The sequence below is a fragment of the Olea europaea genome, unplaced genomic scaffold (assembly GCF_002742605.1).
Source record: "Olea europaea var. sylvestris unplaced genomic scaffold, O_europaea_v1 scaffold1156, whole genome shotgun sequence".
NCBI lineage: Eukaryota > Viridiplantae > Streptophyta > Magnoliopsida > Lamiales > Oleaceae > Olea > Olea europaea.
Genome location: NW_019228961.1, coordinates 57,937 through 119,903, shown reverse-complemented (window position 1 = coordinate 119,903; position 61,967 = coordinate 57,937). Strand labels below are relative to the sequence as shown.

The window sequence follows — 61,967 nt, the reverse complement described above, 5'->3', positions numbered from 1 at the left end:
GTTTGATTCCTTTGTACTCACTATAGGATTTCAAAGAAGTAAATTTGATCACTGCCTATACTTTCAACACAACGAGACTGATAACAATTATTTGTTTTTGTTGCTCTATGTGGACGACATGCTTTTAGTTGGATCATCTCCTAAGTGGATAAACAATATAAAAGCAGATCTTAGTGGAGAATTTGACATGAAAGATCTAGGAAAGGCTAAAAGGATTCTAGGCATGGAATAGAACGAAATAGGTCAAATTCCATCGTATTCTTACATCAGTCCCCATACATATCAAAAGTAAGTTTAATATGAGTGACTGCAAACCTGTCACGTTGCCTCTTGCAAATCATTTTGTTCTATCTAAGGAACAAGCTCCTTGCAATGAACGTGAATTGGAATACATGAGTAAAATTCCATACTCAAATGTGATTGGTTCCATAATGTATTTGATGGTTTGCACTAGACCGGACTTAGGATTCGCTATTAGTACTCTCAGTAGGTACATGTCTAATCCAGGTCCTGAACATTGGGAAGCACTAAAGTGGCTTTTAAGATATTTGAAGGGTACAAGTGACATGGGTCTAAAATTTAGTGCTAATAAAGAAGGCGTGAAATTAAAGGGTTTTGTAGATGCTGACTATGCAGGAGATAGGGATGGTAGGAAATCAACTTCCTCTTACGTATTCACCTTATCAAATTCGTGTGTTAGTTGGAAATCACAGTTACAACACATAGTTGCACTATCCACTACAGAGTCAGAATATATTGCCACCACTGAAGCAATTAAAGAGGCTCTATGGCTTAGAGGTCTACTTCATGAACTGAGTGTTTTGAATGAGTATGTGGTTGTGTATTCTGATAGTCAATCATCCATACATTTGTGTAAGAATCCTGTCTTTCACGAACGCACTAAACATATCGATGTTAGGTTACACTTCATTAGGGATATAATATCACAAGAAGTAGTAAGACTTGAAAAACATTCACACACAGTACAATCCTTCAGATATGGGCATGAAAGTGCTGCCACTGGTAAAGTTTAGAAGTTGCAAAGAGCTTCTAAACATCGGTACAGGTAAATGATTTCAATTTTATCGGTTTTTCTGTTAGAGGTGTCACTAATGGAAAAACGTTTTTCTTTGCAGGTCCTTTGACACCAAGGTGGAGGTTGTTAGACATTATGTTGTCAAACGACCTCCCGGGCGATGATGAGAACCAATTTTATCAGTCGACATGAATGACTGAACGATAATTCAACATCGAATAATGGATGAACCGACCAAACGTTGCTTTACCTATTGGACGGCTAATACTCTTTGTGGCTTGTTGATTTCTTCCATTGGAAGTTAACCCTAGTCGAGCCTACTTACCATATCCCGACTTACCTTATGTTTGCCACTTGACTTACTATATATATTGGTGTTTTTTGCCCTTGTTGAACCCGTCCAGCTAGTTGAAGCCGTGAGAAAGAAACAGCCGTGTTCTACCATGCCTTTCTGCCTTCATCTTCTTCATGATTTCCTCTCCACCCCAATTGCTTGAGTCTTTGTGAACCTTACCTGAGTGGTATCCATCCTAAGTGAGTGGATTAAATCAACAAAGCAAAGGAGGAAATCAACCAAAGAGGAAGAAGCGCCGACGGGTTATTGGTGACTCCAAATTGATGTTGAATTCGATGTTTAATGGTTAACTGAGCCCGGAAATCACCGTGAGCTGCAAGAGGAAGGTCCTAACAAACTCTTAGTTTACGAATTACATCGACCAAGGAAGGTTCGTGATTCTTAGTCGAAATCATGTGCTTAAACTCTTAATAAATTCATGTTCACTAAAGGGACATTGTCATCGCCATGAAAATGTATATAATAGTGCTGGACAACAACATGAAGAAAAGGCCAAATCCTATGAAGCCATATAGAATGTATAAATGAGCAACTTATAGGCACTGCAGAAGAAAGAGTCGGGATCCAGTGTCTCAAGAGAAGCATCCGTTTCTCAGTATTCAAGCGACCCTACCGACGAGAGTCCTACAAGGTCTTGGCAATCAGTATTACTTATCCTTTCAGATGCACTTGAACCCAAGGATCGAGCCTCTTGTTCTCCCAGTTTCTGCACATCATCGGGAGAAAGGATCTTGATATACCAGACATTATTCACAAATGCCCTGTAAATTTCATATGATGGTAAGTTCAAATTAGTCATGTTTTCAAGATCTCAAGTGATCATTTATGTGGCTTAGGGATGAATCAGAAAAGGATTGAGGATCCACAAAATATATTTCATTTACGCACAAAAATAGCGTGAACTGAGGAAAAGATTAAGCCACGTTATGCATTTTCCGATAGCACAAAACTGGAAAGTGAAGGCAACTGAGTGACTTAAGAACTGACTCACTGAGAGGGGAAAAAACCTAGATTATCAAGATACTTACTCCCATGGATCGTCTCCAAGGAGAAGTGATCTTTTAGGGTCTTCAAGCAACCCTTCAATCCCGAACATTTGACCTAGTTCCTGACGCAGCTCCTGATAGCTGTTGAACCGGCCAATGTCGAGTGACCTACCAATTGATCCTGATTTATAAACCTGCACCAAAAAAGAAATTAATATCGTACCTTACCCAACAAAAATGTAGACATGTCTAGAAGTACAAACACCCTCGAACTAACACCTTGACAAAGGTACAGGTCGCAGCTGGTTGGTCAACTTGTCCTGAATTATGCAACAACTCAGAAGAATCTTGCACATAGCTGTATAGAGGACTCTGAAACCCAGAAGACCCCAGCTGCATAGAGGACATATCAGCATGAACCGAAGAGGTAGCAATACTAGAAAAAATGGTAGGAAGCAAGAGCCCTGCAGTGTCAATATTAGCACCAAAAAGAGAGTGATTCTGAGCATCCAAGCTACAAGTTCCCTGCTCAGCAGAAGAATTTTTTCCAGAATATGGTGGAAGTGATGCTGAATTGGAACAGTTACTATTTGGTGACAGAGAGAATTTAGCAACCCAGGATTGTTGGGGTGACAGCTCTCTGAGTATTGACTCATCAGGTCTTGCGAAACTTAAAAGATTACCACTCCCTTTGGAACAAAGCGAACCCAGCATATTTTGCATTCCAGGAGCTATAGATGCTGCAAATTTAGTGTTCAAATTTGTTAAGTCAGATTTCTTAAATGAAGGGGAAGGAACATCAGATGGCTGCCTCTGTTGAAGCTGATCACGTTGCATTAAAAATGATTCCCGATAATTGTGTCGTTGCTGATGCTCTTTGGCTGCATTATTAATTTGCTTATCTGACAGCATTTGGGTTTGTGTAGGGAGCATATGTGAAGTTATTGTTGGCTGGATTACCTCCTGCTGCTGCAACTGGAGATTATGGCTGCCTGAATGTTGAAGATATTGAACAGGCTGCTGCTGGAACTGCTGGTCTTTGAGCAAATCTCCACTTGCACAATGTTGCAAACCGGCTGCCAGTATAGCCTGGTATTGCAGATTAAGATCATTGCGTAGGACTGTCGGATCAACTCTTTGCTGCATCCAGGGAAACATACCAACAGACGGGAAATTCATAGAATTCAGTCCTTGCTCACCAGTTTCACCTCTCATCCACGCCATGCCATTTATGGCTTCATTACAGCCATCTGTGACTGGAGCACAGGGAAACAACTTGACCATATAAAAGGACGGGAAAACCATATATGGTTCAAAAACATTAAACAAGCAGCACGATTAATTCCTGAACATGTTCAGAAAGTAGGAAGTGTGATATGGGCTTTGGTAACCCTATCATTTTGGTATTTACCGTGTATAAGTTTCAATTTCATGTTCCCACTGGTGAAGATATTGAATTAGACATAGTCAGCCCCTTTAGAAGAATAATTCGTTGTATCTAAAGTTCCTACAACACTAGAACATGTATAATGCAAAAGAAATGCATAAATTAAAATAAAATCAAACTCAAAATTATTTGAGCCCTACACCTTCATGTTGTGTACTTCAGATTGCTCCCTCTAATGCAGGTCTTGACGATAGCAGCAGCTTCTCGATCTTGAAGGAAAGACCAAACACCGGACTGCTGCAACGTCAGACATGTAGCACATTATTAAGGATGAGTTTCTTGTCAGTAAGTTATGTTGACTACCACTTCCCCTTGTCCTTCAACCTTAGAGCTATACAGTTATTCTCCATCAACTAGTGTGTACGAAGAGAACATTGACTTGTTGGCACAAATGTAATAGTAGCCCCAGTGTCCATCTGCCGTTCTCCGGAGTTACTGATTGTATTGCACTCAAAAGACAAAAAAGATTCATATATGACATTGTTCTGATTCTCAGTTCAATTCAGTCACATTGGCTTGAGATTCTTCTACTGGAAGTTTTTAGGCTTGTGATAATCTTATGACTGATGTCTTCGCTTTCGTTGTTCTTGAACTTATCAAATTCTTGATGATCTCTTGATTTGAAAAATAATAAGAATGTTTCTTGTTATAGTTTTTGAACCATTCTCCATCATATTGGTTTAGATTTTATGTGTTCACCTCAAATTTTATGTCAGATTGATTGTTATCTACTTCAATTCTGAAACAATTATTGGCTCCTCAGCTTTCATTTCTGCTTGAGATAGTTATTGAGTTTTTTCCAAGATAGTTACAATTATTGCAAGTACTTGGAAGGATTCAACGATGGAATTGATGTAAAAGCCTGCAACATGTGTATTCACATCTAATTTTTATAAAATATCCTTAGCAGGTATGGGATTGTAATTAGTGATTTAGCAGATATCTCATTTATGTAAATTAATTGTTCTCCTGCATGAAACCCTAAAATAGGTCTATATATGTTGAAACTTTTTCCTCTCTTGATAAACATTAAATTACCCATTTTGTATCATGGTATCAGAACTCGTAGAGAGTTCAAGGCTACCAAGTTTCTGATGAAACCAGAAAAATATCTCTTCTCAAGTCAGAAAAGATGTCAGAAGTCACCTCAGAAAAATTGGAAACAACCATGTCTTCTGTTAATCCACCTTCACTTCGCCGTGAGAATCACTGTACAAATTATCACCTATAAAATAAATGGCCAATACTTCTTACACTGGCCATAATCTGTCAAATTCTTTGTACAAGGCAGAGGAATTGGAGTTTGAATTTCGCAGGTTTGAATGAAGACCTATTCAAAAGTAGAGTTCCTGGTGAAGAATTGATACCATAGATAAGAGTATTATTTGCTGCAATAAGAAAAGAAGATAGCAGACTTGATATGATGATGGAAGGTGCATGGAATGGACAACAGCTGGCAGTGGTATTTTTGAAAACTTGGCATTGGCGGTGAACAGGAATGATGGTGCCCTTTTGAGTTACGGACCGAGGAATGAAGGTAAGAAACATTTCGTCAAATATAGCTTTGATGTCATTAGTGAAAGAGATCAGGCCACAGCATGAGGTGTGCTGGAACTTGGGAAGCTTAATCTCAAACTGAGAAGAACCAGAGCAAATCCACAAAACTGAAGTTATCAAGCTGTATAAGAAAGACAATTCCAAGCTGCTGCTGCCTTCAAGACCTACAGAATCCATCCTTGTTTTACTAAGAGTAATGCTATTTAGCCCCAGAAATGCATAAGCATTAATCTATGTGGCAGTCAGGACATTGCTGCACTACCAATGAAGTTGGAATGCATTATATTCACGGACAATGTGGCAGTGAGCCCACTGCTACATAGACTGGCTGTTAGCACCATAAGTGCTAGATAGGATTATTTCTTTCACTAAAGAGTAATTGTAATTACTGTACTGCATTACATGTCAACCCCAATCACCCGAAATCCTATATCTCATCTTGCTCAACAGTTAAATTTTTAACTTCTCTTCATGACATGTCTAGTTTGTCACGCTTGTTTGTTTCATCTATTCCATGTTGTGGACCGCAGATGTGCTCTTTGTATTCTATTGATGCAAAAAGTTCAATTAAAATATTTGAAAATAGTTCTTTTGTTACAAATAAGAACGAAGTAAAGTTGTGGAATTTGAGCGTTAGGACATTATGGACCATCTCATCTAAAAGTTCAAGCCAATTGAAAGGGGCTGCTTGTATTCATTTAAATTTTGTATACCTCAATTTTACATTCAAATGTGTGCAAAACAGTCCTCTCTTATGACAGGAACAGGTCAATCCAGGTGCAGCTTATTTACTTTTTGACAAACTCTTCCTTCTCCAATAAGAAGCAAAAAAGAAATATATGTGGAAGTAAAACATAAAAAGACTTCGTATAATGCGTCCACAATTGAAAGCCTTTTGATATCAATACACAACCTTTAATGTAAATTTGGGGGTAGGAAGAATACCTTGAAACGATGATCCCCCTGAATACCATGGTCGTTTCAGTCTGAGGGGAAATAAAGAGGGATACATTGGAAATGTAGTCAAGCGTTCAATTCCCCATAATGATACCCGTGGTTGTCTCTCTCCCGCTGTGGATTCATCCCAGCCAACCTACATATTCGAAGAAATAAGCAAACAAGAGACGGTAAGTAATGATTTCAACAGGAGGTACCGACCGTTAGTCAGCCTTATAGTTCATCTACAGATACAGGTAGGGCATGAGTACCAATATCACTGGTAATCATTCTCTCTTCAATTCCATTTATTTTAGAAATTATCCAACAAAAACTCAGACATTTTAGATCGTCAACACTTGTTTGTAACTGAAGATTTTAGAGAGGAAAACTCTCATTTTTATTCACTTATTTACAAAGAAATAAACTGGGACATTTATAGGAAATCCCTGACTACAAGCTGCCACTAGATCTCCTTAATTTTAGCTACAGTTGGAACAAATGGAGAGAATCACTCTTTTATTTAAATAGAAATACAAATCAACATAAAATCAGAAGCTGATTAGGAACAAATTCTGGAATTCCATATTCCCCCTCAAGCTGGGGAATAGATGTCAGTCATTCCCAACTTGGATGTAAATTCTTCAAACTTTATTCTTGGAAGGGCTTTTGTCAGAATGTCAGCAACCTGAAGATGTGTAGAGATGTCGACCAAGTTTAGTATCCCTTCTTCTACTTTTTCTTTAATGAAGTGACGGTTTAATTCTACATGCTTAGTCCTATCATGATGAACGGGATTTTAGCAATACTGATTGCAGCCAAATTGTCACAGAGTACCGTTATTGGCTCTTTTATTGAGATTTTTAACTCGTCTAGTAATCTTTTTAGCTATATTCCTTCACATATACTCTGAGCTAATGCCCTAAATTCTGCTTCGGCACTACTCCTTGCAACAATAGATTGCTTCTTGCTACGCCAATTGACCAAGTTACCCCATACATAAGTGCAATAACCTCTGGTTGATCTCCTGTCTGTAATGGAACCTGCCCAATCTGCATCTAAGTAGACTTCAACTTCCTTACTCCTTCCTTTTTGAAAGAAAAGTCCTCTACTAGGAGTCCTTTTCAAGTATCGAAGGATTCAATAAACTGCTTCAAGATGTTCTTCATTGGGTTTGTTCACGAATTGGCTTACAACACTAATTGGAAAACCTATGTCAGGTCTTGTGTGAGATAGATAGATGAGTTTTCCTACAAGTCATTGATATCTTCCTTTATCAACTGGAGGACTTTCTTCCTTGAACCCAATTTTATAATTTGATTCCATAGGAGTGTCAGCGGACTTGCATCCTAACATTCCAGTTTCTTTCAATAGATCCAAGATGTACTTACGTTGGGAAACAACTATTCCTTTCTTTGAACGTGCCATCTCCATGCCTAGAAAGTATTTGAGTTTTTCTAGGTCTTTGATGTCAAATTCTTTAGCAAGGACCTCCTTTAAACAATTTATTCCTTCTATATAATCTCCTGTCATAATAATGTCATAATAATGTCGTCTACATAGACGATGAGGATGGAAATCTTCCCACTAGAAGAGAATTTTGTGAACAAGGTATGATCGGCTTGTCCCTAAGAATACCCATATTTTTTTACTGCTTTTGAGAACTTGTCAAACCACGCTCTAGGAGATTGCTTGAGACCATACAATGATTTTTGAAGCTTGCAAACCTTGTTAACATTATTTTCTGTCTCAAAGCCGGGTGGAATTTTCATGTACACTTCATCTTCCAAATCGCCATTGAGAAAAGCATTTTTTTACATCCAATTGATGGAGGGGCCAATCTAGATTGGCTGCCAAAGATAGTAATACCCGTACAGTATTGAGTTTGGCAACAGGAGCAAAAGTCTCTTGGTAGTCTATGCCATATGTTTGAGTGAAACCTTTAACAACAAGCCTTGCTTTGTATCGATATATACTTCCATCTGGATTATACTTGAGAGCAAAAATCCACTTATATCCCACCGGTTGTTTCCCTTCTGGTAAATTTGAAAGTTCCCAAGTTCCATTTCTTTTTAAAGCATTGATTTCTTCTCCAATGACAGCCTTCCATTCTGGTTTCCCTAGAGCATCATGAACACTATGTGGTATTTCTACATTGGACAGATTAGTGACAAATGCTCGATATTCTGGTGATAGACCATCATAAGATACAAAATTGCAGATAGGATGCTGAGTACATGATCTCACACCTTTCCTTATTGCAATAGGAACATCAAGATCATTATTGACAGTAATATCAGTTGCAGTTTCAGTTTCATAAGAAATATTACCGGGACTATTTGGAACCAGATTGGATTCATGGTTTTCCATAGGAAGTGTGTGGGTCTCTATCTCCTTTTCGGGTCTTTTAATCCTTGAATAAACACGTAGCTCTTTGTCAATTGCAGGTTTAGAATGGATTGGGATGACAGACTCATGGTTACTGGGCAAATTTTGTTCTGTTTCCGAAGGAATGAAGTTGGTGATTGGCTCGACTTCTGATGGGATGGAGGTGTTTGGTCTGACTTCTAATGGAATGGAGGTATTGGGCTCAACTTCAGATGGAGAGGTGTTTGGTCTAATTTCTCATGGAATGGAGGTAATGGGCTCAGCTTTAGATAGAGAGGTATCTATATCAAACAAAAAATTACATTCTTGTATAGATGAGTTCTCCACCTGAATGTGAATTTTTGGGTAATATGATCGGTAATATGATTGGTTTTCAAAGAAGGTGACATCCATAGAAGTATAAAATTTTCTAGTGATGGGTGAATAACATTTGTAGCCTTTTTTAGTGGGAGAGTAACCAAGAAAAATACATTTGATGGCTTTCGAGTCAAGTTTGTTTCGGTGTTGCTCATGAATATGTACAAATACTTGACAACCAAATATTTTTAATGGTATGGATGACGTAATTCGTGAATCTGGATAGGAAAGGAGAAGGTTTTGACAAGGTGTTTGGAAGTTTAGAACTCTTAATGGCATTCTATTAATGAGATATGTGGCTGTGAGGGCCACTTCTCCCCAAAATTGTTTAGGGACATTTGTAGCGAACATAATAGATCTAGCCACTTCCAGAATATGTCTATTTTTCCTTTCTGCTAACCCATTTTGTTGGAGTGTGTCGACACATGAGCTTTGAAGAATTATCCCATTCCTATCAAGATACTCGCCAAGTATAGAATTGAAATAGTCTTTGGCATTATTGGTTCTAAACACTTTTATTTTTGTTTGGAATTGAGTTTGAATCATGCCAGCAAAATTTTTAAAAATAGGGCCAACCTCTGATTTTTTCTTTCATTAGGTATATCCAAGTTATCCTAGTATGATCATCAATAAATAACACAAACCACCGAGCGCCTGTGATATTTTTGACTCTAGACGGTCCCCATATGTCACTATGAATGATTGAGAAAGGCTTGGAAGTTTTGTACCCTTGGATTGGATAGTGATTTTTCACATGTTTGGAGAGTTGACACACTTCACATTGAAAGAACTCGGCATTGCTATTATGAAATAATGTATGAAATGACCTTTTTAAATACTAGAAATTGGGATGACCTAATCTATAGTGCCACAACATGATTGCACTATTTTTATTAGACAAATTTTGATAAACAGAAAGCGACATACTACTTCCAGTTTGAGCTTGTTTAGGATTATTAGGACTTTTGAGGAGATAGAGCCCTGCACACTCCTTAGCATTGCCAATCATCCTCTTTGATTCCAAGTCCTGAAATTCACAATGATCGGAGGAAAAATTAGCGATACATTTCAGGTCCTTGGTAAGCTTGCTAATGGACTATAGATTGCAAGTCAGATTTGGAACTAAGAGAACTGAATTTAGAGTTAAGTTATTTGCAATAATAACAGATCCAATTCCAGCAACCTTAGATAATGATCCATCAGGAATTCGAACCATAAAATTCTTAGAAGTTGGGGCATATTTGTGAAACAGATTAGGATTACCGGTCATGTGATCCGATGCACCGGAGTCAATAATCCATGAGCTATTTTTCTCCATTTGAGTGCTTAAAGCAATTGAAAAGTTACCTGTTTGAGCAACAGATCCAGAAACTGTGGAATTGGGAAGAAAAGAGGATTGTTGACTAATCAATTTCTTCAGCAACTCAATTTGCTCAGTGCTGAAAAGGTTGGTATCTGGTGCAAGTTTTTCTCCTCCAGTTGACATGAAGCCATGACTTGCAACAGCTACTTTCGATTTCCAGTCAGCCGGCTTTCCGTGTAGTTTCCAACAAGTGTCCCTTGTGTGTCCGAGTTTCCTGCAGTGGTCACACCAGGGTCTTCCTCCTCTTCTTTGTCGGCTATTGTCATTCGGTAAATTATTTGCATGGCTTGCCACAAGAGCAGAACTCTTACTCAGGTTTGGTGAGACTTGGTTTCCCATCATAATCTTCTTTCTACTTTCCTCTCTTCTGACCTCAGAAAATACTTCTCTGATCGGAGGAATTGGCTTCATTCCTAGGACTCTTCCTCTTACTTCATCCAGATTTTTATTAAGACCAAATAAGAATTTAAAAATTCTTTCCTTATCGACAATCTTTTTGTACTTGAGACTACATTCTGAGCAGCCAAGTTTAGCATCATCAAAAAGGTCTAGTTGCTGCCAGTATCTATTTAAAGTATTAAAATACTGTGTAACATTTAGGATACCTTTTATCTCAAATAATTCAGAAGTGTTTTCATTATCTGAGTAGGTTTCCTTAGCTGCATCCCAGATTTCCTTAGCAGTCTTGTAGTACATGAAGTCCTCTCCGATTTCTTTGGTAATGGGATTGATTAACCATGACATCACCATGTTGTTTTCTGACTTCCAGGCCTTATATTTTGGATCTTCCATCGAAGGTGTAGGCCTTGCCCTAGTTATGAAATCGTCTTTTCCTTTCCCACAGATGAATAGCATGATTGTGTGACTCCATTGGAGGTAATTATTTTCACCCAGCTTATGCCCAGTGATAGGCATAACAAAGCTATCAGATCCGCCATTAATGTTGGAAGGGGTGTCTTCTTGGTTGGAAGTTACATCAATTGAGGAGGAAGTGGCTGGAATTGCCATTCCGATTTTTACCATTTCAATGGATACAGATCAAGCTCTGATACCATGAAGATTTTAGAGAGGAAAACTCTAATTTTTATTCATTTATTTACAAAGAAATAAACTGGGACATTTATAGGAAATCCCTGACTACAAGCTGTCACTAGATCTCCTTAATTTTAGCTACAGTTGGAACAAATGGAGAGAATCACTCTTTTATTTAAATAGAAAAACAAATCAACATAAAATTAGAAATTGATTAGGAACAAATTCTGGAATTCCATAGTAACGTCAAACTACAAAATGCATGAATCCTCAACCAACTTCTACAAATGGTGAAAGTGCATATCCAAGTGAGAATAGCTGAAAATAAAAGGTTTTAATTAATCGTAGGAAGAGAATTTGAAAACACATATCCAAACTAAGCCAAAATAGGAAAAACTTCAAAGGGAACAAAAGCTAGCTAGCTAAATTTGAAGATTTTCAACATCGGACCACTAAGAACACAAGCCAAATGAATCTTCTGAATCGCTGATGACCTTAACAGCTATCTATCAAGAAACTACTAGAAAATTTCATCAATAAAGTCTCCAACACTATTTTTTGTGTCAAACCTAAGTAGGTTGACTTCTTTGATTTGATTAATTAGCCACAAGTTTCTAGTGTCATGAGCAACTTAGACTTTTTTGCTTGTTAAAGAAAGAATAGGAAGGAAATGTTCCATTCTGGGTTATTGTTTAGTTTCCGCATGATGATAAAAAGTTCATCATCTGATTGTCCGTATTTGTTGGAACTTAGGTAGACTTTTGGTTCTCTGCGACGATAATATCCTTTTGGAAAGGGTGCATTATTAAATTAGTGAAAAGGCCCAAAAGAAGCAGAGGCCACCTTTCATGACTTGAGTTTTACCTTAAGTAATTTTTTTATTTTTTTTTGAAAATTCACTAAATTTAGTGATTAGATATATATTCATTGTGCAGAAAGAAAGACTAACATAAATTAAGCAAGAAAAATGAGATGAAAAGACAGATTTCCGCAAAGATTTTTCTATCTCTGCTTTTATGAGCAATTGAAAAGATGGAAATTATAGCAAAAATTTTCTGCTCTTTAAATACAACATTAAGAGCATTCAAGTGATTAAAATAATAGCATTGTTGAATTTGGGGGAATAACTTACTTCACATATGATTCATAGATATGTATTACATATATACAAAGAGAGAGTGTTCCTTATAAGGAAATAATCTAAAATTATGCACCTACCATATATGCACGTATTGTATAAATATAAGCCTAAACTAATGCATAATTCCATAATACTCCCCCTCAAGCTGGAGCATACATATAAATCATGCCCTTGTTAATAATCTAAATTTATGCACCTACCATATATGCACGTATTGTATAAATGTAAGCCTAAATTAATGCATAATTCCATAATACTCCCCCTCAAGTTGGAGCATAGATATCAATCATGCCCAACTTGTTACAAATACATTTTACTCGATTTCCAGCTAGGGCCTTAATGAACACATCGGCTAATTGATCTCCTGTCTTGACATGCTTAGTCAAAATCAATCCAAGTTGTAGCTTTTCATGAACAAAATTACAATCTGCCTCTATATGTTTTGTTCTCTCATGAAATATGGGATTCGTGGCAATATAAATAATTGCTTGATTATCACACCACAAGTTCATAGAGTGAGACATATCAATGCCAATTTCTCCAATTAAGTGACGTAGCCACATAAGTTCACAAGTCACCTGTGCCATAGCGCGATATTTAGATTCTGCATTTAACCGAGATACAACTCTGTTTCTTGCTTTTCCAAGAAACTAGATTACCTCCAACGAAAACACAATACCTTGTAGTAGATCACCTATCCACAGAAGAACCTGCCCAGTCAGCGTCGGAAAAACCCTCAACCCTACAATGACCATGGTCTCTATAAAGAATTCCATGTCCTGGAGCTCCTTTAAGATATCTTAATATATGAGTTACAGCATCCCAATGTGAAGTTTTAGGTGATAGACATAAACTGACTAACAACACTTACAGGAAATGCAATATCTGGCCGAGTAATTGTGAGATAGTTCAACTTTCCCACTACCCTCCTATACTTGTCTGCCTCAACAAACACATCTCTATCTTCTGCTCCAAGTTTCACATTTGGCATCATAGGGGCATCACTAGGTTTTGCTTCAGCTAAACCTATCTCATCCAGCAAGTCTAGAACATATTTCCTTTAAGATAGAAAGATTCCTTTACCATTTCAAGAGACCTCTATCCCTAAGAAATATTTCAAAGGACCTAGTTCCTTTGTCTAAAACCTTGTGCCTAGGAAAGCCTTCACCGTACTTATGCCACTGCTATCACTACCAGTAATCACAACATCATCAACATATACGACTAACAAGATACATCCAACTGTGGACTGTTTAAAGAATACTGAGTGATCATATGCACTTCTTTCTAAGCCAAATTCAGTCACAACCTCACTAAATCTCCCAAACCAGGCACGAGGTGATTGTTTCAGGCCATATAATGACTTTTGTAGTTTGCATACCTTCCCTAACTCCCCCTGAGCAACAAACCGTGGTAGTTGCTCCATGTAAACTTCCTCATGCAAATCACCATGGAGAAAAGCATTTTTGACATCCAATTGATGAAGTGGCCAATGATAGGTAGCAGCAAGAGGAATGAACAACCGAACAGAAGCTAGTTTAGTAAAAGGAGAGAAAGTCTCAGAGTAATCCACACCATAAGTTTGAGCATACCCCTTAGCAACCAAACGAGCCTTCAATCGAGCAACGGATCCATCGAGATTCATCTTGACTGTAAACACCCATTTACACCCGATTGCCTATTTATTGAGGGGTAAAGGAACCGGTTCCCATGTGTGATTATGTTCCAATGCCAGCATTTCTTCTTGCATGGCCGCTCGCTAACCACTATGGGACAAAGCCTCAGAGATAGATTTTGGTACAGACACATGATCTAAAGAAGCAATGAAGGACCTAGAAGATGGGGACAATGCATGGTAAGAAACAAAAGAAGAGACAGTATAAGTACATGACCATTTACCTTTTCAAATGACAATAGGAAGATTAAGAGTATGATAATGAGAAGGTGACAAATCCTGAGGCGAAGCAACAAGTAGAGGTTGCAAGTCATGGTCAGTAATGGGTGCCATCGGGGATTGCTGCACACGACGAGTATACACACTTCAAATAAGAGGGCGAGAAGATACTGGTAACACGGGAGCAGTCACGGAATAAATAAGGAAATTATCATTAAACTCAACAGAAGATGGATTAGAGGATGCGGTAGTATTGGAAAATGGCATGGGCTTGAAAAATGTGACATCAGCAGATATCATCCTAAGGAAGGAGAAAAACACCGATAACCTTTTTGATGTCGAGAGTAACCCAAAAATATACACTTAAGGGATCTAGGATCAAGTTTGGAAACTTGAGGTCTCATATCTTGGACAAAGTAAATACACCCAAATATTTTAGGAGCAAGAAAAAATAGAGTCTCAGAGGGAAACAGAATGGAATAAGGGATCTTCTTCTCTAAAACAGAGGAGGGCATATGGTTGATTAAGTAACATGCAGTAGAGACTGCATCTGCCCAAAATTCTTTGGAAACTTTCATGTGAAAAAGGAGAGTTCGTGCAACTTCCAATAAATGACGATTTTTTCTTTCTGCCACTCCATTTTGCTGTGGAGTAACAACACAAGAAGATTGATGGAGAACACCATTTTGTGAAAGAAAGAAACTAAAGGCGGATGAGAAATATTCCTTGGCATTATCACTCCTTAAGATACGTATAAATTTGTTAAATTGAGTTTTGATTTCAGCATAAAATGTAGGAAAAATTGAAAAAAGTTCAGAACGATTTTTCATAAGATATAACCAAGTAACACGAGAATGATCATCCACGAAAGTAACAAAATAGCGAAAATCAGACTTAGATAAAATAGGACAAGGACCCCAAATATCTGAATGTATTAGATCAAAAGAGGACGAAGCCCGTTTATTCATTCTAGAAGAGTACGACACTCTATGATGTTTTGCTAATTGACATGACTGACAATTTAATTGAGACTCTCGACTAAGGCTAGGACAAAATTGCTTCAGAACAGGGAGAGAATGATGACCGAAGCGACAATGGAGCTGCAGAAGAGAAGAAGTACTTATGCATGCAATCGACCCTGGCACCTGTGTGGGAGAGCTCACGCCCTCTACCAATAATCTGCTTCGTCCCAAGATCCTAGAAAACGTAATGATCAGGAAAGAAAACAACACTACAATTAAGGGATTTAGTAATTTGACTAACAGATAAAAGATTGAAAGGAAACTGATGTAAACATAAAACAGATGACAATGGTAGAGAGTTTGTTGGATGTGGGGTTTACATCAAAATAGATGACAATGGTAGAGAGTTTGTTGGATGTGCAGTCCCACATCCAACAACAGGAGTTGTAGAGCCATTAGCTAAAGTAACACATGGTAAATTGGAAGAGTATTGAAGTGATGAAAGTATACCTCTATTCCCAGTCATGTGATCTGTGGCACCGGAATCAATGACCCAATTACGGGACGAGGTAGAAAGACACGCTATAGAATTACCTGTGTTGGGTAAAGTGGAGGTGGAGGTAGAGGTGGAGGTGGAGGTGGGGTGGAGGTGGAATGTGTAAGAGGCTGTTGAGAGGTGTAAAATTGTGTAAGACTAGTATATTCATCTGCTGGGATTGTAATTTGATGCTAAGCAGAAGGTGTAGATAGAAGACCATCCTGAGTGGCAACATTAGCAAACTTTCGCATGAAATGTTGACTCGTGTACCTTGCTGATTTACCATTCAATTTCCAACAGTTCTTCCTAACATGCTCCTACTCTCCACAATAATAACAACCACAAGAACCACCGTTAGAAATTTTATCTCGACTAACTCCTCCTTCCCCTTTCTTATTGTAACTATTATTTGATTTTGAATTTGTGCCAACTAAAGTGACCGTCTCATTTGGTACTATACTCTACTCCTTTCCATCGTCCTTGCATACCCGAAGGAGACGAGCATATATATTACTCAACAAAGGTAGTGCCTCACTGGTAAGTAACTGAGTACGAGCCACCTCATATTCAGGACCCAATCCTACGAGAAAACACTGGACCACAATCTGCTCTTCTTGTTCTTGTATCTTCTTCACATCATTAGTAATAGGAAACATGGCCTGCTTTTCTTCAAATGTCTGTTTACCTCGGTATAATATTGAAACAGATTTCGATACTTTTGCTCAGCCCGATAAATCTTCAGCATCAATTCATGAACATGCTATCATGTTTACTAGCATACATAAACTCTAGATAGTCCCACAGATCTTTCACTGCGTCACAGTGATTAATAACGTCATCCATTGTCGGGTCAAGGGTATTTTGAATTTGATTAAAGAGTTTATCATCCTCCATCAACCATTTTTTTTCGAATCCCTGGATTAGTATTAGAATGTAGAGGTAGGTCATCAGTCAAATGGTCGCCCAAATCTAAACTTGATACATATCTACGGAGAATTCTCTTCCATTGAGCATAATTTCTGCTACCCGTCAACTTTCTTTCCGTGATTTTTGCATATGGGATTACTGTGATTTCATTCACCATTTTTCTATCAACTTCCGCCATTAATTATCAGAGAACCAAAATGGAACACAAAATAAACTCCAAACCAACTTAATAATAATATCAATCCAACAATAATGCACCTACAGTAAAATGTAGCCCAAACGAAACAAAATAAATCAAGTCAACCAAATTAAAATGAGACCGACCTGCCTCGGCCCAAACAAATAGCCCAAACTTGTCTGCAGCCTACTCACAGACGCAATCCACGCTCACCAGAAGAGAAGTCGATGAAGCCAGAAGAAAACCTGTTTGCAACCCACACAGACACAATCCACGTTCACCAGAAGAGAAGTCGACGAAGCCAGAAGAAGCCGGATTCTTGTACACCCAACACTTGCCACAAAAAGGTCAACGAAGCCAGAAAAAGCCGGAATCACATGACGTCGCGGAACACTCGGTGCAACCAATTTCCACCGCCACGCTTCTGGTCATCAACCACCAAGAAATGACCCAGGGTAATTCTCTATCTTAACACGAAAAATACCGGCCTAAACCTTTTCCACCACCGAGACCAGTCCCACGAAAAAAAATCGCAAACCCTAATTTCTTGAATCAGGCTCTGATACCATATTGAATTGGGGGAATAACTTACTTCACATATTATTCATAGACGTGTATTACATATATACAAAGAGAGAGTGTTCCTTATAAGGAAATAATCTAAAATTATGCACCTACCATATATGCACGTATTGTATAAATATAAGCCTAAACTAATGCATAATTCCATAACAAGCATAAATGGAAAATTAAGAAAATAATACTTGACAATTATATCTTGAGCAGTAGAGGCATAACTTGTACCTTGACAGATCGCCAGTGAGAGTTTGGCCATCGAACAGGATCTAGGTCACCAATGCCAGTAATTGTGCCCATGTATCTGGAGGTGCAATCATCCAAGCATAAGAAGACCAAAGGTCCAGAAAAAGAAAAAGCCATGCAAATATTTTATAGGCCAATTCCTACCATACACCAATTCCAGTGATCTAACTACGACTTTTCACTATCTACCACAGAGGCGATTATGAATAATTTCAATATTCAACAGAATCCATAAACAAATTAGTGTTTTTCCTCCACACACCATGTATATCACTGCAGTAATTTTGGTATGCATTAGGAGAACCATTTCTCCTTTCAAAATCTCAGATAGAAATTACAATGTTATGAGCTGTGATGCATGAGGCAAGTTAATTTTGGTGAAGCATTAACATAATGCTACAAAACTATTAATACAGGTCAGTTTGTTGTCTTAATATTCAAAGATAATAATAAATCTCTATTCATCACCTCCAAGATGACATGCTGTTATTTATCAAATACTCAAGATGTTTAATCATCAGAATAGAAGGAAAACAACAATGTATGGTATACTGAAGATTCAAGTATTATTGTACCTGCGAACACTTGATTCCTCAGTTTCAAATAGCATCCGAAAACGCATTCCAATAGAAACACGTGTATGATAAGCAGCTTTGATATACTTTGAAAGTGGTATAACGAATTCAGATGCACTAGTCCTGATGTAACGAGCATGTCAACAGAAAAAGAAAAAAAACATGGATATATATCGAGTATTATTTTATAATTTATCCTTATATCCACCTTGGGTTATAAAATATAGTGACGCAACTATTAGGAGAAGCAGCGTGAGCAGTAGTCCAATGTGCATACTGTCACTTGAAAGAACAGACGATGGCATTACAGTCTGTGGTCGAGTGGCACGGCGTATACCCAAAAGGAGCTGATTTTTCTCATTCCTGAAAAAGAATTAATGAAATCCTGAATTAAACATATGCCATTAAGACTTTAGGTGAGAAAAATGAATTTGGCCTTGGAAATGCAAATGGTAAGAGTTACCAGATAAAAAGAACAGAATCTCCTGCAACAAGTCTTTTGGCACTTACAAACACGCTCCAACCAGTAGTAAGCAAATGCCTCTTAGGCTGTCCTGCATAAAAGAAAAAAAATGCGATAAAAAACACAAATACAGAGAGACAAAGGCAAGCGTAACATTAACTACAGAGTTAGGTTTCACATGAGATACCATAACCCACGGTAGCTAAAATTTGTGAAACAGTTTGAATGTTAATAAGTTGTTTTACCCCCAATACACAGTGATGTTTCCTAGAATCATAAACAATCACGTATTTTGGATGAGATGATTTGAAAGAATCGGCATGGGTGAGTTCATAAATGATTGTTTCCATTTCCTTGCTCTGTTACAGTAAAGAGGCATTGCGGAACTCTATCCCGCATCCCCAAACCCAACCTCAACTTCTTGCAGATTGTATTTCTTCTTAACCTATGGTATCCGTTTGCAATGCATTAAGATATTTAAGGATGCTATATCACTTTGTCTTCATGGAAACAGTGCAATGCTGAAATGGCTCAATTTTTTTCCATGAACTGTAAGTACTCTTGAAGGAGATGTCAATGGAAACCTAATTGAAGATTTCACAGAATTTGACATAAATTTAGGAAAAGAGATTGTGAACATGTTTGGTCACCAAGGTGCTATCTTTTAAGCGCTAGGGCCCACAAAAATGTGTGGACAAGGATAAGCCAATAGTGGGACCTACACCTAATAAGCAAATAAGTAAGGATTATGATGCTTATCTGAATTATCTTTGTAATAGAATATACTGATTATGAAATATATTTTACCTTAATTATAGGAGTAGGGAATTAGGATCCTTCCTAATATAGAATTCCTATTGTATATATATATATGTACCGTCTCTTAATGTAAAGAATGTGCAAATTATTTTTCTCTCTCTCCAAATTACATGTTATCGGAGCTATAACATATCTTACTCGTGTGTGCGCTCACCGTAAGCGTCTAGTCTTCATATTTCCAACGACATCATCACGGTTGGCGGCATCATCCGTGTGCAGGCCCTCATTCAGTGAAGCGGGATCTTTTGGGTCTTCCGTGCAGGTGACGGCTCGGTGAAATCGGGATCTTACCATCACCGGGATCTTCTAGGTCTTCCGTACAAGTTCTCATTCTGGGTCTTCCATCTAATTTTAGAGGCCTGCTATTTGGTTTTTCATCTTTCCCATCGCCGGTGAGTGGTTCTTGCATCTCTCGTGTTGGAGATCTATTTGGGCTGCCGTTTTTGTTTGTCCCTCAATTAGGCAGATTTGGTTACTGTTGGTCCATTTGGCTTGGGCTATTGTGGTTGGACTAATTTAATTGGGCTACAAGTTAATCAAGTTGTCCAATTACTTTTTGAAGTGGGCTGGGCCTATTATTTTGGGTGGTTACTTGTTAGGGCTACTGCTTTGATTTGTTACTTGGACCTCGTGATTTGTTTCCATAGTTGACAAACAAAAGAATTTAGTTATGACTGATGTCCAAAATCACGGAGCATAAGTTGATAGGTCCAAACTATTTAGATTGGTGTAAGATAATTCGAGTTTATTTGCGGAGTATTTCTATGGACAATCACCTTACTGGAGATCCACCAATGGATAATACTCACCAGACATGGCTAAGAGATGATATCCGATTATTCTTATAAATTCGTAATTCCATTGAAACAGAAATAGTCACCTTGATTAATCACTGTGAGTATGCTACGAAATTAATAGAATATTTAGAATTTATATACTCTGGAAAAGGGAACGCACCACATATTTATAAAGTCTGTAAGGGTTTTTACCGTGCCGAACAACAAGATCAGTCTCTTCAAGCTTATTTTATGAATTTCAAAAAGACTTATGAAGAATTAAATGTCTTTTGTAATTCCATTGACACAGAAATAGTCAGCCTGATTAATAACTGTAAGTATGTTAAGGAATTAACGAAAAATTTAGAATTTACATACTCTGAAAAAGGGAACGCATCACGTATTTATGAAGTCTGTATGGGTTTTTCCCGTGCCGAACAACAAGATCAGTCTCTTTAAGTTTATTTTATGAATTTCAAAAAGATTTATGAAGAATTGAATGTCTTTTTACCTTTTAGTCCAGAAGTTCAACAAGCTCAACGGGAGCAAATAGCTGTGATGAGTTTTCTAGCAGGCCTTAATTTTCAGTTTGAAACTGCTAAATTCCAAGTTCTCTCCAGTGTTGAGATTCCATCTTTGCAAGAAACCTTTACTAGAGTACTTCGCACAGATTCCAGTGCTTTTGTTGCTTCATCTGTTCAACCTTCTAGTACTCTTATCAGTCGCAGTAGTAGAGGTAACACAAGAGGCGGGGTACAGGTAGTCCGGTCAATCGAAGTCATAATGAAGTTGTCTGCTAATATTGTCATGAGCCGGGTCATACCAAATACTCATGCCGAAAATTGCACAAAAAATCTCTGAAGTCTCACTCAGCTTAGAGATGGCAATAGGGTGGGTTCAGGGCAGGGCGGGTCTCGCCAAAATCCCACTGCCCCCGCCCGGTCTAAGGGCAGGGGCGGGGCAACTTTTTGCCCAGTTTATTTATTTTATTTTTTTACATTTTCAAAATTTCAAGTTATGTTATTAATTAGAGAATAAAATACAAATTTAAAATGGATCTTTAGCGGGTAAATTATCTAGAAATAAAATTATGTTTATTCTTTTCTTTTCTTTTTTTTATCTTCACGTGAGGGGCATCCTCGCCCCGCCAACCCGTTCGAGGCGAGTTTTTTTGCCCCATTCGGGTGGGGCGGGATTTTTTACCATCCCTAACTCAGCTCATGTTGTAGCTACTTCTGCTACACCCATCTCATCCTTTGAGCAGACCATTACAATTTCTGTAGATAAATTTGCCAAATTCACTCAATACCAAGAAGCATTGAAGAACTCGTCTCACTCTACCTCTGCCATTGCTGAAACAGGTAAACCTAATACATGTCTCATCTTTTCTTCCTCGAAATGAGTCATTGATTCTAGCACCACAGATCATATGATAGGTAATCCTAGTCTTTTCTCTACTTTCAGTCGCATACACGTACTTCCAATGTTACTTTAGCTGATGGTTCTACTTCTGATCTCGATTCTGGAAGTATTAATCCAACTCTATTAATTTCCTTATCCTCTGTCTTAAGTTTACCACAATTTTCTTTTAATTTGATGTTTGTGAGCAAACTAACTCGGACCTTGAACTGCTATATCTCATTTTTTTCCTGATTACTGTCTTTTTCAGGATCTTATGACGAAGAAGATTATAGGTAAAGGACATAAATCAAGCGGTCTCTATATTTTGGATACCCAAGTGCCCAAGTCTATTGCGTGTTCAAGTGTCTTAACTCCCTTTGCAGCACATTATCGGTTGGGACATCCATCTCTACCTTTGTTGAAGAAATTATATCCTCAGTTTCAGAATGTGTCATCTTTAGATTATAAGTCGTGTCAGTTTGCGAAACATCGTTTGTCAATCCCTCGAGTCAATGAAAGAGCTAGTTTTCCTTTTGAGTTAGTTTATTAAGATGTTTGGGATCCTTGCCCTATTGTGTCCAAAACTAGATTTTGGTATTTTGTTACTTTTGTTGACGACTTTTCTCGTGTGACTTTGCTTTATTTAATGAAGAATTGTTTTGAATTGTTTTCTCATTTTATTGCCTTTTGTGTTGAAATTAAAATACAGTTTAATGTTTCGGTACATACATTGAAAAGTAATAATGCCAAAGAATATTTTTCCAATTCCTTTCAAACTTATATGCTTCATAATGGTATTCTTCATCAATCCTTGTGCATTGACACCCCTATCAAACTTAATAGCCTTTTTTGATTAATCGGATGCCGTCATTTGTTCTTCATGGTGAGACCCTTTATAGTGTTCTTTTCCCACTAAACCCTTGTTTCCTATTGAACCTAGGATATTTGGTAGTACCTGTTATGCTCGTGATGTTTGTTCTCAGATAACTAAATTAGATCCAAAATCCTTAAAATGGATTTTTTTGGGTTACTCTCGTCTACAAAGGGGTTATCGATGCTAATGTCCAAGTCTTAACAAGTATCTTGTGTCAGCTGATGTTACCTTTTTGGAACATATTCCTTTCTTCCCAACAACATACACTTCTTTCAATAAGGGGGAGAATGATGATATATTGGTTTATCATGCCACGTAACAATCAACTGATGTTATTCCTACACATGTTGCTCCCATACTACCTCCACCTATTCGCCAAGAACATTCCAGAAGACGAACCCCTCGTGATGCATGTTCAACACCTTACCCTTCTTCGACATCGAATCCAGTATCCAGGGATCTTGATCTACCTATTACTTTTCGTAAAGGTAACACTCAATGAACTTATCCTATTTCATCCTTTGTTTCTTATGATCACTTGTCCTCTTCTTCATGCTCTTTTCTTGTCTCTACAGACTGTGACCCTTCCGAAAATAGTTCAGGAAGTCTTATCCCATACTAGTTGGCGTAATGTTATAGTAGAGGAGATTGACGCTTTAGATGCTAATGGTACTTGAGATTTAGTAAATTTACCTGCAGGAAAAAAGGCTAATGGATGTAAGTGGATGTTTGCAGTCAAAGTAAATCCTGATAGATCAGTGGCTCGACTTAAAGCTCGTCTTGTGGCTAAAGGCTATACCCAGACTTATGGTGTGGATTACTCTGACATTTTCTATCATGTCGCTATACTAACGTCTGTTCGATTGTTCATTTCTATGGCAGCTACATATAATTGGCCCTTAAATCAATTAAACATAAAAAACGCTTTCTTACATGGTGATCTCCAGGAGGAAGTTTATATGAAGCAACCACCAACCACCTGGGTTTGTTGCTCAGGGGGAGTATGGAAAAGTGTGTCACCTTCAAATGTCCTTATATAATTTGAAACAGAGTCCACATGCGTAGTTTGAAAAATTCAATCAGACAGTGGAAAATTTCGGAATGCAAAAGAGCAAGTTTAATCACTCAATTTTCTACAAACAATCTAAATCCGACATTATTCTTCTTGTTGTGCATGTTGATGATATTGTTATTACTGGCAGTGATGCTATGGGAATTTCATCTCTGAAGTCATTTCTTCACACTCAATTTCACACAAAAGACTTAGAGGTGTCGAAGTATTCCTTGGGAGTTAAGGTGACAAGAAGCAAGAAATGAATCCTTTTATCTCATAGAAATTATGTACTAGACTTATTAACCGAGACAGGAAAATTGGGAGCTAAACCAAGTAGCGCTCCAACGCTTTCTACTTTGCAACTTACCAAAGATGGTGACCCATTTGAAGATCCTGAGAAGTATAGAAGATTGGTTGAAAAATTGAACTATCTTACAGTAACTCGTCCTGATATTGCGCATTCTGTTAGTATTGTAAGTCAATTTATGTCTTCTCAAATAGTTCACCATTGGACAGCTTCAAAACAGATCCTGTGTTATTTAAAAGGAGCTCCTGGACGTAGGATACTATACGAAAATCATGGACATACCCACATCGAATGCTTCTCAGATGCAGATTGGGCAGGTTCCAAGATTAACCAAAAATTAACTACTGGCTATTGTGTCTTTGTTGGAGGAAATTTGGTCTCGTGGAAAAGTAAGAAGCAAAATGTTTGTCCCGATCCAATGCAAAATTAGGATACAGAGGCATGGCACAATTTGTGTGTGAGATGGTGTGGATATATCAGCTCTTAATTAAAGTTGGCCTTAAAGTTTCAATATTAGTAAAGTTGTGGTGTGATAATCAAGTTGCTCTTCATATTGTTTCTAATTCTTTATTCCATGAACGAATTAAGCATATTGAGATTGACTATCATTTGATTTGTGAAAAGGTGCAACAGAATTTAATCTGTACAGAATATGTGAAAACTGGAGAACAACTAGAAGATATTTTCACAGAACGCATTAAATGGGATTCGAGTAGATTATATTTGTAACAAACTGAGCATGATTTATAGAATATACCGATTGTGAAATATATTTTACCTTAATTATAGGAGTCCCTAATTAGGATCCTTCCTAATATAGAATTCCTATTTTGTGTGTGTGTGTGTGTATATATGTACTGTCTCTTAATGTAAAGAATGAGCAAATTATTTTTCTCTCTCCAAATTACAATCTTTTAACCACACACTTTGTGGACCCTCTTGCTTATAAGAGGGGAACTTATTTGCCAAACATGGCCTATGTTATTTTGAGTATTTTTACTGGTTTGAAGTTAGGTGATTTTCTGAAGAAGTTCTACCTCATGAAAAAATTCCATTTTAGTTAGTTCTGTAACTTTCCTTTCATTAGGAATTTTGAGTGTAAATTAAATGAAACCCCCAAGCCCTAATTGGGTTTAGGTGGAGGCATAAAAACTCCAATTAGCTAGTAAGTTGATTTAATTTAAAAAGGAAAAAACTAAGCATTCAATTTAGGCAAAAGTTAAGGACACTGTTTCTCATTTTTCTCCCTAAATAAGCATTTGTTGATTGATTTCTTTGATCTTTCATTACACAAGCATAGATAGTTAATGTTGAGCTACTAACAGCTACCCACAATAATCTACAATGCCGCTAAGCTTTTTGTAGCGTGATAGATGCTCTATAGAAGCAGTTTGTGATGTGACTTGACTATCAGAATTAAGAAAGATGTATTACTAATTTCAGTCGAATCACAAAAAAGTCTAGGTTTGTCTCCATAGCTCAACTATAATGAGAAAAAATATAAATATAAAATTGGTTGCACAAATGTAAGACTACAAGACAAAACAATTTAGAACTAACCCCGGAAAATATGCCTAAACTTCCATTCAATATCATGGAGATCCCTCGCAATAAGTTCTTGTGCAGGTGGTGTCTGTGAGAAATCCTGCAGAATAAAATGCAAAGATTAGATAAGAATCACCACAACATGAGGCAAAATTATGATAACATGGGACTATCATTACCAAAGGAGGAAAAACTTTTTCTGCAGCACGACGGGGAACAGAGAAGCCTCCATGTGTGCTAGTATCACTCGCAGTCAGTGTCTTGCAAAAGTAAATTATTGGTTGCCTGCTAGGAGTTCCCAACTCCACAGGAAGATACGTATCCTTTTGTTCTTGCTGCACTTAAGTCACAAAACATTAGTTATAACCAGTTTACATCAATAATTAGAAGTAGGTTCAAAAAGCATCACAAAATCTTAGTCGAATATGAGAATACCGGAGTCAGGGGCTGTAGTGTCATCTGCGCATACACTTCATCTATCTCAACATCGGCCTAAATTTTAACAAATAAACAGGACTCTCTTATGTCTAAGAATTCTCCATAAGCAGTTCACAACTAGAATACAAGAATGACTAACTTATAAAGTTGAAAACTCACATGCATTGTAACATTGTGGAGTTGGCAAAGCAGCTCGGGTGGCAAACTAGGGTAATTTGGTATGTGGGCGTCAACTTCTTTATTAGTAGTGGCAGGAACCTGGCCAACATTTCAAATATAATTCATTACATACATAAGCAAAGAAATTGCAGTGCTTAAATAAAATATTATCTTAATCAAACAAATGAAAGAAGAGAGTTTAATTAGATTAGTCAAAAAGACCTGCTCGCTATGACCTTGAGGAAAGTAAACCACACGACTCCCAATTGTCGGCAGGCACACCAGTGGACCTGCACAGGCGTGCCATAGCTCCGAATTCAAGCACTTTTTCTCCCCTTCCATTACCCACAGTCAACAAACAATTACCCATCAGTCACAATTTAACTTAATTATTAATTGGATTCTCTTAAATTTGCAATCAAACTCGGATTGAGAATTTAAGCATCTAGTTAAAGAAAGAAAACAAGGAACAAAAGTAAACACAGAGGAGCATAACAAGTACCTTCGTGAATTTGCTAACCCATTCCTGATGGTGAAAGCTTCATATTTTATTCAGCTTTACTCTTAAATATATGATCAATAATATAATAATACAACTAAAACTACAATTAGCAACACAATTGTAAGTACTGTAAACACTAACCCTTACTAGAAATCCCCAAAATCTCAAACCCTAAATCCCAATTCATTTTAAGCTCCACTCCTTCTCTCATCTTCCCCATCTTTTACTTCCCCAACTCAAATCTTCACATGCATTTCAATACTACTAGTTTTACAACAAACCCACCAAGAAAACTAAAACAAAAACAAAAACTCAGAAGAAACACCCAATTTCAATTAATAAACCCAAAATCCAAGAAAATCAACCCAACTTAAACAACTCCTCTTTCTTCAAAAACAAACCCATAATTAGTACTGACAAAAGAATCTGTTCCATTTTTTCCCCCTAGGGTTTTTGAGCTAGAGTCAGCTGAAGCTGAAAGTTTCAAACTTTTTCTTCACCAATCACTATTTCTCAACTTTTTTCATAAGAAACAGAGTGAATTTCTTTTCTTTTATATTCCACCCGATCAAGCTCGACATGATAACAGTCACTCCACAGAGAGAGAGAGAGATATGAGTGTGTATCTGATACTGTGTAATGCTGGTACTATGCAAATGGCGCAGTGACACTCTCGCTCTCCATCACTCTCTCTCTTGATATGGGGAAAAGTGACTTACAACCGTTGATCAAACCATATGGAGGAATCTTGACCATTAATAGGAAAATGGCTTGACAAGAAGCATGTGCCACCATCTTTCAGTGGTCGTTGTGTGAGTACGTACCATCAAAATACAATATTGCCTATGACAATCAAAGAGAGGGAATGATTTTATTAAACATGAAATGTTAAAAGGTTGAACCCCAACCTTGAGAATTCCTCACCGTTTCGTTCCTGAAGTATCGTGAAGGAGGTAAATCGCGGGATGTGCCCCAACAGGTTAGGGAACAAGAGCTTACCTGTACACTGGTACCCACAAAGAGTCTAATTCCATATCTCAGGAATCAAACTCTCACACTGCGGCTATATTGTACATCATGCTGTGGAACTTGGATCTTCATTTGGTAATGGCACAGTTTGGCATAACGTTGACAAATTGTGATTATTGAATGTGTTTGTATGAGTTTTTGGAGAGTTATGTTACACTTACAAAGGGTTGACAAAGTTGAATAACAAAGTCACATTCAAACCACTCATTTTAAAAACAAATTTTTAAATCATTTGAAATCAATGATATGAATTTTGCCAACACGTTTTGTAATCCAACTTTTGTAACACCACTTTGTACAAGTAGTTTTATTGACTTTTGGGCCATACTAGAACTGTAGGTATGTAACTTTTGCCTAAAATAAATTAATTGCTAAAAAATAATAGACAATAAAGTAGGAATGTAGACCGTGCGCGAATGGAGGCAAGGATGGGAGTGGTGAGGGACCAATTCTTGTCAAAACTTTATGCCATAATCTTGGCTGATTTTCATGATAGGTATTATCATATGCTATTTGAAAAGGTTGTAACCCGTTATAGGATTCAAAATGAAACGAGCAAAAAATAAAATATGGCAAGATTGATCTTCTGTCGAATTCTTGTCCATTGTGAGTAGGATATCAATCCTATGAAATTTGGTCTTTGAGAGTGATGTTGGTGATGATTTACAGGTAAATATGGGAGACATAAGAGTTACGGCTTTACTTTTTGACAAAATTAATAGTTTCTTTGATTGTCATTTTTCCTTGCATATAAAAGTGGAGTGTAACTCTCGATAAGATGTTCAAACTAGTACAATTTCAAGAAAAAATTGTGACTACATTTAGCACGACGTTTTAAATTAAATCAAACAAAATTAAAATAGTATATTATTGAGACCTAACTTATATAGCTTAATAATCATGTCTAAGTCAAATTGAGCTTAGAGCTTGTGTGATGTCTCAGGTGTTAGAATGGGCAAACAAGGACTTAGTGCCCCAAAACTCAAAACATACTACTAACTTTAATTTAGATGTCTCTTTGGAGTTTGGATTTGGAGTTAAAAATTCTAAATTAAAAATTAATGCAATAGATTTGAACTTTTAGAAACTCTATCAGTTTGAACGACTTTCAGAAACTAAGGGCTTGTTTGATGTAGATTTTTTTAGAATAGATTTTGTTAAAAATATTTTTTTCAAAGAATGTGTAATTAAGAAATGAAAAAATATTATGGATCCACTTGTAAAATTATTTTATTGAGAGAATGTATGGTTAATCATAAATTTTAAAGAATCTGTACCATATAGGGGCTAAATCAAAGGTCAATAAATTTGTTGCGAAACTTAAATAACACGTTGAACACATCCCTATAAAACTGAGACCTTTACATCCAAGCTGAACATAATATACTGCCTAGCAAATACTGCCTTGCAAAAATTTATCCCCATATGCATAGCAAAGAGAAAATATCAGGCAATTGACCACACAATATGTATGCACAACTGTTAGAACAACAACGGAACAGGCTTGGTTTAATCCAAATGCAGAGGAAGCAAAGCCAACTTCTGAATATTTGGTTGAGCACCTGTTGTGCTGAAAGAAATGTGTTCTGCTATAGAGTCCAAAAGTGCGACTCCAATGAGTATGAGTGCACTTTTATTAAGACTGAAGTAGAAGAACCATGTTATTGCAACTTTCTCGAAGTATCTTCTTAATCATCTTGAGGCAGCGCAAGTCCTAAACCAGAATCTATTATAGCTGGTGTAAGCGCAAAACAATCATCCCATTTGTGTTTTGAATTTTTCTTCTGTATATTTTTTATTTTTCGTACCTGAAGCTTTGGGCTGAGAAAAATTTCACAAACAACTTGTTCAAAGTTTATCTTGGTATCAAAGCCACTAATGGCCACCCTGAATCAACCACGCAACCACCAACCTCCAGCTCCTTGGCCTTTCAATCCCAGTTTAATCCCACTTCCCCATTTGGAACAAGTATTACACAGGTTCTTCTTTAGTGAAGCTGGATAGGGACAACGTACACTATCTCCTTTGGCAAAATATATTGTTGCCCATTTTAAGGGGTCACAACAACCTAGAGGGCTTCAACCTGGGAATAAAGCTCTGTCCTCCAGAATTGAGTCATGTCCAAATCAATCCAGAATAAGCAAGGAGCAATTATATCCCAGAGTTTGGTAATTGGATGTCTACAGAGCAACTCTTGATAGGTTGCAGTGAGGGTCATGGGGCAAAAGTCATTGAAGGCTCTTTGTGATGCCTTAGAAGAAAATTTTGTGATCCATAACAAGTCCATAATACTTCGCTTAAACTGATGAGCTGCAGAAATTGGGGAAGGGAAGCATGTCTATATTGATCTCAGTCACTCCAGTACTAGCTCATCTTAATGATTTCAACCCCATTGTTGTGCAGATAAATAGCAGAGACTGTCTCAATGAGGGGAGCTGCAGGACACTCATGAGATATGAGAGCAGGCTTGATCATCTCAACTACCTCAGGCCAGGTATGGCTAGAATGAAATAAGCCAAGTTCAGTAAACTTCACAAACAAAGTGACGAGGATATCTGACGACGTTTACTTATTTTATTTAAACTTTATTTATTTTCTTGGACTGTTATTTAAATTTGGACTTGTATGGGCTTGGGCCCAAGCTCATTAGGGTTGCTTTACTATTTAAACCTATTTTGCATTGTAACTTTCAGTTGATGATGAATGAATAATTATTTTGGTGGCTTATAGCACATACCACCCCTTCTTCTATTGAATTCTTCTTCTATCCCCTCCCTTAATTCCCCATTCTTTCTGAATCTTTCTTCTATTTCTATTAATCATCCTTTTGGTGCTGCATCAAATTTGGTATCAGAGCCGAACAATGGGTAATTTCTTTTCTTTAATCCAAAATTTATTCATATTTCCTTCCCAAAATCTGTTGGAACAGTATGAACTAAAAGAATTTTTGGTAAAGGCAGCAGTTTTTTTCTTCTTCTTCAATTTTCAGTCTTAGATGAAAAAAAAAGGTACTGTTCATTGCAAGTACTGTTCACACAAAATTTCAGTTTAGTATTTTGGTCAGTTTTTTATAAAAAAAAAAAGTTACTGTTCACGTCCAAAAAAAAAATCTCGTTTTTTTTTTTTTGCTGCTGCTCATAAAAAAAAATAAAAATTGTGGTGTTGTTCCACAAATCCCAAACCCTAGCATTCAAGCCCATTTAGCCCAACTAACCCAGCCTACTCTTTACGACCCAGGCCCACTCTCCAAACACTAACCCCAACTGGCCCATCTCTATAACAGGATCCAAACCCCTTCCCATTTGGCTCAGTCCCAAATATCCGACCAAACCCGATTATAACAAATCCATTAACATTAAATACCCCACAGTTTCACCCAATTCTTCTCTCACAACCACTCTCTTGCTGCCATCGCCTTTAATTACCATCACGCTACCACTTCATTATCTATTGTACCCAGGTATCTAGAGCACTACCGCTTCATCGCCATAGGTCACCACCACCAACCCAAGGTCATACACTTCCACCACAGTTATCACACTCATATATTTCCTCGTCCATCTCAACAATCTAAAAGCCACAATCACCACGCTCAGTTTTACGTCCACACCAGAGTCAGCACAAGTTACAGTCAACAGAGGTTAAAACCATTGGACATGAAGGGAAGAACAGAAGCATAGTTGGGGCTTATAAGTCGGCAATTCAGATCAAGCGGCATACAAATAATCAAAACTAAACAACAGGAAGTCCTTGATTTCTATTTAGTATTGGTTTATACTACTGCTTTATTTTTAAAATTGCATCAATTAAAATCTTGTGCTGCTGTTATTGTGATAATTTTAGCCTTAAACCTCACTTGATCAAAACCATTAATCGAATTGACACCAGTGACCGAATTGACTTCCATTGTTCCCCACTTAAATTGATTGGAGAATTTGACTAGTGTTGACCCTTGTTTTGCCATTTTACATGTACTAGCAATATTAGCTTGTTTTGGATTTAATTAATCCCAATATTTAAAATTAAATTAAAAAAAATAGTACAAGTTATTTTCCATTGCTTGCATGTATTGTTCACTGATCTCATCATAGCACGTCATTTAGCTGGTATTACATTGCATGTAGTTGCATAGTGGTCGTCTTGTCATCTCTATTTCCAATACATTGACCATGAATCCATCCCAATTTGATGCACTCACTAGACAGTTAGCGCAACTTGCCACTAACCTATCGATTGTCCAATCAGATATAACTGCTACTCGTGAGGAGAGAAAGAACCTAGCTGCTAGGTTGAGCAATTTTAAGCGAACACCTCGTTTAACTGACACTAATTTTGAAGCGTCTCATAATAGACAATATCATCGTGGGCAAAGTGATCAAAAATATTTTCGACGCGATCGTAGGAATAGGGATCAGATTCGTAAGCGAGAACGAGATAATTTTGAAATTCTTACTCAATGGAATGCCCTTAAACAAGGAAATCAATTAGTGACTGAATATATCGCGCAATTTGAGGAATTTCGAACCAAATGTCATTTAATTGAGGATGAAAGTATGACTTTGAGTAGGTTTAGCCAAGGTCTGAGAGATGATCTTAAGCGCGAGCTTTTCCTTCGAGGTGTCACTACTCTTGATCACGCTTACTCTTTAGCTCGAGATTATGAGTTGATTATTAGTACTCCATATGAAAAGCGTGGTCATTGTCGTTCACCCATCTCATTAGCGTCACCTCATCATAAGTCTATCATAAAACCTTCTCAGTCTAATGTTCCTCCTATTTGGAAAAATAATTGCAAAAGTCGTGATAGTCCAAGATCTTCTTCTTCATGTAGAAAGCGTAATGGCAATCATCTTTCGGTTTCACTGGCTCCACTTCCTCCTGTTAAGTCCCTTTTAGGACCTCCCCCGTCTAATGTTCCTCCAATTTTGGAAAATAAGGGTATAATTTGTGAAACTCCAAAGACTTCTCACTTGTTATGCATCAGCTGTAAGGATTTTGGCCACATCTCTTCCAAATGTCCTAACCGAGCCTTAATCATAGAAGACCGAAAGAATGCAATAGAAGAGTCGTTAGAAGATCTAACATATGGCTCTAAACTTGAAGATTTTGATGATTATAGTAAGGACACTTCCTTAAGTGGAATCCCGACCCTTCCCGAGACTTTAGAAACTATACCCCTTGTTTCCGACAACTCTCGATCACATGTTATATGTCGTACCCTTACCCAACTCAAAGAGTTTGATGATTTCACTAGTCACCCTTGGAGAATCCAGTCGCTTGTTCTTAGTACTAAATCGAAATTCTCCACTACTGACCAACCTCAAACTAATGGTCAAAACGAAATCGCTAACCGAAGTCTTGACAATTTATTACAGTTTCTAGTCCAGAAAAATCTTGAGAATTGGGACTCGATCCCCCCAACTGTTCACATCGCATATAACAATTCTATGAATCGGTCTCTAGGTCTAAATCCATTTGAAGTTGTTCATAGTTATAAGTCACCGTTAGATCTTATTCCCATGTCCCCGCATGCTATTGTCAGCTGAAGCATTTGTATACTATCTTCATGACTTGCATATTGAGATCAATAAACAACATGACACAAGTAATGCATTATATAAACTTCAAGCTGATTCGCATAAACGATATTTTGAATTTAATATTGGGGATTATGTCATATTGCAAGCTTGTAGTGCTGGTCCTTTAAAAATTTTAAAGTATGTTGGTTCAAATGCACATGTCATTGCCCTTTCATCACATTTTAGCCACCACTCTGCTTTAAATATTGAGGACTTCATTACTTACAAATACTGTATTACTTCCTTTGATGATCCATTTCTACCTAACTTTGTGGACCCCCAATTTGACTATATTGATATTTCTACTTTAATACCATCTATCACAGCACACAAAGATAAAATTGATGTTATTTTAGATGAACGTGTTGTATTGACCAATGATGGCAAAATTCAGTACTTCCTTGTTTGTTGGGGAGATCGACGTGCTTCTTATACTCCTCATTATGTACAATCATGTGAAAATGTTGAAGATGAGGTGCATGAGTATTGGTTATTTGAAGTCCAGTATCAGTACTTGGTTAGAAGGAAAGATCGGCCCCCTTGGTCAGATCATATTCTTGGGAATAAGCTACAGTTTTTAGTACTATCAATTATGGAATTTCGTTACTTGGTTCGTCAGAAAATCGTCCCCCGTGGCTTGACTTGAAGCATTTGGAGTATCAGATTGACTGCAGCCTATACCATCTATCAACTCGATAGGGTTGAGTTTTTCTCCCACCCCGGAAGAGTTGATGAGGATATCGGATGACGTTTACTTATTTTATTTAAGCTTTATTTATTTTCTTGGACTATTATTTAAATTTGGACTTGTATGGGCTCGGGCCCAAGCTCGTTAGGGTTGCTTTACTATTTAAACCTATTTTGCATTGTAACTTTCAGTTGATGATGAATGAATAATTATTTTGGTGGCTTATGGCGCATCCCTCCCCTTCTTCTATTGAATTCTTCTTCTATCCCCTCCCTTAATTCCCCATTCTTTCTGAATCTTTCTTCTATTTCTATTAATCATCCTTTTGGTGCTACATCACAAAGGCTCCCCAACCAAAAAAGCATTGAGTCCAACCAAAATCAAAACTATGAAAGAGGTTCAACTCAAGGAGGCAACAGAGGTTGAAACTTTAGAGGTAGAGGATGGGGAGGCAGAAACTCTAGCTCCAACCCAACTTGCCAACTGCAATGATGATGACTTGCCATTTAGCAGCCATGTGTTATGGTTGTATGACAACTATATGGCAGGACACCAACAACACTCAAAACAGCTCAGCCATGGTTGCTGCACCAAGCTCTGTAACTGATCCAAGCAAGTTTGTTTACAGTAGGGCCAGCAACCATGCCACAGCAGATCTAATAAATCTTAACCAAGCCAAAGCGTACACTGATAGGGAGAAGTTGATGGTAGGAAATGGTGATAAGTCGCAAATAACTAATGTCGCGCCATATTCTAGGAGCCCAAACTATGTGATTGAATAAATCCTCCTCTATTTGTTGTGGATCACCCTTTTTGTTCAATAAGATCCCAAAGTGGATGATTGACTCATTCCATACTAGAAATAATCGCTGGAAATCCTTTGATAACACGGATTCCAATATTTCTTTTCTACCTGCTACAAAAGATAAATATCTTGTGTTGAATGGTTTCTTACATGTGCCGCTATTGCAATAAATTTACTCTCTCAACTTCTGATATAAATTTCACAATAATCATTGTTTTCTCAAACACAAGAAATCATGAAAGCTGATATTGCAAGTAATGCTTAAAGATGGGTTGTATCAGCTTGATCATCCCAAGTCAAGCATCTATTCCAATCATTAGAAAAGAAATTCAAAATCCCAGAACGAAAGTCTATAATTCCAAGTCGTATATCACATCTAGCTATAGTTTCTTCAAGTAATGGCAACTCCATAGCGTCTTCAATTTCAATTAAAGATGTCTGGCCTAGAAGGCTTGGACATCTCTTATTATTGTAGCTTAATTTTTGTATTTTGAATATGTCTTCTTCTTTGCAACTGATTTATTGAATTTATAAGAAGGGGTTGACTCAACTGAAGCTTTTGAGCAGTTGAGAAGAAAAGTTCCACACACCAAATTGTTTGAAGTTTATTTACAATAAGTTGTGTTTACTCTCTTCCAACTTCATCCCTCCAAAAAAGAAAACATTTCAAAGGAAAATTAAGTTGGTATACCTCTGCTCACCAGTTATCACCATAAACACCAGGAAATAGTACTTAACAGAGTTACACAGAAGACTTGCATCAACAAAATCAACAAGAAGAAATATAAAACTAAATATACAATGTATAGTTCGTGTAATGGATCATTATCATCACATATTTACAAGAATGCCTAGTAACATCAGAATAGCTAAATCCGTATTTATATATTGAATTAACAGACCGTCATGTAATACACAATATTTCTATTTCTTCTTCAGGGTTGTTCTAATCCCCAAAACTCTTACAAATTCATTCATTAAATAGTCAAACCTCTTCCTTGGCCGACGGCAGGGACTTCTTAAGGACATCATCTGCATCAACCACATTGGTCTTGGCATGGATCGCCACGTACCCCATCTTCATGGCAGCACAGAAGTCCTCATCGTCATCATTGTCATCTGAATCAGAGAAAGAAAAATCATCAATGCCGAAGTGGCGGCGAGAAAATAGGGACCAGGCAAATAACATTATGACAGTAGTGAGGCTCCCGAAGACATCCGAATAGCACCCCCACAAAGAACGCTCATGGTGTCCATTGTGTTGTTCCCAATAGAGCTGGAGACTGAGGAGTAAGATTTGACAGGGAATTGATGAGAAGAATCGGCATCATTGGAGAATGAATTCGAATAGAAACTAATAATTGGTTGACGTTTGGGGAATTGAGCAGCTGTGGTAGTGAAAATGAGAGTGAGGTGACTTGGGAAAGAAAAGGAGCAAGGGCATTGGAGGGAGGAAGTAGTGGGAGATGGCCGGTTGCCATCTTTGCATAATGGTCTTTTACCCTGTCTTTAAAAAAAAGAAGAGAAAATTACCCAAAACCAGGTTCTTCAAGTTTCAAATTCAAAGTTCTCGGGGGCAAGTTTATTTGTGCAAAAATCAGTATTATATCTAATTAACTACCCCAATTAAATTAAAAACCCTAACCATTTTCCCCAATTTTCAAACCCTATTTCTAACTCCTCCTGTCCTCTCAACGTTGTCTTCTCTCCTCCTCTTGACGCCGACGACCCATTCTACCACTCCAAAGGCCACGAAGGAGATGCGCCGGTGCCAACACAGCACCTGTCTTCTCTTCGACGTTTGTTTTATGAGCCTTGTAGCCATGGTTTTCAGGCGTTGTTCAGACGATTTGAACAACACCACAACAGCACCTTTGCGACAACACGAGGTGACGCTAGCGTAGGCACGGGAGCTGTTGAAGACGAAGGCTAAGCTTGTGAGGAATAAATCAAGGTCTCAAAGAGTTCTCGATGCTGTGGAAACAAATCGGACTCCAATGTGCTGTGGAAACAAATCGAAGCTCGATGCGAAATCAAAGGAATTTACGGGACTATTGGCTGCAAATATCGGGCCACAGATTCAATACCGGTCTACAGATTTATGTTCAGGTTGTTGTGGTGTTGTGGTGGTACGGGACTTGGTTGTCGATGGTGTTGGAATGGTGATGGTGGCAATGTGGTGGTGCGACACTTGGTTGTTAATGGTGTTGGATGGATGATGGCAGTGCTATGGTGGCAGAAGCGCCTCGTGCAGTAAATGGTGGTAGCGGTCAGGCGGTGGTTTACCTGTTTTGGCAGTGGTTTGTTGGTGGCATCGTAGGTTTTGTTTGGTTGGTTTAAAGAGGTTTTGTTTTGTGATGTGCATTTTTGGGGATAGCGGTGATGCTGGTGGTTGTGTAGGCGTGGTCGACTATTGTGCAATGGTGCGGTGCAATCATTCGTTGTGTTTTGGTGGTCGTTTTTGTTGTTGGTGGTGGTCGTGGTGGTGTTGTGGCAGGGGCGAGGTGTAATAGTGATTGTGACCCAATATTTGATTGCTCTGTGATCAAGTATTGGTAGTGAAATAGGATCGGAAGTGGAGTATTTGGCATATGTGACCAACGATTTGGTCTGTGAACTTAAAATTTGTTAATATTTGGCATATTTAAATAATTATTTTAGTTGTTTGCGTATATTATTTGCTTAGTATTTAATTCTCTATTTAATTAATTTAAATAAACATTTTATTAATTACTTTATTATTTATTTATATTATATGTTACTATTTAAATATTTATTTATTTTAGTTATTTAATTGTTTAGGTAATATTTAATTGTTTTTGAAATTTCTTAAAATTAAATAAGTAATTAAATATTAAATATTTAAATAAAAAATTAAAATAAATAATAAAAAAATTAAGTTAAGCATTTGAAATAAATAATTGAAATATATATTTAAATAAATAAATAACAATTAAAATAAATAACTTAAAATAACAAATGAAATAGCTATTAAACAAGTAAATAAAATAAATAATTACAATAAGTAATTAAATATTAAATACATAATATACATAAAAAATTAAATGTTTAATATCAAATTTTAAGTTAATCAATAATTAAAATGCATAAATAAAATATTTAATTATATATATATGATAAATGATTGATATTTTTCCTCCTTTATCCATCTCCACCGCCTCACCTCTTTTTCTTTCCATTTTTTTTCTTTTTTTTTTCTTACTTCTACACATGTTTGGTCTATTGCATAAGTGTATGGTAATGATAAATGACAAGTGGGTTGATTATAGGGTAATAAGTGGCCATAAATTCTAGATTTACAAAGGAAGTCTCTCATTTTCCAAATAATATAACTTAATCCCTCTAACCTTCATTATTAGCAAAGTGTATCCCAAATTAAATTTGTATCCAACTTACATATTCAAATATTGTAGATTGTAAAATAAATCCCAACAAAATAATTTAATCATTTGGTCAATTGAAGTTCTAACAAGATAATCCACTTCATTCAAATTCAAACTTGACTTGAATTTCGACTACTAATAATCACTTCATGTATACACAACATTTAGCACTTCATGCTTGCATTCATTAGCTACCTCTATCATTAACCACTACAAAGGTGGTGCCCCCTTTTTCTTATGGTCAAAAATAATATTGAAAATTAAATCGCTAACCTAAAAGAAAATTTAAACGAGCATAAAATTTCGGAGTATTATATCCCTCCTCCCTTAAAAAAAATTTCGTCCTAGAAATTACCTTGAACTTAGTTGAAAAGTTCTGGATATTTGGTCTTGATTTCCTCTTCTCTTTCCCAAGTTGATTCTTCGACATTATGGTTCCTCCATTGAACTCTCACCAACGGAATTTCTTTTGTCCTTAATTGTTGGATTCTGCGATCCAATATTGCTACTGATTTTTCCTCATACGTCATATTTTGTTTGATATCCAATGGTTGATAACTAACCACATGACTTTGATCTGACACATATTGTCGAAGCATTGACACGTGGAACACATCATGAATTGCTGACAAATCTGGTGGTAGAGCGATTCAATAAGCTGCATTTCCAACTTTCTGTAAAATTTCAAAAGGACCTATGAATCTTGGTCGAAGTTTTCCTTTCTTTCCAAAACGAAGAACTCCCTTCATCGGTGCCACTTTTAAGAAAACTTTATCACCAACATTAAATGCCAAATCTTTTCTCCTTTTATCGGCATAACTTTTTTGTCGGTCCTGGGCTGCCTTGATTCTGGCTCTTATTTTATCAACCACTCGACTAGTTTCTTCAATTATTTCGGGTCCTAAAACTCTTCGTTCACCTACTTCATCCCAATAAAGGGGAGCTCTACATCTTCTGCCATAAAGAGTTTCGTAAGGTGCCATCTTTATCGTAGCTTGATAACTATTATTGTAAGCAAACTCTACCAGTGATACATAATTTTCCCAACTGCCTCCTAAATCAAGGACGCATGCACGCAGCATATCCTCCAAGATCTGTATAGTCCTCTCCGATTGTCCATCAGTTTGTGGATGAAAAGCTGTGCTGAAATTTAACTTGGTTCCCATAGCTTCTTGCAAATTTTTCCAAAATTTTGAGGTAAATCTTGGATCTCTATCCGATACAATTGAAGCTGGGATACCATGCAAACGGATGACCTCTTTGATGTATAATCGCGCGTATTGATCCATACTAAAATTTATTCTTACAGGTAGAAAATGAGCTGACTTTGTTAACCGATCCACTATAACCCACATAGCATCATTTCCCCTAGTTGATTTTGGAAAACCCATAACAAAATCCATAGTTATATGCTCCCATTTCCATTGTGAAATTATTAATGGTTCCAATAATCCAGATGGCCTTTGATGTTCAGCCTTCACTTGTTGACAAGTCATGCACCTCCTGACAAAAAGACCTATGCACCGTTTCATATTTCTCCACCAAAACATACTCCTTAGATCACGATACATTTTTGTACCTCCTGGATGGGCAATGTATGGAGTTAAGTGTGCTTCTTCAAGAATTTCTTTCCTCAATCCCTCGTCTTTAGGCACACACAACCTTCCCTTAAAAAGTAAGACTTTATCACTACCTAATTCAAAATCCTTTCGCTTGCTAGTACCAACTTCGGATTTGATCTTTTGCAGGAAAGAGTCACCATCCTGTGCTACTCTTATTGGATCTCTAAGTGTTGGTCGGATCGTTAGAGCCGTTATTCTGGTGATAGTTTGGGTTGGTGGAACAATTACTTCTAGATGCAAGTTGTCGAAATCCTTTAACAACTGATCCTGCATAGTGATTTATACTGCTAATTGTCCAACTGCCTTTCTGCTAAGAGCGTCAGCTACTACATTAGCTTTACTAGGATGGTAAAGGATAGTGCAATCATAATCCTTTACTAGCCCTAGCTATCTCCTCTGCCTCATATTTAATTCCTTTTGGGTGAAAAATACTTCAAACTCTTATGATCAGTATAAATGTCACACTTATTTCCATATAAGTAATGACGCCATATCTTGAGGGCATGAACTACCGCAGCTAATTCCAGATCATGGGTTGGGTAGTTTTGTTCATATTGTTTCAATTGCCTAGAAGCGTAGGCTATCACCTTTCCTTTCTGCATCAGAAATCCTATGCCCTGTTTCGAGGCATCACTATATATAACGAATCCTTCAGGTATTGTTAACACTGGAGCTGTGACTAATCTTCATTTCAGCTCTTGGAAGCTTTGTTCACATTTCTCTGTCCATTGAAATTTTATCCCTTTTCGAGTCAATTGGGTCAATGGTCTTGCTATTTTAGAAAATCCTTCGATAAATCTTCTATAGTAACCAGCCAATCCCAAGAAACTACGTATTTCTCTAACATTGGTTGGTCTTACCCAATTATTTACTGCTTCCACTTTAGTTGGGTCTACTTCAATTCCTCGTGCTGTGATTACGTGCCCCAGAAAACCTATTTTATCCAACCAGAATTCATATTTCTTGAATTTGGCATAAAGCTTCTCTTTTCTTAAAGTTTCTAAGACAATCATTAGATGTTTCTCGTGTTCCTTGTTATTCTTTAAATAGATTAAGATGTCATCAATGAAAACTATAACAAATTGGTCTAAGTATTCATGGAATACTTTGTTCATTAGATCCATAAATACTGCCGAGGCATTAGTTAATCCAAAAGGCATCACCAGAAATTCATAATGACCATAACGAGTCCTAAAAGGCGTCTTAGGGACATCATCTGACTTAATTTTTAATTGGTGATATCCTGATCTTAGATCGATCTTTGAAAATACTGTGGCCTCCTTAAGCTGGTCAAACAAATCTTCTATTCTTGGAAGTGGATATTTGTTTTTGATAGTGAGGCGTTTCAATTCTCGATAGTCAATGCACAACCTCATTGTTCCATCCTTCTTTTTCACAAATAACACAGGTGCACCCCAAGGTGATACACTCGGTCTAATGAAACCCTTATCAAGAAGCTCCTTCAACTGTACCTTCAGCTCTTGTAGTTCCGACGGTACCATACGATATGGAGCCTTTGAAATAGGTGTTGCTCCTGGTACTAAATCAATGGTAAACTCTAATTGCCTGTCTGGTGGTACGCCTAGAAGGTCTTCTGGAAAAATATCTTTATAGTGTCGAACTATTTGAACATCCTTAACTGACAACTTGTCTTGTTTAATATCTGTCATCGATACTAAAAATCTTTGACCTAATTCCTTTCTCGGCATCCTTTCAACCTGGGTTGTTAACACTATACAAGACGAGGTATTTACCTCAGTTCCCACAAAACGGTACTCTTCCTCGCCTGGTCTTCGAAAAACCACCATTCTCTCGGTACAATGAATAGTTGCATAGTTTTTAGACAACCAGTCCATACCAAGGATAACATCAAAGTCTTTTATCGTTAATGGAATTAGATCTACCGCTATACCTCTACCATCAATTTTCATCCTAAGATCTCTAGCTATTTGGTTAGCGACAAGTGTCTTTCCAGATGGGAGAGATATTTCTAAGGTTTACGGAAGGAATTCACATTCCACTTTAGACTTTGCAACAAAAGAAGAAGAAATGAACGAATGTGTAGCTCCAGAATCTATAAGTACAAATGTAGGAATATTGGAAATAGAGATGATACCTGCGAAGACATTAGGGTCTCGTTCTGCTTCTTGCCTGGATAAGGAGAAAACTCTTGCTTTTCCTTTCTTATCATCTCCGGCCTTCTGTGTCTGATTCTGGGGACATTCTTTAACGAAATGTCCTGATTTCCCACACTTGAAACAAACATTTTTTCCCAATAGACATTCACCTTTGTGAGGTCTATCGCACTTAGGACAACGCTCTTCACCACTAACTCCTACTATATCCATCTTTCCTTTCTTTGGTGCATTATCCCCTTTTCCTTTACCGGTATTCTATCTATCAAAGTTCCACTTCCTCTTACTTGAGAAATTTTGAACTTGGCAAGAATTTCCAACGTTTTGATTTCTTTGATAAGAAATAGTCTGGGCTTGTTTCAGGACTTCTCGATAAGTGCCCAGCTCAAGAACTGACACTATGTCACGAATATAAGGTTGAAGTCCACGTTCAAATCTTCTAGCCCGCTTTTCCTCAGTATTCACTAGATGTGGAGCAAACCTTGATAATTCCTCAAATTTGCGTTCATATTCCACGAGGGTCATGGTTCCTTGCTGGAGTCTTAGGAACTCCATCTCCTTTTGATCTTTCACAGCTGCCGGGAAGAATTTTTCTTCTACAAGTTCCTTAAACCTCTCCCAAGTTATAGCCTATTCTTCAGTAGGTATTAATGACCTGGTAGTCATGTCCCACCAAGGCTAGCCCCCTTCTTTAACATAAACACTGAAAATGTTACTCTTTCAGCATCTTCACATCTTATAAATTTAAAGATACGTTCTAGTTCTCGTAACCAATCCTCAACTGCTAAGGGATCCATACTCCCCTCGAACGATGAAGGGTTCATTTTACGAAACTGCTCTATCATTACAGTTCGATCCCTCGGGTTAGGTACTATTTGAGGTTTAATAGTTGGTTGGTTGGGCTTCTGATGTTCAACTGGTATTTGTTGATTTAGGGTTCGTTGCCCAGTCAAAGGTGGTGCCTGTTGTTGCTGTCCCAACTCCCGCATTACAGCAACCAGTTCTCGTGCAAAGTTTGCAACATTAACTTCGCCACCACTAGAACTAGCATTAGCATTGCCGTGGTTGCGCTTTGGAGGCATTTCCTTTGAATGAAAAAAAAATGTTCATCCAGTTAGGATTACTTCAAAACGAAATACTAATTTGAGAAAAAAAAATCCAAAGGCCAAGGCAACTTTCCTTCATATATATACATTATTATTTTTCACAAACAAAAACCATGTTGAGGTATGGTACATACATTCAAAAGCAGAAGTACATATTACATCCTATCCTATTCCAAAAACAAAGATAGCTAGGTAAGATAGTGTCTAGTCTTCTGTTTCTTCTGGATCCTCATCGGGGTCTTCCTCTTGGTCTTCCTCTAACATGCTTTGCTCCGATCTATCTGGTAATGGTACGGAAAACTTTCATCTAGAACTCTCGAAAAGCACTTAGCCAACGGTCCCTTATCTAGCCTAGAATTGGTAGCTCGTAAACTGGTATTCATGGATAAGGTTATAGTCTTTTTAAAGTTTCGCTGTAAATCACGGCTAGTTCCATAACTTTCTCGAAGCAAATACGTAAGGTCCTCATACGAAAAGTCATCGTCAGACCAAAGCACAATCTCATTTATGACTGAGGCCCAAGGTTCTGGAATAGTTTCATATAACCTCTGTATCTTTACCTTATCCCTTAAGCTATGGTGTATCTCCCATAATATCTCAATAATACAATCTAGCATATCAAGATGTTGTTCGAGGCTATGGAGCGGATGCATACGATAATTATAGTAAAATGCCAATAAAATGTCCCGCTTCTTCGCGAAACCACAAGCTTCTGTCCTTGTCGGGGTTCTTACCGTTCATGCCATAACTAGGACAAAAATTAATTATGTTACTCTACAAGGCTCTAATAAATATTTAGATATAAATGTTTATGACTTCATAATCTCAACCATGACTTGATTCAAAATATTCCTATATCCAGCCATAGATATAGCAGTTCGTTGCAAAAAAATTTTTTTTTTTACCTTGATTGTCGGTTGGAAGTCAGCTGCTAACTTGCTCGATGATGAAGGACAGTAGATTCCTTTTAAAAAGTCTACAGAAAAGTATAACTGCTCTGATACCACGCTGTGACACCCCGAACTTAAGCTTCGAGGGTCACGTACTAAACATAATAACTTGAGTCTTTGGTACGTGTAAATACTCTTAAATAGAAGTATTACATGTTAGAAACTTATTTTCAATTTGGTAAAACAATTCTTATAAAATTTGATGGCCGGTAAAAGTGCATGTCAACATGAAATTATAATTTACTTATACGGCCTCGGCACTATCAAGGTTAGTTGGGGCAGTAAGTTTGACAATTTTTATAAAATTTGTCCCAACTCCATTTTACATGAAATTTGTGGCATTAGAAAGATAATTTCAAGTAGCTTTCTAGATTAAAATATGAAAATTTTCCAAGATCATATGATATGGACGTTTTACTAAAAATAGTGAAGTATTGCACAGGAAATCTAGATTGACCCCTCGACGTTTAGAAATTTATATCTCAGGCTATAAATATCCAAATTGAGTGATTCCTGCGGTCATACTTAGAAAAATCAAAGAGGAGCACAGAAATATTTTTAAAGTCTTGAACGGATGTTTATAGAGTTAGAAACATTGTTTTGAAGTTGACCCCAAAACTGTCCCGTTTCTGCCTTTTGTCACTTGCAAAGAGAAATTTCCTAAAAATTTTCTCTTAACACAACATGAAAGATATGATTACAAAATTTACTTTTAATACCATACTACATCATGTTATGTACATATTTTTTTTCATAATACCTTAAGAAAACAGATGGAAAAACAGTCATCGATCAAAACATACAAAAGGAAACTTTCAATGCAAAATATCATTGTCCTTAACCCATCATCGCTCTTGCCAACTAATTTCCATCAATCCAACGGTCATGGATCTGAAAATTTAGTATAAAATACTATGAGTATAAGAAATACTCAGTAAGATACCGCGCTTGAATTTTATCATGATAATACTACACAAAAGAATGCAATCAAATACATACTTGCACCTTACGGCTTGCCGGTGCCCTTTGGACTTGTCCTAAGGCATAAATAGATATCTAACTTTGTGAACTTGTCCACCATATGCATATTATGGCTTTTCATGCATAACTTAAGCATAAATATTACCATGAAAATCATACCCCTTAAGCATAGAAAGTATCTTACCGTAAAACTTGAAGAAACTTCAATTGAGATATGAATTGAAAGTGCTAGGCTTACTTCCTTTTCCTTTTCCTTTCTTATTTTCGGTTTTCCTCTCTATTTGTGTGTGCAAATGTTTTGCAAAGTGAAGAAATTTTTTTCTATGACAATGGTTATATATATATATATATTTGATATTTTTCCTCCTTTATCCATCTCCACCGCCTCACCTCTTTTTCTTTCCATTTTTTTTCTTTTTTTTTTCTTACTTCTACACATGTTTGGTCTATTGCATAAGTGTATGGTAATGATAAATGACAAGTGGGTTGATTATAGGGTAATAAGTGGCCATAAATTCTAGATTTACAAAGGAAGTCTCTCATTTTCCAAATAATATAACTTAATCCCTCTAACCTTCATTATTAGCAAAGTGTATCCCAAATTAAATTTGTATCCAACTTACATATTCAAATATTGTAGATTGTAAAATAAATCCCAACAAAATAATTTAATCATTTGGTCAATTGAAGTTCTAACAAGATAATCCACTTCATTCAAATTCAAACTTGACTTGAATTTCGACTACTAATAATCACTTCATGTATACACAACATTTAACACTTCATGCTTGCATTCATTAGCTACCTCTATCATTAACCACTACAAAGGTGGTGCCCCCTTTTTCTTATGGTCAAAAATAATATTGAAAATTAAATCGCTAACCTAAAAGAAAATTTAAACGAGCATAAAATTTTGGAGTATTACAATGAAAGACAGTCCCGTCATCGAAGTTCATGATGCTCTCCAAATGAGATGCATTGACCGGATATTCAAAAGGTGTTATCCCTTTACGAAAATCCAAATGCATCAACGTCTCATAGTCCTGCATCAAAGAGTTATAGAAAAGAGGGAGGGATGTGTTAGACCTCTCCAACTCCCGTTCAGACACACTTTTTTCGCGAAGAAACTCGCTTTATAATTTTCTTTCCGCTCAAGCGCTCGTTCTTTTTTTTCTTCTGGCCCCACTCGATTTTTATCACTCCTAGCCACCTCTCCATTTTCTCTCGAGCTCTCATTTTGTTTATCTTTATTTTTTCTCACATTCTCACCTCTCAACCTCACTTGATCATCATACACTTGTTGCGGCTACTCCTAAAAGAAAAATTAACAACTACTTGTTTATTCACCTTAGCATCTCCAGGGTCATCTAACTATCGTAATTTGTATGGCCTAGGGTGTTTAATTGTAGTTAAACATAATTTTTCAACCAACCTAGTACTAGCAATGTTTGTACAACATCTCCCATCAATTATTAACCCACATACCTTGTTTGCAACTTGGCATCGGGTATGGAAGATGTTTTCCCATTATTGCTCCTCTCCTTCCACCTTGATTTGAGTGTTCAGTGCGCGCATAACCACAAGTGCTTCACCGTCCACCAGATACTCCACCACATCACCACCACTAACATCCTCTAGCTCGGGCATCCCATCTCCATCGCTAACACTAACCACTTCCCCGTGGGCACTAAAAATCATTGCTCTTTTATTATGACATTGAGATGCAATGTGCCTCGTTCCTAAACATTTGAAGCATGTAATGTCCCGACTCCTAGTATTTTGTGAACCCACCTTATTTGTAGTATTGCCAACAACCTTTTCATTTGCCTTCGGTGAGCCAGTTTTATTGTTTGCCATAGCCACATCAACCCTTTCTTCTTCCCTTCTAGGCTTTCAAGATGAATTATGACCCGATGGAGTCCTAGTCGGCCCTTTCCTCTTCAATTGCTGCTCCACTTTCATCGTCACATGCAACATGTCTTCAAGTTCTACATAGTGTTGCAACTCGACCACATTAGCAATGTCACGGTTCATCCCATTCAAGAAACGTGCCATGGTGGCTTCCCGGTCCTCCTCCACATTAGCCCGAATAATTAAAATTTCCATTTCTCTGTGGTAATCCTCCACACTTTTTGACCCTTGGTACAACCCCTGTAATCGTTAATAAAGCTCCCTATGGTAATGGCTAGGTACAAACCTCTTCCTCATAACTGCCTTCAACTCATCCCATGTCCGGATTGGTCTCTCCCCATTCTCTTGCCTTGAAGTGATCACCTGATCCCACCAAGTGATGGCGTAATCAGTGAGCTACAAAACTGCAAGCTTCACTTTTCTCTCCTCCGAATAATTAGTACACTCAAAGATAAGCTCCAACTTTTTCTCCCATTCTAGATACGCCTCCGGATCACTCCTACCCTTAAATGGTGGAATGGACATTTTGATGTTGCTCATACCTCCATCCACGTCATCTCCATAATTATTTCGACCCCGATGTTCAAACCTGTCTCCTCTATTCCTCATTCCACCCAATTCAACTCTATTGAACCCAACGTCATCCACATCACCACCATAACCAAATTCATCATGCAATTCCACCCTCGGTTCCCGCCATCCCGGTCTCCTAGCATTAGGCACCTCAACCCGTTGTTCCATACGCAAATTGGTAACCGATGTGTCAATCCTTTCTATCCTATCACCCATATCCTTCAACATTCGCTCAAACCTACACATTACATCCTCCGGCATATTTGATTCGAAGTTTATGGATTTAATTCCTAAACGATGAATTAGGCAACCAATGATATATTAAATCGAAGATCTCCTAATTACACAATTTAAGAACCTCACCCAAGGTTGTGAACGCCACAGGAAATCCCAACTGGATCCCTTGATAGGTTCAAAGTCCCAAAGAACAAAGGTTTGGAAGCAAATCGTCTCTCTAAATTAATTCTCATATCAAAGTCTGTTCAATAATGAAAAATAGAAAATAATTTATACTACCTTAAGAAACAAGGAAACCACAAAATTCTAGAATCCTAAAATAATGAAACTTGTCAAAAATAAGAAATTGAATCAAATAAAAATTCTCACAAAAATTGGAAATTCGCGTCTTCAGTTTTGCCCATGCGACTGCATGGTAGAACTTGGTGTGGTCGCATGGTTGAAGATGTTGCCGCCTCTCGAGTTTCGGTAGCCACTTGTGCGATCGCATGCCTGCGACACATGCGGTCACATGGAGTTATGGTTTGGTCCCTTTTTCAGCTGCTTGAATCATGTTGTTTCATAGGCTTCCGGACTTCGACCCTAACACGAAAGTTGTCATTTAGCTCATGGACTTCAACATAATATGCTTCGTGCCTCGATCCATCAATTGTGCCACCCATATTAGCTTTCCGAAGACCCGAACTTGGTTTAGGTTTCTTCCAATCAAACTCCAATGCTTTGGTTCGTTTTGGCGAAACCCATATCACATCAATGAGGTAAAGGGGGTGGCGGAGGACAAGAGGATGCCAGAGACGACGGATGACATAGTCTTTATGTCGGAGGGGGCTACGATGGTAAAAAGGGTCAGAAGCGTGCTGCTGAAGCTAGAGCTGATGGTCAGTAAAAGGTTGAGATTGTTGTCATAGTACATCATTTTCCCTATACGGCGAAGGCGAAGAGAAGGACGTTCGTGGATGGGACATTCCCTAATCTCTTCCGCAAGATCGGCATAGTTAGACACAGGGCGTTCAATGAATGGCTCAAATCCCTTAAGTCCGAGTAAGTATTTTATGATTTTACTAAAGTATATATGAGTATCATTTATTCTTTTTGTAACATTTCACTTTTTGATTTTTCAAAGATTGCTGCAAGATCGGGGAGAAGACAATTTCGAACGCTAAAAAGTGTTTCAAGATATCCTCAGCTTAGCTCATCTATGATGTAAGTGTATTGACATTTTTATTTATTATATTTACAGAAGTTATTGGTTTATTTATTATGATATATAGACAATTTTTCTTTTTTGTTGGTGTTTTTGTTTCAGCATATCGACTTGGCCATGAAATTGTTACGCAATCGGGTTCGGAGATACCCTAGATCATTTGACAAACCTAGTCGAGTTATCCTGAGCTCCGAGTTTGCAAGTGCCATTGATATTGAGCATAGCACGTTCATAATCTAAAGGAATGAATATGTGGTGCATGAATACATGTTGGAGTGAGTGACTGGGCTAGGGCCGACATGCGGAAAGCCGTGGACGGATTGTACACATATGGACTCCAAAATCTTACTCGACAAATCTAATTTTGAAATTGCAAGACAAAAGGATTTAACTTTGTTGAAATATTAACTTACCGTCAATTTACCTTAAGTAATCGAGAGAAGCTCGTTCTCTAAAAGCAGCAACCTTAGATCATTTTTCTTCTAGAATAGTGAGATCAATGTATCTTATGCTTCTTTCGGGGTGTTTACCAGCAATTCTTCCTCAATCATCGTCTTTACTACAAACAAAGCCTTACCCGCTTTGATTTTCCACTACTTCAGAGCTCTGGCTTCCTCAGATGGTGTTACGTCACTTCCGCCAACAACTTCCCACAAGTCTTGTCCTTAGAGATACGACTCCATGCAAAAATTTGTCATGTGGCATAATTTTGATTGTTGAATTGTCGGTCGCTTATCGTGACTTAATTTACCTCCTCGTAATCAAGCAAACTTTACAAAACCTTCACAATATCCTATTGTGCACGAACTTAAAAAGCTAAAAAATTTGTCCCCAATCACCTTGCTCTAATACCAAATTAGTGAACTCTGATACCAAATTGTTGAGTTTAAACCTCAAAAGAAAACGATTTTATGATATAAAATCACTTACACAATTTAAGACAAACGCACCACTAAATAATATTCAATGGAGCACTAATTATTCTTAATTATCTCTGCACACTTTCTCACATCGCTGATGCTCACTTCACAAAATTCAAAGGCTAAACACATATATATACGAAGCTATTGTTGGTGGATGAGACTTCAACAAAATTCTTTATAAATCTTTCAATGGCAGTGGATGCTAGAAAGCTCTAGAATGGAGGTGAATTTTTCTTTCTTTCTCTAGAGATGGCTGGAAGTGGAAAAATCTAGAATCTTCCCAAAATTTATCCAGATTATTCTTCAATCTCCTTGAAGAAGAAGGTTCAAGAAATGAGATGAGTGTACCACGCAAATATGGAATTTTCCTTGAAGTCGGTGTTGTATCTTCACAGTCGGCCATGGAGGCAGCGTGGAGGTGGAGGATTAGTAGGTGGAGAGACAAGCTGGAGATCACCATTTTTTGCGCATTGTTGATGAAGAAAATTAAGCAACACAATAAATTCAATGCCAGAGTTGGAAAAAAAAATTACTAGTGTTTTTTAATATATATGTGAGTGTGTGTATTGGAATTGTCCCACTATTCATAAATTTGACACTCTTATTTGACAAATGATCGTGACATTTAATTTAAGTCAATCTAATACTCAATATTTTTTTTGGATTTCAAATGAATATAACAAACTCTCCCACGATATTGGTGAAATACTTATTGATTCTTGGATTGACTTACATTAACTGTCACGATTATTTGTCAAATAAGTGTGTTAAATTTATGAGTAAGAGGAATGGCCTCGTTTGTGTGTGTGTATTTTAATAAAGCCTATGTAATGTCATTGATTGCAGTTACGCAATAAAACGAGAATGTAATGAATCTAGCTAAATGAAAATGGAAAAGGAAAGCATGAGACATTTGCTCGTGGCACACTATGTTTCTCTCATGAGAAGTATAGCAGGCGAAAGAAGCTATTGTCAACATGTCTTGACAATACTGATACGTAATATTAAAAAATAACTATTCAAAGATATTATAAAGTCAAAAACAAGATTTTGAATTGTGCCAAGATATAATCAATTATGTTCTTATATTTATGTTCAGCTATTGTACTTAAAGCTTAAAATATACTTGTTTTTTTCTAAATGTAATAAGTGTCATTTTGGACAATAAGAATTTTCTATATAACAGACAGACACACAACAAACCTTGAGTTCGTTAGCATCTTGACACAATTTGATGAGGTCATAGGCTCCCACATCAAGACATGATACAGTTCGACTGTAGAGACACGTGAATCTACAAAATAGATAATCTATAAATTTAATTAAAAAATAAACAAATAATTAACTAGAGGCATCATTTTACCACTCGACATTATGTTTTTGGTTATAATTTTTATGAATTGCAATATTAGTACTATATAACATGCGAAATATTTGGCATAACTAATAATAAATTAGGGTGGGCAATTATAATAGAAATTGGGAAGTGTTCAATTCAATTTTAAAACCTTATTTCCCTTTTCAAAAATTAGTAAAAGTTTATTTCATGTTTATTCTCCACAAATGTATCCGAATAGAGTTAATTATCTCAATAATCATTAAACTTAAGTCGGTATCTTCGATTGCTTACTATATAATGATTAATTGATTAAGTGAACAAATACTAGTACTCCTATGTCCCTACATTTATCAATATCAACATCAATTCCGAAGTTCAATAACATTTACTTGAAATAAATGTCAATGTTCCTATAATATTATTCAATGGTCCCTTTACAGATCAATCAAACCTACCCTTATATATGACTTGACAGTATAACAAACATTTCAACTGAACAATTGTCTTAATGTCAAAATCATATAAATAATATTAGAACATAGGGTTCTATATTATCTTGCATCTAAACAATTAACAAAACATAATAGATTACGGGAACACAAGACAAGTATAACATCACTCGGAAGTGAATAATTGGAAAGAAGATGGAAATTGGTCTTTGATTTTTCTTCTTCTTCAAATCCAAGCAATAGTTTTTTCGTCTTCATAACATCTAACAGCATTTTTATTCTGCACAGCATGTTATGCTCTTTATAATCATAATTCTCATGTTGCCTTGATACCATGTTTTAGAAACATTTGTACGAGATATAAATCTTGACTGTATTAAAGTTAGTTAACGACGACATTCAATGTATCCTTTAAAAAGAGACATTTATTTATATCATATATATAAAAGTTGTAATAAAGTTATACATAGATAATCTATGTATGCCTTAAAATGAGACATTTATTTACAGCATCCAGATGAAAATCATAATAAAGTTAGTAATAGCGTTCTTTCAATATTATTATGGATTCAATGTGGACCATAAAGAAGGGTGAGTATTCAAGATATTGCTTTATACATCGCGTAACTATACATTTTTTGTAGATGCAAAAAAAGGGGAGGCGGGGTTACGATTTAGTGATATTTGGATAATGAAAAGAAATTTAGAATACTAATGTTACTCGCAGCGGCATTGAAGTAATGTACCATCGTATTTAATTACATGGAGTCAATTTTATTTTTAATAAAAACTTTAAACAATGTGAATATTTGTTAAGGTGTAAGAGCATTTTCAAGAAGCTCTTTCTTTGTAAAGAGAATTTTGGTTATAATAGAAATTATTGTTAAATTGAAAAAGTAAAATTTTTTGTACACTTCAATAAACTCTTTATATTTTGCTCCTTTTTTCTTTTTTCTTTTTTAACTTTTTCAAAGATTATTTATTTATTTTCCTTTATTTTCAAATAATACATATATTTTAAAGAGGTTTTTAGCTTCAGTATAATATGAATAATGCAAGTAGTGTAGAGTTGAAAATTTCAATTTTATTAAATGTAATCATTATAAAATACATAAATTTAGAGTGAGTTCGACTTTTCAAATATAGAGGCAAACCCATTCTCTTATTTAGAAAGTTCAAATAAAAGTATTTTGAAGCCTAGTTTCAAGTTTGACTCAATAAAATAAATAGTATTTCACTTTTAAAAAGTCTCTTAGAAATGCTCTAAGCATATCCTCCATACAATGCCAATTGCTCGAAATGTATTGTAACTATAGTGACATTGTCATTGATGATAATTATAAGAAAATTTTCCCTTTTGACAACTCAATTTTATTGTAAAAATTCATTTTTGGTTGTCTCGGCAAAAATGGTTGTCAAGACTTTTTGAAGATGAAGGTTTTCGTTGTTAAATTTTTTTGTTGAATTCACAATATATTATAAATTATAATCATACATGTAGAGGTATAGCTTGAAAGATATTTTCATCCTATTCCTTTTATCCCATAAAGATGGAATTTATTTTTTTTTAATCCCAAATTATAGGTCACTTTCTTCGTCGAGATTTTAGTTGCTTTCTTAATTTTCTAATATACCTCTATTTAATGTGTGTTATTATCAATAAATATGAATTATTCATATTTAAATTATTATTTAATGTAGGGTATATCAGAAAAATTGTAATGAAAAATTATATTTTCAACTATTTTGATCACATTTTCTTAATTTGTACAAAAATAGAAATAAGCCTATCTTTATGGGTTAAGTGAATTATCCAAATGGTCACTGAACTTTGTAAAAGATTTCTACGGGGTCACTGAATTTTAAAAATCATCGAATTCATCACTGAACTTTACAAAAGAATTCCACGATGTCATTGAATTTTAGAAATCACCTAATTCATCACTGAACTTTACAAAAGGTTTTCAAGGAGTTACTAAATGCAAAGGTTTCCAAGAGGTCACTAACTAATTCATCACTGAATTTTGCAAAAGGTTTTCAAGGAGTTACTAAATGCAAAGGTTTCCAAGAGGTCACTAAATTGTGGGAAACATTTTGCAAAGTTCAATAACCACGTGAAATTTTTTTGTAAAGTTCAGTGATGAATGATGTAACTTTTAAAGTTTAGTGACCTAGTGGAAACTTTTTGCAAAGTTCAATGATGAATTTGATGATTTTTAAAGTTCGATGACCCCGTGAAAACTTTTTGCAAAGTTCAATGACCATTTGAATAATTCACTCTTATGGGTCGAATGGAGTAGAAAATTGAGATCGTTCCTCATACTCAGAAATTTGACACATTTATTTGACAAATAATCATGACCTTTAATTTAAATCAATCCAATGTTCAATATATATTTCACTAAGATAATAAGAGAGTTTGTTAGAACCACTTAAAATTCATAAGACATTTATAAATGAATTGATTTAAATTAAAGGTCACGATTATTTGTCAAATAAATGTGTCAAATTTATGAGTAGCAGTCCACGACTTTTATAATGCTCAAGAGGCTACCTCGGGCCAAAAGTATTTGAGACCATGTATAAGATTAAAAAAGGATCGTTGACATGTATAACTCACACTTTCTGCCTTCTATAACTTTTCAAAATACTAAAATTATCAAGAATGATATAAATTCTCTTTGTATTTAATAGATTTACCCTAAAAAATAGCTAAGAATAAAAGTAACATAAAAAAGGTCCAACCAATCAGTAACTATTTCATAATTCTTCTCAGTTGATGGAGGTTCACAATTGAATGTTGCACAATGTAGTAATCAGATGTTGCGATGAGCCTATTTATTTATTAATTTAATTGACCTTTTAGTTAAAATTTTGCCATTTTAACATGAAGGACTACTTGTGCACAACTTTAGAAGGTTGAGGACTAAAATGATTGTTTTAAACATGGAAGACAAACTGGTACAGCATACGTTACCGACAATTGCTTCAATTTTCCGTTTAAAATATTGATAAATATATATGTACAAAATTAGTTACTTACTCTCACAACAAGTGGCCCCCACGTGAATTTAAAAAATGCCAGCTCGTGATTTTCACCTCCTATTGTGAGTAGTGAATAAAGAATTTTATAAAAAAAAGTTCGTAAGTGTAGCATGATCCTTAAAATATTATTCTAGCATGTCATTGTAATGAAATTTTGTATTCTGGACTTATATACAGATCTAACTTGTCTAGAAATAATCAGAATGTTATTCTATTTGAAAATAAATTTTAGCGTTTGTTTGATAGTGATTATGAGAATTGATTTTTTGATCGTTAGAGAAAAAAGTAGTCTCACCTGTAAATGAAGAAGTAAAAAATGAGGACTGAAATAATGGTCAAAAATTTATTTTTTGGGGTGAAAATTACTACAAAACGAGAGCTTAGTATAAAAGTTTGTGGATCTGAATGATTGAAACATTTTAAATAATTTATTGTTGTTACTCTCATTTTGCCCCTATTTGAACCTTATTCTTTAAAATTCAAAGTTATCAAATTTATTTTTAATCACATTCTTATAATAATAAATTTTGCACGTAAATTTAAAATTATTTCCCAACTCTTTAATTATATTTTCTTTCAAAAAAATTTACTTTTTGTGTGGTGTTCAAACAGAGCCTTAGTTTATCCATTTCATTTCCTTGGTACCTTTAATTTTGACTGGTGGGGAGGGATCGATGATGTCTCTTAACAATATTTTAAGACAATTTGGTTCGGAAAGATCTACTTTTCCGTACTTGCTCCATGGATTATTCAGAAAGCACAAACGAAAAAATTGAAAGCACAAACGAAAAATTGCAGCGCTTCGTGGTCAAGGAATTAAAGTACCATATCATTGCAAAAGGATTTAAAATATTTGTGTGATGAATGTATCATAATTAACTTCCAAAACTTTAGCAAGAAGGGAAAAACTTGTGCTCCACTGTTCCATTTGTATAGATTGATTTTATTTTTCATACAATTTAAGAAATCTTATTTAATGTTATTAAAAAAGTAATTTTTGTCAATAACTTTCCTAATTTACCCTTATTTATATTTGTAAAATTTTAAGATTAATTGGAGAAAATTAGTTATAATTAGTTATATTTGTATATTTATATCTACAGTAGAAATACTACAAAACATGTTCAAGTTTACATTGTCTTCTAACAATACCTGTTGACCATTTTCGGAGGTTAACAGATTAGCGTCGTTTGTGGGAAACTTGGAATAGCTAAACCACAAAAATCTAAAAGCAAAGAAATCTAAGAGTCTCCCAAGAAAGGATCAAAAAGCCTTTGAACAAAAGGTGACATTCTTGGAAAAGAGCAACACAAGGCCTGACCGAGGCATTGAAAGAGGCAACTCAAAATAAGCTCTCCTATAACCCTTGAGTAAAGGAAAACAACCCTAGAAACAGAGCCAAAGAAATGTTATTTATCAAGAAGGGTCGCCATGAGTTCGACAAAGGAAGAAACCAAACTTAGAAAGACTAAAGAACACTTTGGTGAGGAAGCATCCCCACAAAGTGCACCAATAATCCAGGAGCCACTGTCAGCTACCTCCGCAGTTTGCCACTGAAGAAGTGGCTCGAGGAGCAAGCCCAGGCTAGCAGGAAGGCTCACCAGGGAGTTGGCCACCGTCACCGCAAATGTGAGAACCATCTTTCGGCAAAACACTGCAATGCAAGAACTGCTAGAGCACATGCAAGGTCAATTGGCCAACTCCTCACAAAACGAGGAAGTCGTTCTGTTGGAAAGAGAGGTGGATGTGGACATGGTTGTCGACTAGCCCTCCGACCAAATGAATGAGGAGACTGCCAAAGTGGAGCTAACGTGCCAAAGAGATGGGCCAGTATCTTTAACAGGCTTGGTCCTACAAGAAACGATCCTACAAGAAACAGTCCTACAGGAAACAGACAGAATCGACCCCACATTTCGCTCATTCAGGCCAGACTCCCTCTTTTCTCCTTGAGACGACCACATCTTTTCAACCCTTCATCAGTGGAAAATCAGGGTGTACAACTTCAACCAGGAGCCGCAGCTAAGCTCGCCCATAGATACATACATCCCCCACCTAGGATTAGACCTGAAAGACGAGCTGCACTAGCTTGCATACAGGCCAACCAAGATTGACCGCAAGAGGAGAAAAGGTATAAGCCCAGGGAGATGTCCCCTTAAAAATCGATCACTCCAGCCAAAGTCCTTTTGTAGAAAGAAGTGCTAAGACATAAAACTACTCGGTTGAGCTCCAAAACCCCGGCAAACATGAGCCAACCTTCGCAGCAGATCAGTGAACCAAGGGCGCAAGCCCCCCACAGAAAAATGATTTGCTGTCTTCCCCATCCCATCCAAAAGATGTAGTCAGGGGACGAAAATATTAAGAACTATCCCTATGAGAAAGGCAAAGGGCCTCTCCTAAAAGGATGAGCGCCAATTTTGGCCACCTTAGGCTAGCTCCTCTTGCGAAAAGAGGCGTTAAGGTATATAATTGTCGAGGCGGGCCCTATAACATCAACCAATATGAACTAACACCTCAATAGCAGCGACAAAAAAGTGCGATTTGTTGTCTTCTCCAGTCAAAGTAGCTCAGGCATAAGCCTCATAGAATTATATTACCTAAGGAAGCTTTGGCTTAAAAGATGAATGCCGACCCTTTTGTTAAGAGGGTTAAGACTTCAACCCCATCCAAAGAAGAGAGGCGTAATGGGTAAAGGAAGGCATAGCCCCACCCTATGCGTAGCATCGAACCAAACCATGTAAAAGAAGGCTGTTCAAAGAAGAGGTCAAGATGAAACCACCTCTAATTTTACAACTAACAACTTGGGCATTTAAAACTTCGGCTATCCATATACGTTAAGGAAAATGCCACTTATATGTAAAGGGCATATGAGCCTCGACCTCGATTCCGATGGCTATTGACAATACACGTTTGGTAGGGCTAAAATTCTCATCCGAATATTCAAACAAATTAGACTTGAGGGACTAACATTACCGCATGGATTTCTTTTATCCAAAAAGTCCTAAACTCTATGTACCACGTGAATGATCATACATAGACTTAGGGGATATTGTTACTAGTCATATAGAATGGCCATACGGACCTCCTCCCCCCATATTTACACGTGTCAATCATCTAAGAACTACAACATCTGAAGTAGTCGCGATTAGATGCCGAGGTCGTTATATTAAGATCAGCCGAGGTGGTCCTACCCATGCTCACCCCTTATTGCTGAACTCCCTGGAGTATCTGATGTCAACTGATTGATGCGACGTACCCATTTATAAAGTGTCAGAGAAGTCAGCCTAGATTTGTAGGGTAGCTGACCTCTTGTCAAAAGTCTGTCAATGTAATTAATATGAAGTAGATTTGACGTGACGTCAAGGGTCGTCGGATCAAGCCACGTGGCTCTAATCTAATGATGGCCACGTTGGTCTAATCACTATAACTAGACAATTCTTGTATCATTTAAGGGGATGGATCTTTGAATAAAAAGAGAGAACATAATATATCTCTCCTTTGTCTCTATCTTCTTCTTCCACAAACATTCATATCTACAGTAGAAATACTACAAAACAGGTCCATATTTACATTATCTTCTAACGACACTTGTTAGCCATTTTCGAAGGTCGACAGGAAGCATGCTATAAAGACAGTAAATTGTGGCTCATTCTGTAAGTCATTTTCTATCAAAACCATGAAGAAAATTTGGAACACATCATTAGAAAATGTAAAACTGTAGAAATAATGTGGCAAAAGAAAGAGCTATGGGATTATATGCAGACATGGTAATAGTAGAAAATTTGGACATGTGATATATATGGTCACTATGGTGCCATGATCAGCTCTTCAAAACTGCTGTGTTCTTTGACGTATATGGAGCGAAGCACAATGCATTGGTACACAAAAATTGAAGATATGAATCATATGATCAGCTGCTTTCTGTTGATATGGGCTTAATTTTCTTAATTCATTATGTTGACCTCACGAATTGGACCCTCCACGTGGCCAATCGATAGCTGCTTCACGTAATCCTCCCTGCGCACAGTCAACGCACGATCAGATGCACACAACCGGAACCAGCGGGGATGGCGGCAGCCGCATACACTCTGACGGTCAAGTTAGCTTCTGATGATTGGAAAAGTACCAAGGTTGTGCAAAGAGGGTGGGGAGGAGAATGTATATTTGCTTGTTATGGAGAACTAAGTTGTATGAATTTCATTACCTTTTCCTCTTGTCAAACCTTGGGTATTTATATTTGAGGAGAACCATTAGATGTGGGACACATGTATACATCTGACGGTGTTAGCCATCTGTTCATAGGCGTCAATCTGCCGCGTCTATAGAGTGGGCGGGTAATAACTTATTCCGAGTTGAGTTGACATAAAGTTGTTACGTCACATCAACTAGGCCCATGGAGAAGTCAAATCAATTTAACTTTGGGGGAAGAAAGGATCTTGACACAGATCTCTTTTTGAAATTGGAGACGGATCCTCTGACAGAGATCGCCGGAGAGCATTGCACTTCGGGGTCAGAGGCAAGAACGCTTTGGTTGGTTCAGTAGAATTGCTTGTGCCTCGCAGTGCGTCTAACATAGCGGCCAACATCAGTGGTGGAGCCACTTCAGAGCCACTTTGGATGGATGTTGGACTCCTTGTTCGACATAGTGGAAGAGTTTTCGAAGTGGTTCAGATAGGGGGTGTAATAGTGGTCACCCCAAGTTCATACATGAATATTTATATCACGAGTGAACTTGTTTTCCTGATCGGGTATGCCTGTCTCGGGATACGAATCGTGGTTTGTGAGCTTGTGGGATGGTTTTCTGTGTTTACCGCAGCGAAAAAGGTTGGGGCATATCTTCTGCGGACGTACTAAGGCTTCATTACTGCCCAAGGAAGGAGCTGATGCGTAACCAATGTGCTAGCCAACCAGACGGTGCGTTGGGAAGGCTAAAGCTTTGTAAAGGTTAAGAGGGGATGTAGCTATCGAGGCGATGATCCACAAGGGACGACGTGTTAGGAGATGGCTAAGGCTTTGTAAAGCTTGAGGGGATGCAGCTACCGAGGCGATGATCCACAGAGGACTTCGTGTCAGGTACGCATAAACTTTGTGAAGCTGTGAGGAGTCCATCTGTCACAGGTGAGCTGACCTACAGAAGACGACACGTTGGGAGATGGCTAAAGCTTTGTAAAGCATAAGAGGGGATACAATGACCGTAGTGATGACCCACAGGGGACTTCGCTTCAGGTGTGTCAAAGATTTGTGAAGCTGTGAGGAGTCCAACTGTCACCGGTGCGCTGACCCATAGGGGACGATGCATTGAGAGATGGCTAAGGCTTTGTAAAGCTTAAGAGGAAACACAGCTACCGAGGGATGATCCACAGAGAACTTTGCGTCAGGTGCGCATAAGCTTTGTAAAGCTGTGAGGAGCCCATCTGTCACCGGTGCACTGACCCACAGGGGACGACGCGTTGGGAGATGGCTAAAACTTTGTAAAGCTTAAGAGGAAATGTAGCGATCGAGGCGATGATCCATAGGGGACTTTGCGTCAGGTGCACATAAGCTTTGTAAAGCTGAGTAAGGGGCTCATTTGCTCGATCTGAGGCACACATTTCTGACGTTAAATGATTTGACAGCTGTCGTATATTTCCAAGGCGACAGTTGCGTGTGATGCCCATTCCCAGAAAGGGCTGCTGTGACTACTTATTGTAGACGGTTGATGGTGATCGAGGTAACGCGTTCTACGTGAGCGTGAAGGCCATAGTTAGATCCTGGGCGTAGATCAAATCTAGTGTTTCATTTCAACGGCCTAGATTGATTGCATTCGAATTCAACGATGGAGATCGGCTAGGATGTCCTATAAAAGGCGGACTTAAGTGTTTGGGGAGTTTTTCACTTTTGCGAAAACAGAAACTCCATTTGCTCTCAAAACTCTTGCATTTTCCGGTGTTCTTCGTGTATTTTCCAGCGTTATTCAAGTTTTTTTCGACGAAAACTCCAATTTTTGGCTACTCTACAGCGTGCCCTGACCATTTCCGGTTGTGGAACCCCCATTTCGTGAGTTTCAGTAAGTATTTGACATTTTTCATTTCTGAAAAAATGGCTTATGAGGGTAGTGGTAGCTCGAGAAGGGGGCTGGAATTAGTACGAATGGACGAGCCCATTCTGGCGACCTCCTCTAAAATTTTCGAAGTGATAATAGGAGGGTGAGAATATTTGGAGGAGGCCTGATAGCCCAGTAGACACGTCTGTGCATTGGGGGGTGTCGAATTACCCTTCTAAGTTGAAAAGTGCTGACTTCAATAGACTTAGGGTGGAGTATAGGATTCCAGACAATATAGATCTGATCCTACCCGAACCCGATGAGGGCCTGCTACCCCAGGCCAGGATGCATGGCAATTAATAAAGCAATTCTTAGGGCTGGCCTTAGGCTCCCGATCCATCCTTTTTTCCGCCTAGTGCTTAGGTCTTATGGTTTAGCTTCGACCCAGTTGAACCCGAACTCCTGGAGCCAAATGGTGGGCTCCTGGATGTTGTGAAAAGAAGCATCGCTTGGGGTAGAGATGCCCTTTTCTGTCTTCCAGACCCTCTACATGCCCAAGGTAGTGGCTGGGGATGGGCTGGTATTACCTGACCTCATTAGGTTCCCATACTCCATTCGTACTCAATCTGTCGAGCTCCGTTAAAGAGTGGAAGAGCTCGTGGTGCTGGGCTGCTGGGAGATAGAACACGATGGAAGGAGACCTCCTAGCGCCTTTTTTTACAACCTCGAAGTATCTACACTTAGTCAGTACTGGTTGCTTTGCATTTATGTTTATTCTTCTTCGGTTCAGATCCTAATTGATATTTGTTTGCTTTTGAAGGTACTCTTCCTCTGTGTGAGATATCCACCGACGACTTTGATATCATCTGCATCATTTATCAGCTGACTCCGAAGAAGAGGTCATACCACCAGCTGATTAGGAAGAACATTCACTTCGTGACGCACGATCTAACGACTTCTGAAGGTAAAATTCCCGAAGTGAATACTCTAGTAATTTTTCAGACCCTTTACACTTGTAATAATTTACCTTTTTATTTGCAGATAACTTTAACAAGAAGATGTCTCTAAGGCCTGATTTCAAGACCATCCAGAAGATGATGGCCGAGGCTAGAGCCTTGAAGATCTTCTCCTCTGCA

At 37.2% G+C, this 61,967-nt stretch overlaps 1 pseudogene; it reads right to left on the bottom strand.

The window, feature by feature from the left end:
• Positions 1–1,732: 1,732 nt before the first annotated feature.
• Positions 1,733–26,875, bottom strand: LOC111373716 (annotated as a pseudogene).
• Between the last annotated feature and the right edge of the window lie 35,092 nt (positions 26,876–61,967).